We start from the raw sequence: 72,089 nt of genomic DNA, 5'->3' as shown, positions 1-72,089 counted from the left end.
TCTTTAAAAGTGTAAAGACTTAATAGACAAATTTTAATGCAAAATAAAAACTTTAGATCGATACAAACTGTACGCGGATTTCTTTATTCTTCTTCATTTTTGATTAATTTTTTCGGTTTAGTGTGTACTGTCATTTCAAAATAATTAATTTTTTAACTATGTATTAAGATTATGAAAGACAGAAAGTCCATAAAATAAATTATATATTAGAAAAAAATAGGGGCTAGCGGCCCGCCGGCTGCGTGTTGCTCTTCTCTGACGTTTACAATTTGCCATAAAACGTTACTAATTTTATAAAGGCTTGAGAAAGGTATAAAATGCTTATTTTAATTTCTAACAGAAGAGTAAACTAGTTCTAAAATTTGGCAGAATTTTATTTCCTGTCGAAAAAAATGCTTGAGAAAGTCATAGGTTTAAAAAAGCGCTTACACTGTTGAGAATATGTCATGTGATTGTTGGTGAGAGAAATAGCGAGAAAAAAAGGAGATAAAGAACACAAAATAAATTATAATTAAAAGTAATAACAAATGTTTTATTATACCATTTTGATTGTAGAGCCAACTGAATCCTCAGTATCCTAACTTTTCGCGTTAATACCAATTTGATAATTTTCTGAATTCTGGTATGTCGACGTTTGTCCTAATTAGAAAAGGATAAGCCCGCTATGGAATCGGACGCAATACTCCCTTTCTACCGTTCGAGTTTACACAGAGTTCGAGATTGAACAAACGAAATTCTGTAAAGCTTAAATCGGATAAAATGGCTATTGAAGTTAATACGATTCTTCTTAATGTTGGACCTGTTGTCCGGTGAGTACTTTTTTTTCTTGCTCTTCAGTTGTGACTTTCTTTATCATTCATTCTTCATTCCTGGCTAGACTTCTCTGACGCGACAACTGCTCCCATTGGCTACTATTTATGATCACTTTCACCATATCATATAGCTCAAAGGTGTAAGACTTCAGCAGATGTTCAAAAATATCGACTACATTTATTATCAATTCTATTAAGCTCAAAATGCGTTCGAAACCCTAGTAGCCACTTTTTAATTTTAAAAGTATCGTATAAATCTCTTCTGTCATAATTTGAAATGCAAAATTATGTGAATAAATTAATAAATTATATAGGATCAATACTAGTTTGGCGCTCCGAGTCTAGACCGCCTGAGATTGCCGGGATTCAGCTCTATCGGTTGTTTTAGTCTAAGCTGAGATCTTTTATCAGTCCACTCTTTGCGTGCGACTTAATAAAATGTTTATAAATGTTAATATAAAGGAGATTCCGTAAAACAAAAATAACCAAAAACCTTTTTTCTTCAATTACATAAGATATTTTTTCACCTGTGTACTGAGTCAGCTTGATGTTTCTGAAACCACAGCAATATTTCTTTTGCCGAGTAGACATCACCTTAGCCCTCAGAATTTTGCGATATCCGCAAGAAGGGTAAAGCGTGTTCATAAAATATGAAAATTTTGCAAAATTGTGCTCATATAATAATATTTTACTTAACATAAAAAATACTGAATGATATTATTTTTTATGTAAGGTTTTTTCAAGAGAATTATGGAAAGCTCGGAGCTCGGATCTGCGCTGTGAGGTCGAATCAGATAAAAGGAGATCCGCATAAGAAGCAAGGTCACCGTGAATAGAAAGTGGGTGTGGCAAATCGGCCCTGAAACCGATGGCCATTGGAGCTGAAAGGGTCTCAATTTGCGACTACGAGTCGGTCGACGTGACGTGCATGACGTCGCTGACTACGGGCAGCGCTAAACCGATCGTTACAGTCTTTGAAGGAAGCCCATAGTTAGAGATGCAATCTGATCCATTTTAGAATGAGCGAATAATATATATAAAATTCGATTTAAACACAGCCTCATTATAACGAATGAAAGTTGTATAAAAGTGGATCAATATGGTAAGTATAGTAAGTGAGAATTTATTACTGTCGCTTCACTAATGGCGTCATTTGTTACAACCATAGGTCTCACGGGGACCACTTCCGGGATAAAATATATCCGATGTTCTCTAGAAGTCTCCGAAAATTGGCTCAACTTATAAAATAAAGTATTCACTTATTCACACATATAAAACAAGAACAGGTCAGTTGACATGATTTTGTACACCTAAGACTAGTCGTTTCAGCCCGTAGACACCCGCTGCAAGTCATAGGCCTTCCCTAAATATATCTATGGGCTAAAACACAATAATTGCCCCACTTGGCAGACGGATTCGCGATCGCAGTGTGGTATTATAGTACACAGAGTACATTGCTGCTTATCCTCTGAAAACTCGTTTGTGATCAGTGGCAATGTTATGTTATTAATGAACAAAGTGTGGTGTGTTTTTAGATTATATCCCGTGAATTGAACCCAGCCGCTGATCTACCACTGCTTCTTAGACTTGACTTTATCATTCTTTGGACAATATGTACGCTAATACAATAGGACCTCATACAAACTTCAAAAACCTTCTAATGCTAGAGTTAAATAAATATTAGTGTTGTCGACCTCAACATACAAAAAACGTTTGTGTTTAAAGAGTAAGGTAAGGGCGCACTGTAAATAATTTATAGAAGATCGAACACACATCTTGGGGTCATGTGTTCGCCTCTAGTCGATTTCAATGTTAATTAAATACTACATTTATTTTTTCTAAATATGTATAACTTTATTGAGTTACTTTCACCTGTTATTTTTAGATTTAAGGCATCAACAGTTTGAATGTGTGATAGAGTAATTTTGACGTCAATAAAACATGTTATCCATCAAGTTTTGAAATAAGATTTTTTTTTAAATTTGTGAGAAATACAACTTATACGTAAAATACACCATAACTACGAGAATGCAGTGGCACAAAAATTCGCGTACATTGTTATCAAGTTTGTTAAACTTGAGAAGTGGAATAGTATGCCGTGTAACACTAACAATTTCACCGAACCAGAAGCAAGTAATTAAGTTTGTGTCTCTGTAAATTGTCAAGTTGTATATATCTAAAATAATTTCACCTATTCCAGTCTTGTTATAGGAATTCTGTTTAAAACTATAAGCAGTTTTCATATCAGCTTATCTCGATTTACCGCAAAAACATTTATTGATATTTACAACGGGCGGCCTAAGTAAAGGCTTTTTCGTTGAAAAGAGGATCGGCCGCGTAAGTGGGGGTGTCAGTGTTGAGTTATCGTCGGTTTGCTGAACAACAAATACGAATCGGAATAATCCGTTGCAATATTTCTCGATATTGGAATATGAAGTCATTATTTGCTTTCAATACAGCAATGAACGTTTTCAAATTAATATTAAAATATAACAAAATCGATCTTTATACTCGTATGGTATTATGTTGATTATTGCAAAGTTTGTAATGTTTCGGGAGATACACAGTATAAAGGATGATTGTTTATTGAAGTAAAAGTTTTAAAAAAAGTGAATGTATAGCATATTCTATGTTAATTAATGTATGGTACATCCTATCTAAAAATCAATGTTTTTTTATTCCGAGGTGACTTTGTACCGCCAGAAGTAATTATATTCATCAGACACTGATGTGACGCAGGCGCAGGGCAGGCTCTTAACTTTTTATACTTATGCAAACGATTGTGAATACATTGAGCGCTTTGGTGAAGTAATTATTGGAATAAATATAGTGAAAATAAAACTAAACTATGTAGGCAAAATAAACTAAAAATTAACGAACGTTTAATATATATATATATATATATATATATATATATATATATATATATATATATATATATAAGAAACATAACTAAATGTTGGAAATAGGTGTAACTATTTCCAACTAACCTTCAGTTATATAGCTTTTTGTTGATAAATGTGCTTTGCATTTATCTCTCTAAAGCTACGCCTATCACCAATCACCCTATGTATTGATCTTTTGATAACCTCAAAAAAATTCTTCATGTTTTTGTTCCCTATGTACGAGTAAATAATATGTTTATGTCCCTTAAACTTTTATGTAATTCTGTACTCATGCGAGTGAAAAATACGGATTTAGGAGTCATTGTATTTTTAAATAAATTTTAATGTGAATAAGGCTAGGCGTCAGTATCTATCATAAAGTTTACATAGCCGGTCATAATAAAACATTAACAAAAAAATTAGCAAAATATACATTAAAATTTTGGTTCATCTTCATTATCATATTAGCCAGAAGACGCACACTGTGAAACCATAAGCCTCCTACAAAGTTCGCCGCGGTGATCGGTATTGCCTTGCGCTACTAAAGCAAATCGAAAAGTGGTTAACGAGCTTAAATTTGAAACAACTGAAGAATTATTATTACTTATACGCCTTGAAGAAATACTGTAATACCGTGTTGACATAATGTATCTTACAGTCACTACCCCACTCCCCATTCCCCGCCACTTCCACGCGCACATGCACACACATTCACTCTTCCATACACGCTTTTACGTAAGATTTAATTGTTTAATTTACATGTTAACATGAATGAAACGAAGATGAAAAATCTTACAATATTGATTTAAAAAATGAAGGCAAGCCTGCGAAATAAGAGCAAAAATCAGCAGTAATGATACAATTTGAACAATCTAAATTATTTGGATCAAAAAATAATTACTAGTCGACAACTACACTGTGATAATGCGCATGAATAAATTTAAATGTTTAAAATGGTATTAAATAAATAAACAAGAGTTAATATTATCGACAATTTTACATTGTTATCATTAATATTAATAAAGAGTTTATGTTTTCATTTACGCGAAAGTCTCTTAGCGAGCGAAATGAAGCTATTAATCTTATTTCATTCTTCACTTACAGAAAATTTTAATTTTATTACAGACCTCTGTGACAAACGAGTACAACTACATTTTTTTCTATTATAATGGATGAGGAAAAAATGCGTTTAACATTTAAATGAATTCATACTCAATGCGCAGTTACGCCGGAGCTCCGGCCGCGGGAGCTAATGCATTATGCATCCGGAACTTCACTCAACAGTAATGGCAAGAGTGACCTGAAAAGTGCAGAGAGTTTCACGTTTATCCTCGCGGGTTGCAGAACTTTACAAATTATGTAGTGTTATATGGCGAAGTAAATGCGAGATAATTTGCTGACCCGCATAGTCACATAGGAAGTAACGGAAATGATGACGTTTTATTTAACCACACAACAGAGAGAAACAGATGAGAGCTGTTAGTAAAGTTTATGGATAATATCAGATTTAAAGACTATAAGAGCTAACTGAGGTGAAGTAAAAATATGTATAATAAATAGCCGATATACAGTGTGATTGGTTAAAGAGGACGCAAACTATGTACTCACCACTTTAAAGCTTTTACATGTACCTTGTATTTTTCCTTTGTGGAGAACCCGGATTTTTTTGTCTATAAAAGTAAAGTAAAACCTATATAAAAATCAATGGTTTCAGAAATAATAAGTAACGTAATGATAATACATAGTGAAAAAGCATTAAAATTAATTATTGTTTACTATCTGTCCCGGCACCTTGCATACGCATCGATGGGCATGTATAAATAAAGTACAAATCCGACATATTTCTGTGTAAATATATCTAATAAATTTATATAAGTACTTTTATATGTGCAGTGTAAACGTAAATCAGTGAATAAATCCTCCAAAAGCTGTCACAAACGTAACATCGCACCGAAATCACTAACGTATTTTAAATCCGCGTGTTACATTTATGGTATTGTCAGCAGGTACAGTCGCGTACATTTGTGACGCGAATTTTATATAAATTATTCTGTTTTTTAATCTTGTATTTTGGAATACAAAATTGAATTTTCTTGTTAACTGTCCAGTAAATTTAAAATATAAACTCAATTCACTAACTTACCAGTGAAATAGATTCGTTTAAACTAAATATACTTTACTTTTATAAAAGTAAACTTAGTATCCTGGCTTTATAATCTATACAACGAATCTTTTTCATTTTCAATTGTTCACCTCATCATCATTTTAGCAGCAGATCGTCCTCTGTGTATTTAGGCTTCCCCGTAGGTTTCCATTAGGACAGTCTCATACCGGTCTACGTTGTGCGTCCTCTGCCGACCAGGATCCATCTTGTTGGTGGACGTTCTGTGCTGCGCTTGTCGGTTCGTGATTTCAACTCTAGGACCTCAAGGACCCAGTGACCATCTGCGCGCTTTGTGGTCTGCCCGCTGCCCCGTCAATTTGCTAATCTGCAGAACTATTTTGGTTACTTGAGTTCGTCAACGGATCTCCTCCTTCCTCGATCTCATAAAGAAATCAAATAATACATTGTATAGGTAAGTATTAGCTTAGATGTACAGTAAAGATTTTAATAAATAAATAATTAGCGAGTACATTAAAATAAAACAGATCACTTAAAAAGATATTATATTTTAATAAATACATGAAAATCCATATGAAAAATGGTAAAGTAGTGGCCTAAAAATTGTTTAAATTATATTTAAATGTGCACACTAACTTTTTAAGTTACTTCAATATCACCCTAAAGGTTTTGTATCCACAGCTCACACGTTGTACGGTTAAAAAAACGTGCAAGCGTACATGGCAAGGCAAAACTACCGGTTGAGACAACAGCCCTGTTGCGACATATCTTCGCTAACATACAGACGTGCAAAGTGCAAACCATGAATCCTTACTAGACGAAAATTGACTTTGCATACCATGAATATAAAATCTAAGCCTGCCATAATGCCTTAATACTTAACTGCTTACTTAATACAGGCTTTAAAGAAAAACATGCAAAAAGCAACACGCAACTAAAATGAAAGATGAAGCGTGTTTTAGTTTGAATCTATAACTTCTTATTCAAAATCCTAGTTCTTAACAACTACACTCGATATACATTATTTAGCTCTATATAATATTCTTTCTGCAATATTGGTCGTTCGGTCCATGGCTGCCGAATATGCCCTTCTAATATCGTCTTTTATTACTTTCCCTTGAACGTTTCGTTACTTTCGGGGACAATATTGCTAAATAAGTATACTCCCGGCAGCGAGACACTTTTCCAATATAAATACTGGTCGACAATTTCTCCGTGTAACAATTTCTCCAGGGCAAAGAAACGACGCCAAGTGACTGTCGGTAGACAGGTCATTACATTAATTGGATTTTCTTTCATTTATGAAGTGTATTATTGTAAATAAATTACTGAGTGTATTTATTAAGTAAATAGGATTTAAGAGCGCCGTTGGGTATTTTTAAAAATAACATATTAGGATCTATATATTACAAGTTTAGTTAACTTAAAATATATCACAAAAGATATAACTAAAGTCCTGTCGCTTTAAGATTGAAGCGGCAAAAGCGTCGGTACCACGGTCGATGAGTGCATGTGAAGTTTTATCTTGCAATGTATTAAATACATACATTTCTTGTCTTTAGTGAAAAAAAATAAATAAAAAATTGCTACTTTTTTCTTTGTAATAATTTGATGTATTGAACAGGAAAACGTGGGAGGAAATAAAATAAGACAATCCCCGGACGATACCCATTTACATAACAAGCATTAAGCCCTAAAATACTACACTTTCATTGCGTGAGCTTTCTTACGATTTTATAAAAATAGCGATGTACTTAAGATACAGATATATGACCTTTATACCTTTATACCTTTTTTGTAGGCAACTGTGCCCATTTTTATACAGTGAAATCGATTGAAATTGAAATACCTATCCAGTTGATAAAGATGATTGTAAAAGTAATGGTTCAACTAAAAAATAAATGTTATGACTGCCTTAAACACTTAATACTATTAAATGTACCGAACTTTTGAATATTCTTACATAATATACAAACAATGCTATTAAATAAAGACATTAAATACGCGTATTAATTTATAAAAATAAGTGTGGAGCCGTATATTATGTAACTACTTGGTATATTACCAAATAATAATGCCATTTAGTGAGAAATGATGACAAACGATATAGAAAATTATCATTCGATAGAGCTTCATTTTGTTTGTAGAAGTTCTTTTTTTAAATGCAATTGTCAAAAGATAAACCGCCTCTGCGTTTTGTTATTGCTATGTTGGTACTTTAATATTTTTATTCATGTTTTTATTGTTTATAGGCAAAGCATTTGTCTGTCTCGCCTTGACATCGGGCGATGATCAGCAATGCGATGGTAAATTCTTGCCTAGAAAATACTTACTCACTTTTGATTTGAAGAATCCAAAGCTATAGCTAGCTGTAAACAACGACGCCGGCAGGCTGTACCATAGGATTTGAATCGTGTATAGTGTCTGGAAGTCCTGATGTCCGGTGGATGAAAAGAGATGGATAAATGGCAGGCGTTACCTTGCGCAAGTCCATCCTAAGTAAGAAAAGGTCCTTTTCTTACACGAGAGATAGGCGCTTTAAAGGTACTGATCAGGGTTAGTAATTAAAAGAGAAGGAAAGTTATACATGGGCTAGGTATACAATGACTTAATTATTAATTTTTCTTTTGTCTAAAACATTAGGAAATCATTTATGCAAAATAATCGTGAACATACATGAATAAAACATATTCACAAAGCAATTAAGGCAACAAATGTTACCGGTTTTAATTACATTGGAACACCAATGTTATGAAATAGCGATTTGTGGTAATTAACTAAACAAAAATACTTAAATATGAATACATATAACTGTCATAATAATAAAATGGAGGAAAAGCTCACGCAGGTGGTAACAAATGAATCGGATTTGAAATTAAGATATCATGATTACTGTCAATGAATCGGTGCACAAAAACAATAGAATTATAAAATGGAAATAAAGCTCACAGTGATTGCGAATCAAGGTAATAAACGGTGTGGCTACTGGCCACGTCTGGCCAATAAAATATCATTACGATTGAAATATGGCAACCGGTAAAAATTGTACATAAATTTTCAATGAAAATGCTCTGATTTTATTTTTCTATCTTCGTTTCCATTGTTAGGCCAAATCCTTCATCATAGAAAGTATACGGAAGGCGACCTGCCACTTGCACTTAGTGCCGATTAGTATGTTTATATTAAAGCTTATATATCACTAGATGTCTCGACATAATATGTACTATCAAAACATACTGGCCGGCTGTATAATTTTTTTATAATGAAGTCTAACTAAGACTTCAATACAAAATAATTATACAGCAGTCTTTTAGTGATGGCTTTATTATTAAATAAATTTATAGTAGGTAAATTTGTTATGTGATCGACACATGCTGACTAAAGCAGCTATGGAGATTCCAATTTAATTTTATTTTCCACTTCAAAAATATTTATTCCTTCGATAAGTAAATAATTTATTCTTAATAATTTAACATTTTAAACTAAGAATAGATACGAAACCGAACACAGACTTATATATTCTATTTAAAAAAACCGTATACTTGCCTTATAAAGTAAATACAAAAAAAGAGGAATTATAAGCAAGAAATTCGTTTCGCAATTAAAATTACCAAACAATTTATGCCACGTCAAATAACGTAGAAGGATTTACAATTATGAATAACAATGAAGATCAGAGGCAAGCGAGACAAGCATCCAGCGATTCCATTAAGACCTTTACGATGTTATCAGTCCACTTTGAGGGTGCATGTCCTACGCTGTACTTGCCGGTGCATTGTCTCCACTCCAGAACCTTAAAGTACCAGTAGCCATCTTCTCTGCACACAATGTGGTCCACCCACTGCCTCTTCAACTTGCCAATTAGCGGGGCCATATCGGTTACTTTCTAATACAAAAGATTTTTGTATACCGTCTTTTCACTTATCCACACCGGTCATACGTCTTCCTCGCGGTAACGAATACCACGACTTAAACGCAATCGTCCAATACTGACTTTATCTTTAGTACATAGTTATGCAGGTTCCATAAAAAAGCGCTAACACATTTGCCTGATAATGTTGAATGGTGATATAATTTTAGTTCTAATTTGTTTTTTTTATGTATATACATAACTATTAGTTCTTATCCGAATTTATCTTATGTGTTTACTGGTACTGTTGTGAATCATTACGCCGTTCATTATACCATAAACAACGAGGGTTTCTTTTGTATAACATTAGCAAAATACGTCAAAATTTTAACGAACCAGGAGAGTCGATGACGTCACATAATATAATCTATCAATTTCAATGTCGTCTATATCTAAAAAAATGTATCTTGTAATAAATCTAAATGTTTTCTGTATCCATAAAAGAGACGCAAACATAGGTCGCCCCCATTATTACACTAGTATTCTCGGTGTATAGTGTATACGAAGATATCTCTGTATCAATACAACTCGTATCTCCATACTTTGCTAACTATTAATCACTAACTACTTAACCCTTGATAGAAGATTATTTCGACGGACAGAGCATATTAGGTAACTTTTAATAATAAAGCAATCTTTTTTATTTAATAAACTATAATATTAATTTTTATTAGACCGAAAACTGGTCACATGTCTTTATAGTTATTCTGCCTCCAAAAAGTAATAAAAAACTTGTATGTTATTTGAAAAGTTTCTTTCCGTTCAATTTGCAATATTAAGTGTCGTATAATAAATGAATATTAAACAGAAAATAATGTAATGTGTAATCAATTACATAACAATTCAAATGATTAACTCTACTTCACAATGTATTCTTCTTCTTGCGTTTTTATCTTTGAGCTTATAAGAGTGTGATTCTGAATGAACGTCGATGAAAATATTATGACTCTGATCTATTAACAAAAACAATTAAAGTGACAGAAGAAAGCAATGAAACCGGTTACATTAATCATAACCCATTACAAGAGAACAAAGCGAGGACAAAAAAATCAATCGCTGGATAGAAGCAATAAATAAAATTGAAGCAATAAATATTGGAGAGCTATCAGCAGGTATCCGTTCCACAGGCTGAACATTAAAAGGATATCCCACATAAACAGGAATATTTTACACGACACATTGAGCTTCAATATATTTACGAAAACATTTATGACCATTTTTCATATGTTTTTACGGACCATTAACAAAAAATTTACATGAATATTTCTTTTTCTTTACTAAATAAAGCAAGTTAGGCTTTTACTTTTTTATGTGAGAGAAAAGTATTTCTTTTCGTTAACGGGAAGAACCGGATTGAAATTGCCGGTCTTGCATTGATCTTTACATCGTGGTGTAACTGCGGTTGTTCTTCTGTAGCACTTCGTTGATAAGGAAGGCTACCCGTGATGCAAAGAAAGAGTAAGTAAGTATTATAACATTGCAATCTCTTTCTTTGCAGAAAAAAGCAAATTCGGTATAAGATTACCGTATAACCCTGTACGACATCAAAAGAAGCAAGCCAAAGAAGCGATCTCTTTCGCCTGTTGATCAAAAAGGTGACTTGTCACCATTTTATTTTTTCAATGGAGAAAGAGAAGCAACCTTAAAAGTTAGGATGTACTTGTTCGCGCTACGCCTGAAACCCTCGTGGTGCTACCACAATGGTCCAAAACCACGTCGATCCAGTATCCGCCTCAAATTCGATTAAGTTAGTGGGAGTTTAAACCCCCATCTTAAAGACCCTCAAAGCCAAGGACCATTTCTGGTAGATTAATAAGCGCGCCTCTGCGCTGACGCAACTTAACAAAGGGACATTATACTGCTCTTCAACCTTCATTACAAAATTAATTGTATCACCATAATCATTCCCTTTATTACTATTCCGTACCAGCTTATTAATAACGAGATTATACATAAGCATGCTTTTCTTTTACATGATGGCCATATAGTTATCTAACAAAATGGAACCTTTAGTACTTTAAAATAAATAAACTATGCTATGCGTAGGAAAATTTCCCCTAGCCTAAATAACTATAAAAATTACTTACTTTAATTCAAATATTTTAACTTGAAATATTTAAGGCGTGTCGTATTATCAGCGGATTATCACGCATAATAGCTTATTGGTTTTCAAACAGGTTAAACGTGAGGGTTCGCGATCGTTATATCTGCTTTGAAACGAGATTAGATACGTGACGGATTGCGCAGGCAACGGTCAGACAATGTAGACACAGTGTCGCTTGCAATGGACTGTATCGCTCTATGTGTGAATCTTATTGAATGGCTATGTATTGCTTGGTGGGATATCAATTATTACTCTGTGTATGTTTTGATACACTATTCCCGGAAATAGAATAATTTATTCAGAACGTAGGAAATAACTTATAACCGCTTCCTTTCGGTGTTATTTGAAATTTATGGTGGAGGCCGATGTTCAGTAATACAAGTCATGCTAAAATATTAAAAGACCACTTTTCTTAGTTCTTATTCATTTTTAATTATGTTTACAGGTATATACAGTAAGTTATACTTTTTTTTCTTTACAGATGTATAACACATTGAAGTTTCATGAACGGAGGTTAGTTTGAAAAGGTAGTATAGGTTCGTTGCAGTTACCGCTATAGGTACACGCGCTACACAAATTCACTTGTAATGAGTAGACTGATTTTGGATTGACGCCAAAAAATATTTCATTACTATGAGTATACATTTTTCTTAATGGAAAAAGGTAGAAGTTATCAATGAGTAATTTAATCGCGTATTGCAACACCAATCAATGCGGAGCGGATCGGTGCGAATAAAAAAGAACGCTTCCCATATGAATATTTCATAATATCAGAGTACTTAGCATGGAAGGTTCGATCAGTTTAAATGATTCAAGATATACTTGCGTTATATATAAAACTGTTATAATAGGTAAAACATTGTCAGAGTGAGTTTAGTAAAGACTAGACCTAAACAAAATCTCGTGTTGTACGGTAAAGTAATAACTAAGGCTTGTTCAAGTTTGAAGAAGATATTGCTGTTGGCGGAAGGTAAAATAAAAGATTAAAAAATAGAAGAATTTATTTATTATGTTAATGTTGTGCAGTGGTCAGGCCTCTTAGCGCGCAGAACAGTTGACCCGGCCTGGTTCTAGGGCTTAGACCACACATCGACAAGCGCAGTGTAGGATACAGGTCGCTTCCAACCGGTCCTGTTGGTAAATTATTGTGGAGGCCCATTTCCAGCTGTGGACGTCGCACGGTTGAAATTATGATAATGATAATCGTAATGGATGAATGATAGTTCAAGAATAGAACATAAATACAAAAAAATAAGATAGCATTAGAAATTAAGAGAAGCTTTCTCTAAGCTCTATAAAATTAGTAACTCTAGTAGGCAACCGTGTAGGCTTTAGCAATAAATTCCCGCGAGATTAAAAGAAAATCTAAAAAGCTTACAAATATATCACTTTAACGTGTATTAAAGATATTTGTGAAAGGGAACAATAAAAATACCCGTCTAAGTTTGTTGAGTTCTTCTTACGCCGGGACGTGTTCTCTTGCAGCCACGTTTTTCTAGTTTAATGGTTCCAGTATAGGGGTGTTCAATTAAAATATATTTTATGTCAAATTGATCTCAATCGATATTCATCTCTTGACGTAAACAAGCGATCTTCGTGAAAAATTCAAAATAAATAAATAAAAAACATCAAGTTTTGATACAAAAAACAAACTTGTCCGTAAAGTCTCAGAATGGATCACAGTCAGAAGTGTTAGTAAAGCAACAAACAAACCATGCGGTTCTTCACATGTACTTTAGTATATAAGACAAACGTGTTACGCTCTTTGCTTTTACGGCATCGGACGTCGCTAACGTAATAAAATGCGTCGAGCAGAATGACGTTTCTGCTTTTGTGTGTCAGATTTCTACGTAAAGGGAATTAAAATTACGGAAATTGACCTGTAAGGAAGTTTTATTATTGGCTTTCTAAGGTAACCGCATTTTGTAATAATGCCCACTATATTTCGTATGGTTTAACCTGTATATATACATTTCTTCTTTTTATTAAAATATGAAATATATAAGATTTTTTACCAGGAATCAAACTGCGATCTACGATCTCAAGTCTGTCTTCTATCACTGGTCTACCAGTGCTCGCTGGCTCCGGTCATACGTCTTCCTCAGGGTAACGAATACCACGATTTAAACGCAATCGTCCAGTATTGACTTTATCTTTAGCAGGTTTACATCGTTATGCAAGTTCCGTTGAATGTTGATATAATTTTAGTTCTAATTTGTTTTTTTATGTATATACATAACTATTAGTTCTTATCCGACTTTATTTTATGTGTTTACTGTTGTGAATCATTACGCCGTTCATTAAACCGTAAACAACGAGTGTTTCTTTTGTATAACGTTAGCAAAATACGTCAAAATTTTAATAAACCAGGAGAGTCGATGACGTCAAATAATATAGTCCGTAAATTTCAATGTCGTCTATATCTAAAAAAAATGTATCTTGTAATACATCTAAAATTATTTTCTTTGTCCATAAAAGAAACTCAGACATAAGTCGTAGAAGCGTATTTCATGTACATAAAATATATAGTTACCCCTTATTACGCTAGTGTCCTTGGTGTATAGTGTATACGAAGCCATCTCTGTATCATTACAATTCCATACTTTGCTAACTATTAATGACAATTAACTTGTCTAAACCCTGGATAGAAGATTATTGTGACGGTCAGAGCATATTAGGTCACTTTAAATAATAAAGCAATCTTTTTTATTTAATAAACTATACTATTAATTTTTATTAGACCGAAAACTGGTCACATGTCTTTATAGTTATTCTGCCTCCAAAAAGTAATAAAAAACTTGTATGTTATTTGAAAAGTTTCTTTCCGTTCAATTTGCAATATTAAGTGTCGTATAATAAATGAATATTAAACAGAAAATAATGTAATGTGTAATCAATTACATAACAATTCAAATGATTAACTCTACTTCACAATGTATTCTTCTTCTTGCGTTTTTATCTTTGAGCTTATAAGAGTGTGATTCTGAATGAACGTCGATGAAAATATTATGACTCTGATCTATTAACAAAAACAATTAAAGTGACAGAAGAAAGCAATGAAACCGGTTACATTAATCATAACCCATTACAAGAGAACAAAGCGAGGACAAAAAAATCAATCGCTGGATAGAAGCAATAAATAAAATTGAAGCAATAAATATTGGAGAGCTATCAGCAGGTATCCGTTCCACAGGCTGAACATTAAAAGGATATCCCACATAAACAGGAATATTTTACACGACACATTGAGCTTCAATATATTTACGAAAACATTTATGACCATTTTTCATATGTTTTTACGGACCATTAACAAAAAATTTACATGAATATTTCTTTTTCTTTACTAAATAAAGCAAGTTAGGCTTTTACTTTTTTATGTGAGAGAAAAGTATTTCTTTTCGTTAACGGGAAGAACCGGATTGAAATTGCCGGTCTTGCATTGATCTTTACATCGTGGTGTAACTGCGGTTGTTCTTCTGTAGCACTTCGTTGATAAGGAAGGCTACCCGTGATGCAAAGAAAGAGTAAGTAAGTATTATAACATTGCAATCTCTTTCTTTGCAGAAAAAAGCAAATTCGGTATAAGATTACCGTATAACCCTGTACGACATCAAAAGAAGCAAGCCAAAGAAGCGATCTCTTTCGCCTGTTGATCAAAAAGGTGACTTGTCACCATTTTATTTTTTCAATGGAGAAAGAGAAGCAACCTTAAAAGTTAGGATGTACTTGTTCGCGCTACGCCTGAAACCCTCGTGGTGCTACCACAATGGTCCAAAACCACGTCGATCCAGTATCCGCCTCAAATTCGATTAAGTTAGTGGGAGTTTAAACCCCCATCTTAAAGACCCTCAAAGCCAAGGACCATTTCTGGTAGATTAATAAGCGCGCCTCTGCGCTGACGCAACTTAACAAAGGGACATTATACTGCTCTTCAACCTTCATTACAAAATTAATTGTATCACCATAATCATTCCCTTTATTACTATTCCGTACCAGCTTATTAATAACGAGATTATACATAAGCATGCTTTTCTTTTACATGATGGCCATATAGTTATCTAACAAAATGGAACCTTTAGTACTTTAAAATAAATAAACTATGCTATGCGTAGGAAAATTTCCCCTAGCCTAAATAACTATAAAAATTACTTACTTTAATTCAAATATTTTAACTTGAAATATTTAAGGCGTGTCGTATTATCAGCGGATTATCACGCATAATAGCTTATTGGTTTTCAAACAGGTTAAACGTGAGGGTTCGCGATCGTTATATCTGCTTTGAAACGAGATTAGATACGTGACGGATTGCGCAGGCAACGGTCAGACAATGTAGACACAGTGTCGCTTGCAATGGACTGTATCGCTCTATGTGTGAATCTTATTGAATGGCTATGTATTGCTTGGTGGGATATCAATTATTACTCTGTGTATGTTTTGATACACTATTCCCGGAAATAGAATAATTTATTCAGAACGTAGGAAATAACTTATAACCGCTTCCTTTCGGTGTTATTTGAAATTTATGGTGGAGGCCGATGTTCAGTAATACAAGTCATGCTAAAATATTAAAAGACCACTTTTCTTAGTTCTTATTCATTTTTAATTATGTTTACAGGTATATACAGTAAGTTATACTTTTTTTTCTTTACAGATGTATAACACATTGAAGTTTCATGAACGGAGGTTAGTTTGAAAAGGTAGTATAGGTTCGTTGCAGTTACCGCTATAGGTACACGCGCTACACAAATTCACTTGTAATGAGTAGACTGATTTTGGATTGACGCCAAAAAATATTTCATTACTATGAGTATACATTTTTCTTAATGGAAAAAGGTAGAAGTTATCAATGAGTAATTTAATCGCGTATTGCAACACCAATCAATGCGGAGCGGATCGGTGCGAATAAAAAAGAACGCTTCCCATATGAATATTTCATAATATCAGAGTACTTAGCATGGAAGGTTCGATCAGTTTAAATGATTCAAGATATACTTGCGTTATATATAAAACTGTTATAATAGGTAAAACATTGTCAGAGTGAGTTTAGTAAAGACTAGACCTAAACAAAATCTCGTGTTGTACGGTAAAGTAATAACTAAGGCTTGTTCAAGTTTGAAGAAGATATTGCTGTTGGCGGAAGGTAAAATAAAAGATTAAAAAATAGAAGAATTTATTTATTATGTTAATGTTGTGCAGTGGTCAGGCCTCTTAGCGCGCAGAACAGTTGACCCGGCCTGGTTCTAGGGCTTAGACCACACATCGACAAGCGCAGTGTAGGATACAGGTCGCTTCCAACCGGTCCTGTTGGTAAATTATTGTGGAGGCCCATTTCCAGCTGTGGACGTCGCACGGTTGAAATTATGATAATGATAATCGTAATGGATGAATGATAGTTCAAGAATAGAACATAAATACAAAAAAATAAGATAGCATTAGAAATTAAGAGAAGCTTTCTCTAAGCTCTATAAAATTAGTAACTCTAGTAGGCAACCGTGTAGGCTTTAGCAATAAATTCCCGCGAGATTAAAAGAAAATCTAAAAAGCTTACAAATATATCACTTTAACGTGTATTAAAGATATTTGTGAAAGGGAACAATAAAAATACCCGTCTAAGTTTGTTGAGTTCTTCTTACGCCGGGACGTGTTCTCTTGCAGCCACGTTTTTCTAGTTTAATGGTTCCAGTATAGGGGTGTTCAATTAAAATATATTTTATGTCAAATTGATCTCAATCGATATTCATCTCTTGACGTAAACAAGCGATCTTCGTGAAAAATTCAAAATAAATAAATAAAAAACATCAAGTTTTGATACAAAAAACAAACTTGTCCGTAAAGTCTCAGAATGGATCACAGTCAGAAGTGTTAGTAAAGCAACAAACAAACCATGCGGTTCTTCACATGTACTTTAGTATATAAGACAAACGTGTTACGCTCTTTGCTTTTACGGCATCGGACGTCGCTAACGTAATAAAATGCGTCGAGCAGAATGACGTTTCTGCTTTTGTGTGTCAGATTTCTACGTAAAGGGAATTAAAATTACGGAAATTGACCTGTAAGGAAGTTTTATTATTGGCTTTCTAAGGTAACCGCATTTTGTAATAATGCCCACTATATTTCGTATGGTTTAACCTGTATATATACATTTCTTCTTTTTATTAAAATATGAAATATATAAGATTTTTTACCAGGAATCAAACTGCGATCTACGATCTCAAGTCTGTCTTCTATCACTGGTCTACCAGTGCTCGCTGGCTCCGGTCATACGTCTTCCTCAGGGTAACGAATACCACGATTTAAACGCAATCGTCCAGTATTGACTTTATCTTTAGCAGGTTTACATCGTTATGCAAGTTCCGTTGAATGTTGATATAATTTTAGTTCTAATTTGTTTTTTTATGTATATACATAACTATTAGTTCTTATCCGACTTTATTTTATGTGTTTACTGTTGTGAATCATTACGCCGTTCATTAAACCGTAAACAACGAGTGTTTCTTTTGTATAACGTTAGCAAAATACGTCAAAATTTTAATAAACCAGGAGAGTCGATGACGTCAAATAATATAGTCCGTAAATTTCAATGTCGTCTATATCTAAAAAAAATGTATCTTGTAATACATCTAAAATTATTTTCTTTGTCCATAAAAGAAACTCAGACATAAGTCGTAGAAGCGTATTTCATGTACATAAAATATATAGTTACCCCTTATTACGCTAGTGTCCTTGGTGTATAGTGTATACGAAGCCATCTCTGTATCATTACAATTCCATACTTTGCTAACTATTAATGACAATTAACTTGTCTAAACCCTGGATAGAAGATTATTGTGACGGTCAGAGCATATTAGGTCACTTTAAATAATAAAGCAATCTTTTTTATTTAATAAACTATACTATTAATTTTTATTAGACCAAAAACTAGTCACAAGTCTTTATAGTTTCAACTCTATCTCCAAAAATAATAAAAAACTTGTATGTTATATGAAAAGTTTCCTTTCATACAATTTATAAGCCTAAATATCGTTTACTAAAAGAATATTATACAAAAAATGAAATAATATATGTAACCAATTAGACAACAATTCAAATGATAACTCTACTTCACAATATATTCTTCTACTTGCGTATATGTCTTTGAGCGTATAAGAGTGTGATTCTGAAAGAACGTCGATGAAAATATTAAGACTTTGATCTATTAACAAAAACAATTAAAGGAACAGAAGAAAGCAACGTCAGCGGTTACATTAATCACAACTCATTATAAGAGAACACAGCGTGGAAAAAAAATCAATCGCTGGATGAAGCAATAAATAAAATTAAAGCAATAAATATTGGAGAGCTATCAGCAGGTATCCGTTCCACAGGCTGAACATTAAAAGGATATCCCACATAAACAGGAACATTTTACACGACACATTGAGCTTCAATATATTTACGAAAGCATTTATGTCCATTTTTCATATGTTATTTACGGACCATTAACGAGAAATTTACATGAATAATTCTTTTTCTTTACTAAATAAAGCAAGTTAGGCTTTTACATTTTTATGTGAGAGAACAGTATTTCTTTTCGTTAACGGGAAGAACCGGATTGAAATTGGTCTGCATTGATCATTACAGCGTGCCCTAACTGCGGTTGTTCTTCTGTAGGTCTTCGTTGGTAAGGGAGACAACCTGTGATTAAAAGAAAGGGAAAGTAAGTATTATAACATTGCAATCTCTCTCTTTGCAGGAAGAAGCAAATTCGCTATGAGAGCTTCGTTTAATCTTGTACAACATGAAAAGAAGCAAGCCAAAGAAGCGATCTCTTTCGCCTATTGATCAAAAAGGTGACTTATCACGTATTGATTTTTTCAAGGGAGATAGAGAAGCAAATTTAAAAGTGAGGATATTTGTTCGCGCTACGCCTGATGCTCTCGGTGTGCTACCACGACGTTCCAAAACTACGTCGATCCATTATCCGCCTCAAATTCGATTAAATTAGTGGAAGTTTAATCTTAAACACCCTCAAATCCAAAGGCCCATTTCTGGTAGAGTAACGACATTCTCCTTAAAACTTTTAGCAAGCGCGCCTCTGCGCTGACGGCATTGTCGCCAAAAATGATCTAAGTCAAGTGTTGAAATGACTTAGATCATATTTTTACTACGGAACGTCATGCTGTTCTTCAACTTTCATTACAAAATGTATTGTATAACCATCATCATTTCTTTTATTACTATTCTGTACCAGCTTATTAATAACCAGAGTTTTATATTAGGATGCTTTTCTTTTACATTAGTTATCTAACAAAATAGTACCTATATACTTTACTCTAAAATAAATAAACTTTGCTATGCGAAAGAAAATTTCCCTAGCCTATATAAATAACAAAATTACTTAATTCAAGTATTTTTACTTGAAATATTTAAGGTGCGTCGTATTATCAGCGGATTATCACGGATAATATTTTTTATATAAACTTATTGCTTTTCAAATAGGATCGTAATATTTGCTTTGAAACGAGATTAGATACGTGACGTATCGCGCAGGCAACGGTCAGACAATGTAGACACAATGTCGCTTGCAATGGACTGTATCGCTCTATGTGTGAATCTTATTGAATGGCCATGTATTGCTTGGTGGGATACCAATCATTACTCTGTGTATGCTTTGATACACTGTTACCGGAAATAGAATAATTTATTCAGAACGTAGGAAATAACTTATGACCGCTTCCTTTCGGTGTTACTTGAAATTTATGGAGGAGGCCGATGTTCAGTAATACAAGTCACACTGCTAAAATCGTGAAAGGCCACTTTTCTTACTTCTTATTCATTTTTAATTATGTCAACAGGTATATACAGTAAGTTACATATTCATTTTAAAATAAACTTCCTACGGTGCCCAACTCTGAATATTGGAAAATTATGCCAAACGACTACAGATGTATAGCACATTGGAGTTGCATGAACGGAGGTTAGTGTGAAAAGGGAGTAGGTTCGTTGGAATTACCGCTATAGGTACACACGCTACACAAATTCACTTGTAATTTGTAAACTGATTTTGGATTGGCTCCAAAAAATGTTTCATAACTATGAGTATACATTTTTCTTAATGGAAAAAGTTAGAAGTTATTTAATCGCGTATTGCAACGCCAATCAATGCGGAGCGGATCGTTGCGAATAAAAAAGAACGCTTCCCATATGAATATTTCATAACATCAGAGTACTTAACATGGAAGGTTTGATCAGTTTGAAGGATTCAAGATATACTTGCGTTATACATAAAATTGTTAAAATAGGTAAAACATTGTCAAAGTGAGTTTAGTAAAGACTAGACCTAAACAAAACTTCGTGTTGTACGTTAAAGTATTAACTAAGGCTTGTTCAAGTTGGAAGAAGATATAGCTATTGGCCGTAGGTAAAATAAAAGATTAAAAAATATAAGAATTTATTTATTATGTTAATGTTGTGCAGTGGGTAGGCCTCTTAGCGCGCAGAACAGTTGACCCGGCCTGTTTCTTAGGCTTAGACCACACTTCGGCAGGCGCAGTGTAGGATGCAGGTCGCTTCCAACCGGTCCTGTTGGAAAATTTTTGTGGAGGCCCATGTCCAGCTGCGGACGTCGCACGGCTGAAATCATGATGATAATCATAATAGTTGAATAATAGTTGATGAATACAAAATAAATACAAAAAAAATAAGCTAGCACTAGAAATTAAGGGAAGCTTTCTCTAAGCTCTATAAAATTTGTAACTCTAGTAGGTAACCATGTAGGCTTTAGCAATAAATTCCGAGATTAAAAAAAAGTTAAAAAACTAAAAATATAACAATTTAAAGTATATTAAAGATATTTGTGAAAGGGAACAATAAAAAGACCCGTCTAAGTTTGTTGGGTTCTTTTTACGCCGGGACGTATTTATGTCTTGTAACTACGTGTTCCTAGTTGAATGGTACCAGTAAAGGGTGTTCAATTTATTTATGTTTTATGTCAAATTGGGCTCAATCGATATTCATCTCCTGACGTACACAAGTGATATTCGTGAAATATCCAAAATAAATAAAAAAAACGTCAAATTTTGATACAAAAAAAACTTGTCCGTAAAGTCTCAGAATGGATCACAGTCAGAAGTGTTAGTAAAGAAACAAACAAACCATGCGGTTTTTCATATGTACTTTAGTACATAAGACAAACGCATTACGATCTTTGCTTTTACGGCATCGGACGTCGTCAACGTAATAACGTGCGTCGAGCAGAATGACGTTTCTGCGTTTTTGTGTCAGATTTCTACGTAAAAGGAGGGAAATTGACCGCAAAGAAGTTTTATTATTGGCTGTCTAAGGACACCGCATTTTAGAATAATGCGCACTATGTTTTTTATCGTTTAACCTAAAATGTGAAATGTATAAGATTGTTTACCGGTAATCAAACTGTTATCTACGATCTCAAGTCTATCTTCTACCACTGGGCTACCACCGCTCGCCGGCTTATATTATAAAAAGTTGTATTTACACGTAAATCTGTCTTAGTTCTTTCACATATTCATTTAATAAACACTTATACAATATTATACGTCGCGCTTGAACCCAAGTCATGTTTTTATAATTTAAAGATCAAAGGTACCACTATCTTAATTTGATACCACTGCAGCGAATACTTTTTTTTTAGTAAAAGCAACCATACTTTTTATTTTAGTACACTTATACAATATTCATACAACGTACCTTATTTTCACCTTTGTTTTTGTATAAATGTACTATATTTATATGTGTTATCTGAAACTAAGCGTTCGGTGCAAAGGTAAATTATGAAAAATACTGGACACGTAAAAAAGTTTCCCAAGGTTGAGCAGCAGCGTCCACTAACCAGCCTGCCAAGCGTGGCGATTGTGATATGTCCCCTAATAGATATCTCTGGCGTTGGCCTATGCCTTCCAGTGGACGTCTGAGGGCTGAAACCACGACTAGTAGCTTAAGTTTAATATATTCGGTCTAGAATTATTAGCATAGCATGTTATTTATAATTAAAATGTTATTTATAATTAATAAAGTCGAATCTATTGAAATAATTACGCTAATCTGTTCTGTAATGTCTCAATGTGTTCTATGCAGACGTAGACCTAAAAATGTTTTTAAAAATGCCTTCTGAATCTACGAGATGTAAAAGCCTACATAGATTAGAATCTAACCGAATATAAAGACTAGTCTTTATAAAAACTTTCGTACGCAATATTTTACCTCATTACTGTACAGTACAGTTCAATGTCCTGCATATCGTTTGTTACGAGTATAAAATAAGTGCACCTAAATAAATAACATAATCCGATACGAAGGCGCATCATCGCGTCTAGAATGCAGTCGACTGCACGCGACGTCACGCACTGTTATTGCATGTGAAGTGCTAAACCGCACGCTCACCGATCGATTACAAGAACTCTAATGTCCCCGTGATTTCATTATGAAACTTGTTTTCTGATGCGGGATTCACTACTCATTGGGTTTTTTGGTTTATAATAAATAGGTTTTGATATTATTTCTAAGTGACTTACTCTATTAATAATATGGGAAATCGTAATACGTAAGTAATGTTAGAACAGATGGCCCCTGGGCCTTTCGATTCTGAAGTAGCGTCACAGCGTAGCACGTCTACTAGCACTAAATGCAGTCCACTTCTGACAGATCTTATAGGAAAATACGATCTACGATCTTATCGAAAATATGGAATCTACCTGAAATAATGATGACTAAGACAAAGCAAATTTTTAAGTTAAAACCGGTTACAATTACAGTATAAATAAAATTACGAAATAAACTTTCCAGTGAGTATGCATTGATAGTGTTTAATTTAAAACAACGCGATATATCGAAAAAAATCCAACAAAGTTTTTATATTGTAGTGGATGTTCTTTTAAGTACTAAGTAACAAATATTCTAAACTTTTTCACTTACCTCTGATTATTTTATATGGTAAACTGAAGAAAAGATTTGAAATACGCTGATTGCGTAAATAAAATTTAAGGTAATGAGGGTTATAACACTACGTTAACTGGCTACTTTACTCTCCTTACATGAGTTCGGGTAGCAAGGAATATCAAGAAGGCAATACACATGTATATATTAATATTCACTTTTAATATGAGAAATAGGCCTCCTAAACTCTTTATGTAAATCGCAAACTAAAGAAACTAAAACATTAATTCCATACCTCTGCGACACAGATTAAATATAGCTGCAGAAATATTTTTAATTAACTATTAGTATTTATTTAGCCATGAATTCGAATTCTGAATATCTTTATTCAGGTAGGCATTAAGACGCACTTTAGTATCGTTAATTATTCAACCTTTATACGTAGTAAGCTACCACCGTCACGGAATGGTGATTTGCTGAGAAAATCTGGCCAGACAACAACAGTTCAACAGTTGTTCTCTTTAAATGAAATTTAACATTTCTTGATGTAAACATTATAATATCGGCCATATAAATATGTCATTAAACATGTTTTTTTTAGTGTAGTTTTTTTTTATTTTTGTTGTTTTTTTTTATCTTCAGTATGTGTAACTGTGTGTGTCAAATAAATGTTTATCTATTTATCGAACGCGAAAGAAAAAAAAAGATGGTTGAAAACTTTTATGATATTCTAGATAATTTTTGTCTATGTTTAGTGTTAAGAAAACGACGTTAATATTAAAAGTAAGAAAACTTTAATTGACATATAAATATTCCAACATCAAAATGTAAAAAAGGAGTTGGACCTTTTTGATGATTTCAGAAACATTATCCGATTGCCATGTCACGTTTACGTAATAAGATACACATTTGTAACATCTGGTAACAACCAATTAAGGGTCTTTCTAAATACGCTGACGATTTTCCCTTCGTCCTTACTCCAAAAAAAAAATATATTAACGAATACATGTGGGATTCGTAAGGTATTGCATATCATTTCATTAACCGACATTCATTTTGGTAGAATCAAATAGCTTTTTCGGTAAAACAAGTAATTTTGACTTGTGAATTATGGATGCGAACTCTCAGTTAAATACAATAAAAGCTTGTTAAATATAATAAAAGCGTACGGCACCTGATCATCGCCAAATATAAAGAAAGTAATGGGTAACTCTATGGCTATCATTAGTTATGCTTGATATGTCCCTAGAACATTGAATCTGGAATGAAGAGATCCGTAGGTGAACAAAAGTAACCGATACATCGCAGCGTAATCGCAACTTGAAGTGATATGAGACAGGTTACAGGTTATACAGCACGAGGAGTACATAGCTACTGAAGCCTAAATGTTCTGAGAAAGGAAACTACGGATCGACAAGCGCAACGTAAGACGTCCACCGATGACAAGTTGACAGACAGGGTTATTAAGGTCATCCGAAGATGCTGGATGCAAGCCGCTGCCACCTCTATGGAGAAGGCCAACGTCCAGCAATGGTCGTTCTATGGCAGAAATGATGATGATTGTGAACGAAACACAAGCACTGTTTTGTAAGTGAGTTCTGTAGCGGGTCTTAAAGCAAAAGGATGGATGTTATGAAATAACCATATTTTTCACTAAAAAAATCTTCATGTCATAAATGTTTGTCATATTTTATTGTGTAAATAAACATAACAACAAAGTAAATTAAAAATTTAGTGTAATCAATTTTTGTACAAAGAAGGGGTAAAAGAATTTATTTTCTTGTTAAAGTTTAGTAAGTCACGGAACCAAACCAAAGGACGGTAACCTATGACGTAGACTAAACCAGATCATTGATATCATTTAGAACTTTTCTGCGTCAACAAAATTTCTATGAAATAGATTAAACTGAAATATATACTTACTCCCGTTTTTGACAATTGGCGCACAAAAAACCATCAATTCTATTTCCGAATCGCCGTTCGCTAACTTTCGCAGTTAAATTTTTCGTAGCGGATCTTCGATCAAAAATCAATTCCGTTTTCGCTGGCTTGCGAAAAGTTCAAAGTTCAATAGAAGCGGGAAAACCTAAAATCCGTATCCGAATTCATATCCGTACGCTAAAACTCTTCCATTCTCTCCGTGTGAGATAAAAGGAGGGAAAGGGGTGTTCGAGACAAAACTTTATATCATCGCGTAATAATATAATACTAAAACAAACGAAAAGTTCACGCTGAAGATTAGAATAAATTTAATAAATATCGAGTAATTTTAATAAACAACACAAAGTCTAAAAAATATAAAATTAATTACTATTTTGCTAACATTATTATATTGGTTTTGATGATAGATAAGAATAAATTTGTAATACCTTTCTCTATGGCTTATAAAATTAGTACCTCCTTTGCGGGCAACTGTGTACGATTTTTACAATACACTGTAATATCTCAGAATTATCATGTAATAAATGAAAAAAGTTAAATAAACAAAAAGTGATAATGAGTTTGGGAACAAATTGCTCTACTACTGTATTAAGGGTATTGCGGAAGTTGCTACAAAAAGAATTATCTGTATTCTTGCCAGAGTTTGATATCCTCGTAGGTTTAGATTAACGGATGCTTCTATATTATACATACATTTATACTAGTATCCAATCGGGTTGTTCAGGCATACTTCTCATGATATACACAAACCGTCACTGTAAGCGATCCCATAGGGATAATACTATAAATAAATTAATTAAAAGTACAGTACATGGAATAAATTAAAAATTTAACCACAAAATGCGTACATGTATAAGAACCTAATCAGCAGGCTATAAATTTTACCTAACTGCAAAATCAAATCCTTAACCGTTTCACGCTTATTTATTAAGAACTTGTTATTAACGTAATTTTATGTGATGGAAAATTTGTATCAATTACTAGCTGAAACCCCTGCACGTTTTATCTCTTATGAATTCGGTAATAGGAAGATGTCAAAATTTATTATAAATAAACTGTGTTTTAAATAAACTCTTAAAATGCCTCTTTATTTAGAGATAACTACGACGGGAAATGCAAAAGTCGTCTTCAATTTCCAACTGATGTCCGACGCTCGTGTTTCGACGGGCTTTGTCTCTACTAATGTACTGTAGGCTGTTCTTGTTTTAAACGAGATGAAAACTTGTTAAAGCCTGTGATGAAATTTAAATACATATAAAAAACAGTACCTGTTATCTTTGCTAGGGTTGTTGAGGATTGCAGGCCAATTGTCAAAAATTGGTGGTCTACTCTGTCTTTTTTTTTCATTAATAAAGTTTTTTACAACAGTTTGTAATGGCATTATTGTATTATTAAGAATATTTAAATCAAGTAATATTTGAAAAAATAGTATACAATTTGGTTATTATTAGTCCTTCTAAATTCTAATGGATTCATTGAATTATAAATTCTAATGAAAAAAAAATTCTGATGAATTGTAATGGAGTCAGCTTAATGTAAAAAAAATATTCTAATGTTTAGTTGTAAGACGACCGTCCATTGCTGTAAAAAACCAAAAAAAAATTTTCAAAAATTTCATTTGTTTATGCGTCATTACAACTTCTTTTGACATCGTTTATTTCATTTCATCATCATACCTGCCATAGCATGTCCATTTCAGGACATGAACCTCCCTCATAGAATTTCAATAAGACCAGTCGGAAGCGGCCTACCTCCAGCGGCTTTCGACGACCTTAACATGGTCACCTTGTGGGTAGATGTCCTATGCTGCGCTTGCCGGTCCGTGGGTTCCACTATAATACCATTATTAATAAGAATGACAAATTCTGAAATAAAACATATTATTATGTTTTTTGATTGTTAGTAATAAAACAAATGGTTAAACTAAGTAAATTTCAGTACATGCTTACATAATTAAAAAACTTTCTGAACAAAGTTAAATTAAATTTGTCTGAAAATGCACTCATTTATTGGAGATCACAGCAAACAGAAGTTATTGAAACGCTAGAAATGCGGCTCATTAAAATACAAGCACCAGTTTGCAGTTCAAGTGTCCTGCAGAGACTACGTCCGAAGCTAAAGGAACGTACATTCTTTTTTATTTATTCAAGTTTGAGTGCATTTCTCTTTATTTATTTAAATAATATGATCATAATTTACACAAACAAAAATTAAATAAATATTATAATTTAATCCCACGACAGACGTGCGCTAGCAAACATAGATTATCAAAGATATATTCTATTAATTTACTGATACTGGGAATTTAAACTTTATGTGAAAATAAGTAAAACAAATTACCGACTTTTAATATTTTTTTCTTATAAAGAATAACATTGGCAAGTTGAAGTGGCTTTGGGCAAGTTACATAGCGCTTGGGGCGGATGGCCGCTGCGGCCTCAAGGTTCCGGAGTGGAGACCACGGACCGGCAAGCTCATCGATCGTAGGAAGAATCGTCATGTAGGCCGCTGTCGACTGGTCAAATTGAAAGTACATGGAGAGGCCTATGTCCAGCGACGGACATCTTTCGGCTGAAGTGATAATACAACGAAACAAACGATATCAGAAAAACATTAAAATAACCCAAAATAAATGGATAAGTAATAATCAAACAAAATTGTGTTAGCTTTAAATATATTCGAATTTAGAATTTCTAAACAAATTATGAGATATACCAGCTATCCCGTCAGAACTTGTACTGACAGATAATAACAGCAACGGCCGGTTGTAATTTATGTAGCATATTTTGGAGAGATCACTTTATTTACTAATTAAATGTCAAATAAATATATTTATTGTGTGACCGACGAAGCTGTTAACTGTTGATATTAATTTGCAGCGCATGAACTGTCCAGTGAGAAATTTTTAACACTAACAATGTTTTCTGAAATTATTCGTTACTTTTTTATGAAAAAAAAAAAAAAACATTAAACAATATACAAGGAATCATTTAAAAAAAATGAAAATGATAAACTCGTTCTCGAGTTATGGCGTGACCAAGGGAAACGCAAATTTTATTTTGTAGATATGCATTGAAGTTTCAAGGCAATGACGTAATCGTTATTATAATTTCAAGAGCGGGACGTCCACTACTGGACTTTAGTTTCTACCACAGATTTCCAATAGTATTTGTTAAAAGTGACCTGCATCAAGCGTCTTCTGAAGACATTAACAAAGTCATCTGTCCGTCTTGTGTCTTAACGTCCTAAAACATGATATTAAGCACAATTCTGGCTTGGTTAATTATTTCAATTTGTCTCAATAGCAGAGATACTCGAAGGGACTATTCGTTGTGCACGTACTGTGATCAGGCTTGGCAATTCTTATACTAATTAAACAAAACAAAGCAAACTACTGTATTAGGTAGATACGTTCCAACCTAATTAAGTAGTATCACTTAAACTTTCTTTACACTATAATAGGATAGATTTACATGTTTTTAATGAACCTCTTAATTTTATTACACGATAATTTAGCGATGTCATACGAAGGAGTAATAAAATATCAGATGCAGTTGCCCAGAAAAGAGTTACTAATATTTTGAAACTTAGAGAAAGATATAACGATGGTTTTAGGGTTTCTTACTTAGCACTAGTATATTTCAATATAACAATTTTTAACATCATTTGGCGAGTAAAAAAATACAAAATCTTTTAATAATAACTTACTCCATATTATATTTCATTTTAGCTGTATCAATACTGATGCTATGCCTTACTTATTACAGTGCCATAAAAAAAATTAATATAGTTATTCCAAAAAAAAAATTCTTAAAAAAACTTCATAGTATTTCATTTAAAATTAAAATTTTAAGAATAGACATCATATTAAATTTTATGCAGTGCATGATTTTTCATTAACAGTAGGGTTTACATGCTATGTATTGATGCGTTACACGGGTTGATTGGTTATTCATGTATTCATGTACAAGATTTATTTCGTTTGTCAATTAAAGTCTTCAGTATTTCATAGTGATCTCTTTATACAGGGTTACCATATATAAGTGCTACAGTTTTAAAGCTTTTAGCTTTATGCTGTACATTTACCCTTTTAAAGCATTTACACCTTTTACCAAACATCTTGTATACAAAAATAATTTGATCATTGACACAATGCAGTACAGTTTGTGTTATAGATATTAGGGTGAAGTATGATTATAATGATCATCATTATCATTTTAGCTGTACGACAAGACCTCCACAGTATCTTCTGACGACTTTAACAAGGTCGGTCGTCTATCCCTCATGCGGGCGCACGTCCCACGCTGCGCTTGCCAGTCCGTGGTCTCCACCACAAAACCTTAAAGCCCCAGCAAGTAATCTATTCGACGCACTATGTGGCCGAATTATACTGAATTATAATTAAAGTTAATATATTTAAGACACAAATCATCATAAGGAATAAGTTATAATTAATTATTTCAACAAAACGGTTAGCTACTTCTATTGCCATAACGTGGCGACACGTTGCCAACATTGCATACAATACAACACACGCGTATTAACTCGTGTACTGCTAACAAATAGAAATGTATTACCAATTAATTGCGCCCACTGTACAACTGCGTTCAAATCCAATTCACGAATAACCGCGATATCTTCGATCTACACCGAATGCTTTGTTCAATATATGAAAACCTATTGAAACTGGTTTCAGGAGTGTATTGTGTAAAATAAAAACTATTAAGGTAATAGAATCAAACCTTTTTACGAGGTTAGTCAAGAGTGCACAGTTTCTTTGTTTACTAGCGTATTTTAGCACTTTTATATTGTACATTTGTTTTAAATTAATAAAATAAATTTAATAAACAACACATAGAAGCCCCATCGAAGTCCTGTCTCCTCGCTCTTATTTTCAATAGTCCCTTATATAACATTTTATAAAACTAAATATATATTAAATAGCGTGACATTTAATAAAAACCAACATGCACGTATAAAATAAAAAAAAAATACTTAAGTGCATTTGTAGTTATTAGTTTAAAAGCCAAACACATTACTTGGCAAAAGAATCATGCAATGTTGTAGTTATGAAGACGTTATCTTCATTACACCGATTATCAACTGTATCATAGCTTGTCTGATCACAGTACAGCGCACTGTGAGGTGTTTTGGGGTGCATGACCTTCTACGATATTTTAAGGAAAAAAATAATATCTTACTATGCTACGAAGTGTCTTTAACGAGTGCCAACAAGAGTCTCGAAATATTTTTTTCCGAAGACTGTAACAAGACCGTATGTACGCCTCAATGATCTCTTGAGACATATCCACTTACACCACTAGCTGTGTTATGCTTAAGTTTTATGGCTACTAAAATTCTCACCTAAACGTAGATGTTCTTTTCCAAACTTTACCGTCCTACCAGTTTTACAAGAAAGAGGCGACTTAAGTTCAGAAAATTGCGAGAAAAAGTAATAAAAACAACACCTAATTTCTGATACAAAACAGTGTAAAGAACGGCATTACAATAAATCCTCTCTAGACCACAAAATAGTAAACTTATTTTTCTAAGCCATCGTTGTTTTTACTTACAAACTAAGTTAAAAATGTGGTAATAAATGTGAAACAATCAATACCTGATGATTTTTCTCCTTTGAACTCTCTTAATTTGTCGTTACTATAGGTTTTCTAGACGTTTCAGTATTCTGTAATTGGATTTCTTTTTCAGATTTCAGAATTGATTTCAGACTTTAACTCATGCGCAATTTTTTAAAATTAATCCTTGATTTAAATTTAAACATTTAGTGAAATACGCAGAGACTGTGTATTCATCATCGTTATCATATCAGATGATGGACTCCGACTGCAAGTCATAGGCCCCCCACAAAGATCGCCACGACGACTGGTCTTGCGCTGTCCGCGTCCAACGACTTCCTGCGACCTTAATTACGTCGTCGGTCTACCTAATGGAGAGCCTGCGCCGCGCATCTAATATCTTGCACCTTGACACATGAGGTAAGTCTTCATCATTTAAGCCGCAGGTCGTCCACAGCTCGACAGGAGTCAAAGTCAATAATACAATAGGACCGGTAGGAAGCGATCTGCATCCAAACTCCTCGAGCATCCTGCTCGTTTGTCCCACCTTGCACTCGATGTGATGCGGTTGCCAGTCCGTGGTTTCTACTGCAGTACCTTAAGACACCAGCGGCCATCGGTAATGTGCGTTCTGTGTCCTTTCTTCTGTGAGTAATTAACATTTACTACTAAGCCTTTTTAACTTATCGTGAAGAAGTATTAGATCGAAATTACTATGACTTTGTAAGGTTTTGACCTTGTACTGTGCAACCTTTATTTATTAAAAAAAAAAACACTTTTTGTAATAAGGATTCAATAAGCGGTAGTTGCGTAAATAAGTTCCCCACAGGACGGACCTATTTTATCTCGCAATGGTTTTACAGGTAACAACGAAGCATGGAATGCCAAGGGAATTTCAATTCTTTAAAAAAACTAATAATCATACAGTTGACGTTTAATTTTATTTAAGGTGATCCTAAAACCTTCATTGACTCATACACGTAACAAACCATTGCATCGATTCATATCGCAGCTTGTATCAACCGTAGCAAATAAAAAACGACTTCCGTATCCGAGTCCTGAAATAAGTGTTGCAATGAATTCACGCGCTCGTCGAGCAATGGTGAGCATTGTTTTGCTGCTGCCCTCACCCTCTTACCTCCCTCCTCACTCCCTTTCTTCCTCCACAATACATTATCTGACATAAAAATAATTTATTATGATAAAACTGGTCAAAAAAGTATAGAATAACAGTTTATCTTGTCTTATCTCTCTACGGGCTTGTTTCCGCAACCAAACGTATTGCAATCATTTTTCGTCAGGGTTCGCTTTTAGTTTAATCAACTACTGAAGAAATCCCAACAGACCATTGTTATCCACAGCAATCTCGGGATGGGCCTTCGGTGAATCGCGGTGCGTCTCCGTGATGAATGCTACCCCCGTACACTGGAGTGGAACGCGAGAAGCAGTTTCTTGCCCTTCCGGGAATGGCATGCACGAAGGACTCTCCGTTACACCTAAAGTAAAAAGATATTTGTTGAAAAGATCTTATCTAGTTAAAGTCCCTGCCTCCAGAGGCATTTGGCGTCGCGACGATCGGAGGTATTGGGGAGCCAGTAGCTTATGATTAGAGCGTTTTACGAATAAACTGCATGACCATGTAATAGTGAAGTGAAAAATGATAAACAGAAGTTTTTTTATAGTACACAACATGGCGCTTAAAAGTTGCTTGTTATAACGTAAATAACTTATTCGCATCACGGCATTATAGCATAAAGTAACAGTCAATCAATAAATGTTGTTACATTAGACTTGATAAAAACAACAACAATCATAACGTCTTCACTTCGCTCAGACATTATTAAATGTATTTTAAAACACTAACCGGCCAGAATTGCGAAAATTTACTCAGAGGCAAGCCGCAGTGAATGCCTTTTGCCTTTTTTATTCTTTTTAAAATGTTTCCGGACGCTTGGAGTAATTGACGGCTGTATGGATCCAATCGTTTTATAATATCACATTTTAGTGTACCCAACATAAATCTACCAGAGTGCTACCTTAAAAAATGTATTACAAAATCGAAATCCATTACACTAGACATGTTTCACAGAAAAACTACGCGCAATCTCTACGTGATAAAGTGATCAATTTATTTTTTTAAATTTATTGTTATAATAGCACTAGATCTTTTTTAATTTTAAGACAAAATGAAACCTTAATGCTGTTAATAATTCTTTATAAAACAACCCACAACACTTTGAACATTAAAGGCTTATAAACAAAAATATAATTGAGATAAAACATTAATAAGACCTTTTTGAGACAAATTTTATAACAAATGTGTACTACTTTTCTATGAACATGGTGCATTATATTCGTCAACGTTACAGCCCATAGACGCCCACTGTAAGGCATAGGCTCCTCCTAAAGATATGTAAAGGGGCATAAATCATAATCGACACGTTTGTCAGGTGGTCTGGCGATGGAATTGGTGTATTATGTTATGCAGAGAACGCTGATGCCCATCCCCTGGGAACACGTTTGTGACTAGTGGCATTTGTATAGAATAATTGTACACAATGTGACTCATATCAGGTTTTATCCCAGGAATCGAACCCGCGACCTACGAACGCAACTCTTGGTCCTCTACTGCATGCTATCACTTCTCGGGTGCATAATATATTTATTTATAGTTTTTTTTTTCAAATAGTAACAGTCAACCTATACAGGAATCTCGAGTTAGAAAATTGGAAAATACTATCTACATAACAAACATCTAAATTGGAGGTGCTGGATGCAGGCGGCTTCCATCCGATCTTTTGAAAATCTAGAAAGGCCTACGTCCAGCAGTCTTGTCTAATATGATAATGATTTTAATATAATATACATTTCACATGCAATATAATAAACAAATAAAGTAATTACTATATGTCTCTAAACTTCTTTTTAAACATAGCGATTTAATAATTCTCTTTTATCTTTTTAAAGAAAATGTTCTGTCTTCATTAAGCCACTTTTACGTAAAAAGAATAGTGTGGACATATTTTCTAAAAGTTCAGATTTCTAATGAAGATCTTGTTCAGTAACTATAATAGAAAATTAGGAAAAGTGATCTATAACTAAAATTGATTTTATATTGTATATATTGTATAACACAATGTATACAAAAATTACCCGTTTTTAAATTACGTAACCGTTATTCTTAAAAGATTACTTAACTACGTATAGTACGCAGTACATAATGTCGTCTAAAATAAAAATATATGCGCTCTCATATTCCAATAAAGACGTCAGGTCGTATTTCTAATTTACTGCCAGCGAGGATGATTGCCGAATGTGACGTCGTAACTCATATGCCGCTACATACGGTGCACGCTTGTATGACGGACTTAGAACGCCACGTGTATCGATCATCAATGCTGAATAAAAATTGAAAGTCAAAAATTTTGCATTCAAAGAAATACGTAGATCTACTAATATTCTACTTGAATTAAATACAGTAATTATTTTTTTCATTATAGGAACCCCGCGGCTTAATATATAGGTAGATTGGCTATAGGTGTAAAAGTTTTAAAGTGACCAATTTATACCGTATTTACTTTCAATTATGATACGCCGTATCCAAAAATCAATGTATTTAGAAATAATAAATTATTTAATGATAATATATTAAGAATTTTTTTTTGTCAAGATTCGGATTTCTACATATTAAAATTTATTATTGTTTATTGTATGTCGCGGTAGACTATGCTGCCTAAAGTTATTGGTCTATCGCAATCCCAGAGAAAATTTAAATTAAGAATAATAGTAATAACTTTAACTCTCTTTGCTGATAAATGAATTAGACATTCACCCTTTTAAAACTTTTATATCTTTAACCAATCACCCTGTATAAGGATATGTATTTATGAGATTGTATAAGAAAAAATAACAAAGTAAATTATTGTTATTTTTCACATAAAAGAATTTATTCCTTGATCGCTTCTAAACCGTTATCTGAAATGTTGATTCATAAAAATAACAACAGATTAACAAAAAAAAGTTGTTTGGTCTATAAAATAATAGAGAAATGCAATAAGGTCAATTGTACTTCTATGCGACCAAAGTTGTTGATTGATAAATAATCAACCACACAATCTCAAAACTTAAAGGCGAACGACTTGCTTAAACTAACCTAGTAAGGCGTAATTAACCTCAGTTCACAATACAATCAAGCGTAAAATATAAATCTCCAAAGCTATTCACAATCTTAAAAGACCCCATCGCAGCTTTCAAACAAAACTTTTTAGCTAAAGACGTATTTAGGAAGTTCAAAGCATACGTACATTTCTGGCGGCCATGTTTTTTTACCGGCGCGTCGGCACGTTTTTGTAATTGACACACGTTCTGACAGATTAAAGGGTGCGCTTTTTGCAAAAAACGTTTTCATATTTTTTACTCATTTTCATATATAATAGTATCAAAAATCAATGGTTTAAAAAATAAATAGCGTAATGAGAACATAGTAAGGAAAAGCTCTTTCATAATACTGCTCACAATACTGCTGAATTTAAGAACGTACATGTTCCAGCTTGAGTTCAGTTATATGCAGATTAAACAGGGACTATCTTATGCAAAACCTAAATATCATTGTTTTGTTAGTTAATTAGTTTAGTCATTGTATGCCAGCAGAACTTTTAAGCTTAATCCGCTGCCTTAAGGCAAATTACTCGTGCAACTGACAATCGTTTGGGAAGAAAGGTTCTCGTGTGGCTACAACGAGCTGATATACGAGGCGTGGGTAGGCCCCCCACTAGTTAATCCGACGATATTGTCGACAATGTTGCCGGAAGTCGCTGGATGCAACGCATGACTGCTCCTCGTGGTGATCTTTACAGGAAGGAGATTTAGTTATATTTATTTCCAAGGGCTAGTCCCTCTGAATTGTATTAATGCTACAAGTTTTAAATTTCTCAGGAAAAAGTCCGGTCATCTACTTCACAGTCACGTCTATAGGTATTCTATATTGTTCCTCAAATGTGTCTATTATTAAATAATTACAACCGAATTTCAACCGCCAAGTGGTGCCGAAATATCAAAAGTGTGGGACATTGGCACAGACGTCATGCAAAGTCCGAGGCACACCATTAGTGGCACTCGATCGCCGCGCAATATTTTTTATTTGATTCCGCCGAGCACGTCCACGTAATTGACAGCTGCGTTCCGCTCGATTTATGAGCCGAAAGTCTTTGTTTTAGCATACATTTTTGAGTTCGACTTGTATATTTTATTTAAAACAGCAGAAATTTTAAATAGAAAGACAAAATATTCGCTCTTATTTATTCTATACTAGCTCGTTCGTAAGGTATCGTTTTATCAATTTATTGGTCTGCCGCAGCTAAAAAACAAATAAAGATGCCATACAGAGTAATCACTGTTTTTCCTAATTTTGCACCTATTTATTTTATAAAACCATTTATTTTACATCAGTAATTTCAAATAGAATGAAAAAAATGGCTCTTACCTAACCTGTAACACCTTCGTCAGACGACTGCCAAAAGAAATCGGTGTATCAGATTTAAACAAAAAAAAATGTTTCAGTAGTGTATTTATTTGTTTATCATTTACATATTTAATAAACTCTTTATTGTACATTAAGACTCGGGAGTAAAAAATAAATTATATAAAATAGGCAAAATAACTAGTACAAACGACGGTCACCTCGCAACCGGCGCTTTCTTCTAGACATTTGAATGAACTTAATTACACAGTAAAAATCGGGTGGGTAGTAATAAAGTGATAGAGGGGGTTGTAAAACCGATGTATATGAATTTTAAAACACAAATCATAATAATAACTACTTACATAATACACAAACTACATATCCATAAATATTCATCGTAACATATTTTTAATATTGGTAAACGATGATTACTTAAACTAATGAATGTATTCTATATCGTACAACTCAAGACGTTGGCAGACGCAGCGAGGATAGGCTCCCTGATAGGCGGACTAATGACGTAGTCGTAGACGTAGACATGTCGTCGTGGCGATCTTTGGGGAAGGCCTAAACCTGCAGCGGGCGACTGTCGGTGGACTATATATGGATGAAGACTAGTAATAAAGTTTCGAATCTTTTTTATTTCATAATATTTAATTTTCACTGTAAAGCCATATTGTAAATGTTTGTTTTTTTTGCCACCCCTACACGTTTTTTTTTGGTTTTAAATAATTTCTAACATTTAAATGCTGCACCGGTTCCTAGTGGTCTAAAATTATTATTTTCCACGCATGTTTCGTAAAGCGAAAATATAAAAAATAAACTTTATACGTTGAACCGTTCTCGAGTTATGCTAAGCGCATCACATTTGGCTATTCCTTCTAATTTATTTAGCTTTGCAGGTATTAAAACTTTCGTGAATATTTAAATGGGACTACTTCCAAAACTTATTTAGCTTAATTAACTTTTTATTTGATATTCCAATAAAACTAAAAGTTTTATTAATTTTACAAAAGTAGCATAACTTCGTTGTTTTTGAAACCTTAATATAACAACTTAAAATCTTACTGCTGACTAGGTGATGATGAGTCTATCTAGCCACTAAAAGTGTTAGGTTATAATGTGCAAGTGTTATTTACCTCTTGAGATATATATGCCTTGAGACTGAGGAGAGCGCGATTGACGAGACGCACACGGGATTTTGGCAACAAGATGGCTTAACATTTACCTACCTTTACTGTCCTCTCTTCTACACATAGGATTTGCTCAGTATCCTTATATAACTTCATTAGCTGTCTCCCGCTCACTTCGCTGTTTTATATAGGTGAAATTTCATTTAATCTATCTATTGTAATATGTAAATTACCAAAAAAATATTCTAACTAAGTTTTATACTGATATGAGCTATCCGTATGAAAATATGCGTTTTTTATGAACCCCGTCTGCGAGTTGAATTTCACTATTAGCTAACCTGTACTTGGCGACAGAAATATTTCTACTTAAGAGCAAATTGTAGTGTCTAAGCCTAATGGTTCCGGGGGTATCGTGATGAATCAGTACGTAGGTAGGAATCTCTTATACAGTGCGATTAATCGTAGGGCTTAATGTATAACTCATTTACTGTTAATTAATGTATAGAATACTCATATTATTAATCATTGATTTCAGAAATATTAAATAACATAAGAAACCGTGAAATAATGGCTGACTTTTTGGTAACAAATGAGTTTTACATTCACCTTTTTAAAACTTTTACACCTATTTCCAATAAAACCTTTATAAAGTGATCAATGTGAAATATATTACAATAATATATTTTTTGCAACAGGGCCAATAACTAACAAACAAATAACCAAACACCCTGTATATGTAAAATGTATTTTGTGTAAAATACGATAGAAAATATGAGAAATAATAATGTGAGTAGATGTCATCCATTCGGAAAGTATGTCGAACGGAATTTATTTTTTTCTCATATAAAGCTTGCCTTCATAAAAAACACATCAAGCAGATATGAGTGTAAAGCTTAGTATATTTGATAGCAATGCGCCATGAAATGGTTTACAGCTGAGACGTACGACGACCACTCATGCAGATTACACGACACGCGGTTCGTGTTATGTAGCGATGTATACCATAAATCTTGCAATTTTGCGTTGTTATAATAATAAATAGACATTTTCAGTAACAAGAATTGAGGTATATAATACATTTGTATATTGTGTTTATTGTGTTGTGCGTTTATTGTGTTTGTGCGAATACTCGTGTAAGATATTTAAATTAACCGCAATAGTAATATTCTTAAGAAAATATTTCTGTACAATTTTTAAAACGAAAACCATTAGAAATGAAAAGTGGCATTGTACGGACTATACTTACACTTTCAATTTAAGGTGTAATATACAGAAAACTAAACAAAATAAATATAGAACAAAATGAGATCGCAAATATCTACTCTTAAAATAGACAAAAAACAAGGTGGTTTTTTATGATAAGGGCTTTTTAAAATTTACCCATTTTACATGGCCAACATCTTTTTTAATACCGCAATAATAAAAAAAACTCAGAATTAAACCACGTATGCCAAAAGGTAAAATTAGGCTTGCGTTTAATATTTAAATAAAAAACGTTTCAAGAAATTTGCCCATTGTTACGTACATCACGTTTAGATGTACGCCTCTAACATAGTCTTAAATTTCTTTTCATTGAAGTCGGCAGTAGAAAATGGATGCAGGCTGCTTGTATCGGCCCTATTCTCAACCTATGGAGGCGGACCATGTCCAGCCATGGACATCTTTCGGTTAAAATGATAAAGATGATTGAGGTTTAATTGAAATATAGGATAGAAATGTCGGCTTCGTTAAATTAAAAACAACGTTTGTGAGATGAATTAAGCTATTTGTTAAACAGTTGTTCGTGTCCAATCCCAACATCTTTCTGAATATTTTAAAACTCAATAATAACAAAAAATGACACAGAAACGTATATCTAACAACTAGGTTCCTGAATGCTGTTTTAATAATATTTAAGATTTACCAACTTGTACGTACGTCACGTACCAAACTCTGAACGTAATATGTTATAAAGCTCATTTGCTGTCAATTAATATATTGTATACCTTATACAAATGTAAATAGTTTTATAAATAATAAATGGCTTAATGATGAGTAAAGGCAAAAGGTATAAATTCCGGTCTAGAAGTTGTCCCATGCTTGGTGATTCTATATTGTTTTTAATTAGTGTACAATAAGGAGCTTTTTTCAAAATACAAAATGTTTACTCTTAAAGCTTATGCCTAAATTTCAACTTTAAAGAGTTAACAAAACCTTATATTCGTAGCATTTTGTTATGTGTTTATTGGACGGATTTATTTCAAGCGGCGATGCTGAAACTGATTCTATATTTGTTTTACAAAATAGTGAAGTAACAGCGGAAAATGTTTTTAAAAAAATTAGTATCCTGACGGTGGTTTTTAATACAAATATGTATTGAGAAGTAAAATAACATTGTTTTACTTCCCAATATATATTTGTATTATTAAATAGTAAAATTATGAGCTAAAATTTCTATTGTTTTATAAAAAATGATGACGGACAAATTATTAATACAAGAAATAAAAATAAGCTCGTAACGTCTAAATTTCGTCTACAAAGTTAACAATATTTTCTAACGTGTAAAACAAAGAGTGCTAAATAAATAAAATCAATAATAACTTCAGGGATATATCTGTGTACGAAAAAATAATATAATTCAAATAATATTTATAATATTATTTATTCTTAGTTTTAAATAAATAATTATAAAATACTAAAATTATAAGATAAATCTTGTTATAGCATTCAAGTGGTTTTAGTTGATCGTAATGCGCAAAACTTGATTTGTTGACTCATTTACATGTCTGAGTTATAATGTTTGCAATAAAATTTGTAAAGGTTCTTCTCAGCAGATCAACAATCCGAGTCGGTGGTAAGTTACTACTTATAAAGTGGAAATAATCGACGGTTAAAATGTGCACGTAAATGCCTATTTGAGTAAAGATATTAAGAATTTAGAATTTTAGGTTGTATTTTTTCTGAAAGTAATAAAATTGTAAAAAAATATTTTGGAGTAAAGATAACATTGATGTGATATAAACCAGAAGCAATTACAACAAATCCTAGCGGCGTAAAATCACTTCCAAACCTTATCTAATTTGTGCCTTTACTGCGTTAATTTATAACGAAGTTAAACCCATAATAGCCCCTTAAAGCTGTCGTTAATAAACCGCCTCGCACTAATGTAGTACATCTGCAAAATCAGCAGTTGTGTTATCAACGTCTACGCAAATGTTTAAGTTCTGAGCGTTTCAGGTTAGTATTTGTGTTATATGGGGCTGATTGTTCTAAATAGTATTATGCATGTTAATTGCTATTGGTATAAATTTTGGTAACAAGTTTCGTTTGCAGGGAGCTTTCTAGGTCATAATACGTATTAGCCAAAGGCACCTTCCCTTCGCTTAATGCGGTCTTACTGGCTAAAATGATCCATAAATAATGTGTGTTACCAGTCATTACATACGGTATGAAACCTGGTCCCATGCCTCAGGGCTCGTTGACAAGTTAACAGTCGCTCAACGAGCCATGAAAGGGGCGCTCTCGAAGTTTTAGGAATGAGCAGATTCGTAGACGAAAGAGAGTAACCGACGTAGCACAGCGGAGTGGCCAGTTGAAGATACAGTTGGCAGGACAAATAGCGCGCAAAATAGATGACCACTGGAACCTTAAGGTTATGGGGTGTGAACCACGGATTGACAAGAGCAGCGTTGGACGTCCACGCAAAGCGCACTGTTAAGTTCGTCGGAGGACAATGGATGCTAGTCCCTTACTACTGGACATGTTAGAAATCTTGTGAGGAGACCTAAGTGTAGCAGTGTGATATTTTGAGTGGAAATCCTTAAAGAGGATTTAATTGTATTCAAACGGACTGTTGAGCAGGCGAACTGTCGAATCGTTTATAATCGTTATTATTTCATAAAACTTCCACTAAACTAACTTAATGGTAATATAGTAAAAAAATCGTTTACATAATTCTGATTACTACATATAAAAATTAATTATTTTTTCTGTCTGTCCCTGCAAACTACCCACTACCAAAAATCATTGGCCTGTCGAATTCCTACAGAAAAAATAAACTAATGTGACCTCGTATTTTAGAGTGATCACTTAGTGCAGGACATCGTAAACAGATAAAAAGTTTTAAAGATGTGAATGTCCTTTACCAGCAAATAAGCTCTTCATGAATGCTGAGCATTCTATGATTTCATTTCGTCCTAAGCGATTTAAAATCTTTGTCGTCTCCCGAACCCCTAACGAGTAAAAAGAATTGAGTTAATAAAATGAAAAATAAATCCGAAATGAAATCAATTATTGACGTGTAATGTACTTTTTTTTGTTATTGGTTATAAGCAAAGTATTTGACCTTTGTCTCGCTTGATTTTCTCGTCTACAATGGTACACCTTGCCTAGAAAATACCTATTCGCTCTTGACTCGAAGACTCTTAATTTATAGTAAGCTGGAAACAACGCCGCTAGTAAGTTGTTCCATTTCTTGGCTGTTGTTAACATTATAAAAGCCGCTACTGCAAAAGGCTTAGTGCGGGTTAAAAGAATTATGTTTTTGATAATGAATTATGTGTTTGAAAGAGTTATGTAAAAAACGAAATTTATAAATATTAATCGAAATAAAGAAACTTATTATAATTGCCAAAATATAGATAAGTACTTATTGCTAGCAACATCGCATATCAAATGCGAAAACTGATGTTGTCTATATATACGCAGCGATGCCAATGTGTGGGGAATTCCCCAAATTGCGGGGAACCACAAGTCGATCAGGGATTGGTGTGGGGTGAAAACGAGGGGAATTTTATCCTTATACTACACCAAAACGACCGTTAAATGGATGTTTAGCCGTTCTTTTGTTGATACGAAAATTGAAATTTTTGTCGATTATTAGTAAAAATGCTGCCGAATACTTTTTTTAATATAGGACACCCCTAGTTCCTGTATAGCAAGTAAGTGTATTACTACGTGAGGAAAGCCCTTGTCTCGAAACTAACACCATCACTACTCTGTGTAATTGAATCAGAATCACTGACAATTGTGGCGTCTTCCATCCTATCTTTTGTTTTATATTGTGATGAGTACTTACAATGTTTAAGTACAATTATGGATAAATGGTTGTTAAAAGGCCGAGACAAAATAGAATCTGAAGATTCTAAGGTAATTAATAAAATTTTTTTCAATAATAAGTTATCAGCAGAATCGCCACTTTTGCACCGATTAAAGCCATTAGCCGAAAAACTCTTAATGGCACTGTCTTCCAACTACAACACTACAATTTATTCATTATAATTAAATATTTATTTGATATTTTAATCTCCGAGTTCAGAAACACCAAATTTTTACTGGATTTAAAGAACATCTACATTTAAATAAAAGCTTCACAAAACATGGCAGAATTAAAAGATGACGAGAACGTACCCCGTTAAGCTATCTCTAATGTTTTTAAAACGTGTCAAGACTTTTACATGGAGTTAACGTCGGATATTGCTAAGAGGTTCGATTTTAAACTGCCTGATCAGAAGAATATCGGTCGTAGATCTATCAGAAGCCCAAAAATTTACTATTAAATCTTTGACGCCTGTATTTCAGTGGTTTCCTATACTGAAAACATTTGTAAAAGCCCAGAATTTAAATGATAAATGATGAGCTTACGCTATGCTGGATGTCACTGAGCCCGGGCTTGATGCGGACAATGATGCAAAATGCTACTGGGAAAAAGGATTCTCCTTAAAAAACACCAGGACAAGATTTGTTTCCAAATTTAAAAATAATGATTCAGTTTTTACTCGAGCTTCCATTCGCTAACGCACCAGTCGGGAGGAAGTTTAGCGACTTAAAAAATATTTAAACAGCAAACAGAAACAGACTACATACAGACACGATAGTTTCCTTAAGGAGTTAGGCCACCCTAGAATTTTCGAAAAATTAATTTTTTTTTGCCTTAAAGGGTCCCTTGAGGCCTCAAGAATGATGTCCCAAAAGATTATGGCCGACAAAACTCTTTAATGACTATTAGAGAATGAATAAGAAAATAGGGTAGTATTGTCAAATTTATACCTTCTAAAAATATGCTAAATTGTAAACTGGCAAAAGCCTTAATAAAAATAAAAAAAACCGCATGATTTTTTCTCTTTATTTCTGTGTAAGGAATTGGGTTATTTTCATCCGATTTTGGGGAACGACGCTTTTATTTTCGAGGAGCTAGTTGAACAGGTATTGGCAACCCTGTGTATTTGTCTCTTGTAAAATGTCATTCAGTTCTGGTTCTCGCTGAGAAATGTTGTTTTATTATAAATTATGGACCCATATTGCTCCTGGCTCTTAAAAAGTTCTCGCGACAGTGTAATATTTTGTAGATAATAAAATTCGTGCGTTGAGTTGTGCGGTTTATTTATATGTGTCGTGCGGTACCGGTGATTGCGTCCAGTTCGATCTAACTCATTAGCGTACCGAAATTGAAAAGGCGCGAAAATTACAGGAGATGGTGTTTAGCAACAGAAAATTTCCTTGTATTAAAAGGAGTGGTTAAATTTGTTTAACATTATCACAATGATGCTCATAACATCTGCAGACGCTAACGATGCAAAAACAAAAGTTAAGTTGATCATTGATTAATCGACATGGAACCGGAAGACAGTTGCTTTTGCATGAAACAAAATTCGAATGTAAAGAATACAGTCTATGGCCAAGAGGGATGTTGGGAATGCACAAGTTTCAATTGCCTATCTGTCAAAGAAAAACTTCATAAAAAGGATTAATTAATTTTTTGATAAATTCGATGTTTGAGGAAGCAAAATGGATCAAGAGGAGGAGGACGGAGTAGTAGTATGATCACCGACGAAGGTTTCAAAATTGAGTGGCCAAACAAGATTCCCACTCAATTCTGCGTCGTACCCTCCATCAACACGGAATCATCGTTGGACATGCTAGTCGCCATAGCCGATAAAACGGTGGAGTTCGCATATACTTTATCCATCGCCGTCAAGCCAGCCAGCAGCGCCATCTCATCTCGAAGTCTTGAGGCTACAAATAAAAAACTAACGTTAGAAGTGGCGGAACAGCAGCGAGCGAATTTCAACAAACGACATTGATGAAACCTGTGTACAAGATGACGAGTCGACGTCATTCCTACTACTACAACAATCAGACACAAGAAAAAAAACGGCAAGGTATGAATTTATGTGCACAAAAAGGTGTAATAAATATTTTATTACTGAATTGACAGAAGAAGTGTTATGAGGACCAAAGAAGGGGAAATGGGAACTGACAGTCATAGAGGTGGAAAGCTTTGAAGACAACAATGTGTGGGAAGTTGTCGATGTTCCTGCAAGTGGTAATATAGTTAGTTAAGTGCAAGTGGGTTCTCAAAAGGAAGTGTGATAGTGAAAACCATGTCCAATATAGAGCCAGGCTTGTAGCTACAAAATGTAGTCTAAAATATGGTGAAACATAGGAGAAGCAGGCTAGCGGGTGGTGCACTTCATTGCACCACTACTGCTGTATAATGGAAGTAGCTATATATTAGTCCCTTTCTTATTTAAGAGTTTTGTTTTAAAAGACTTACAAATTGTAATGGAATGTCTTGAAATGTCCATTGTGTTTGATAAACAAAATAGTACTGTAACTTTAAGCCAGGAGAACAAGAATAGAAAGAACCTGTCAGCAGCTTATAGGGAGCTTAATGAATTTAGTTGTGTTTACTTGACAGAATATAGCTTATGCAGTGTTATGTTTAAGTCAGTTTCATAATTGTAATAGAGAATAACAATGCCTAAAAGATTTTAAGATTTGAAACAGACAAAAGATTTAGTTTTGAAATATAGTTATAATAATAATATTAATAGTTATGTTGATACAGACTGGTGTGTAAACAAGATCATGCATTTTAATAATTTCAGCAGCACAATCAATTCTTTATCCCAACTCAAAGATATTCTCTTTATTAATATTTGTCTTTTGCATCTTAGTTTACACACAACTTGATAGTAATATAGTATGAGAGGTTATAAGTGTTAAAACTTTAAAATATGTGAATTTATAGGTCTTTTGATAACAATTTGTATTGTACATTCCACTTTTATTTCAATAGTTTCAGAAATGTTAAGTTTAGAGTTGAAAATATTATTATGACAGTACATAGTCAATATATGTATGATAATCTGTTGTATGTGCATAGGAATCATAATAATTTTAAGAATGTTAAACTTAAAACAAGCCTTTCTCCAGGCTTTATAAAATAAGTAACACAAGAATCTCTTGTAATATATCTAAATAATCATATAATACATTTAACTAAAATATTAGAAAAAATGAATTAATGTAACTCATTTCAGAATGACCACTACACAGAGTAATTTGAAATAAGTGTTAAAGCTTTTTACATCTGTCTAATCACTCTGTATATTTATTGTCATGTTAATGGTACTAAAGAATGTTTACACTGTATTGATAATACTTAAAATAATTTGTGGCAATGAAAAGGATTTCATGGCCAAAGATGTCTCAGCCAACAAAATAATGGACACTGGAAGGGAATAGATGGACATTTCAAATTTATTGTCTTATAAATGAAATGAAGGAAGTCTGTGCATTATAATTAGTAATAACTGTTGATAAAATTTTAATTCCTTGTGTACATTAAATATTAAATAAAACAAAGAGATGTTTTTTTTTTTTCTTTTATTTTTTTTTTTTGATAGACAATGTCATAAACCAACAAGTACTGGTAATGGTAATGTAATTAAGTGTTAGGTATTGACCTACAACTCCATTTATAGTTCTTGATGAAAAAATATGATTTACATTTTAACAGATGACTGCTGAGAAAGTCTTGTTTTGTTGTGTATATACATATACAACTGTAATAAGATAATACAATTTGTGCAAAATAAAATAACAACTATTTACACAGCATAGTGTCTGCGGATTAGTTAGTTGAATTGACAGCGGGCAGGCTGCATAGCGCGCAAAACAGTTGGCCACGATGACCTTAAGATAATGGAATGAATACCACAGACCAGTAAGCACGGAGTAGGACGTCACGGACAGACGACTTCGTTTAGGCGATCGGAAGATGTTGGATGCAAGTCGCATCCATTCGTTCTTATTAGATGTGTATGGTGGAGGCCTATATCCAGCAGGGGCTGAAATGACGATGATAACGTTTTATATTGTAGTCCCTCCCGACAGTATTATACAAAACGACACAACAACACTTGTTTACACAAGTACGTATTCAATGTTATAGTATTTATTTTAGAAGGAAGTAATATTGACATTTATGCATCGTCGTCGTTTCAGTCTATAAACGCCCACTACTAGGCATACGCCTCTCCTAAAGTCGTCCATGGGGGGCTGTAGCATATGCGATACGCTTGGCAGCCGGGTTGGCGATCGCATCATGGTACAGAGGAGACTGCTGCCTATCCACTGGGAACTTGTCTGTGAGTAGTGCAATCCTATACAAACTCGCGACCTACGATCACAAGTCTCGGTTCTCTACCGCTGCTAGGCTGCCCTCAATTATCTATGCGGTGACATAATTTCTTAGGTTTTTTGTTATTAATATTTACTAATAACTTGTTACATCAGATATGTAGTATAGAAATAACATAAAAATGTTAAACATGAGTCTAACAATTTTTTTACTGTTCTTTCACAGTACATAGCTATAGTCATTTTGCTGTATTTGTGCATTATGGTTGGTGTGTATTATATTTCAATTTTCTTAGCGTTAAAGTAGGTAACAAATATTGAAAGCGACCATGGAATAGAAACATCACGTTGTAATCGTGGAATTAATTTAACGGGTCGATGGGTGTCGGTTTAACCTGCATGAGCTAAACCCCAAATTACCACAATTTGCGTCATTGTTATGTGGCGATATAATTGATTTGGTCGAATACAATTAAACGGGCCATCTATTTGGTAGATATTTGAATACGTAAATTTCGCTGAACTTTGAATATAATGAACTGTAAAATATCAGTACTGCTACGTAAACCCTTCTCTTTTGTTATGTTCGGGCCCGTAGATTTGCTTTACACTTGTTTTTCGCAACCGGGAGCCTTATAATATTAGACATTCAATAGATCATTCTTATTTTCAGAATGAGGCATAAAAAGGTTCGATTTCATTAGCAAATCACAGCTTTCAATGTTATCGTAAATTCAATTTTAAAGAAAATTTGAACTTTCCATCTTGCGTTTATTTCGAGAAAATTAATTTAACAATGGACAATTCTAGCCTTAAACATATTATTTAAGTAGAAGCCTTTCCTAGCTATCACATAACTGGCACTCGATAAAACCAAGTGAAATATGAATCTTAAATGACGTCATTGCTTTTATGTTTTCCTTTAATATCTTGTGCAAGTGCAAACGACGGAAGTGGAAACGTAATTCACGATACGAGACCCGCATAAATTAATTGATAGATTTGATGCGATGTGAATAGTTCACATTGCTCAGAGGGGACTTAATAAAGATAATGAATTCAAGTAGCATAATTGTAAATATATGCAGCATAAACGGGTTATCAATTAAAAAAATATATTTGCAGATATTACGGTGCATGCCAGACCAGTGCATATTAATTTATCCATAATGTTATCCACATAGGATCATTTACACTGACCACTTGCCTACGTTGTGGGAAGATTTCCGTATCCCAATTAGATAGAAACTTGGATCAGAATGAATTCTTCTGTTCCCATAACAAATATAACTATTTTTTTGGTCATATTTTAATATCTTTAACACAGTCGGAGAGCATAGAGAGAAATTTATTTCCAAACATGATTATCACATAAGAATTATTAAACTTTTTTAATAGTTTTAGTTGGTTTAATGTTTTTAATTTATCATATATTCATTTCTTATAATGAAAATTTTAAAATTTAAGTTATTTAAACTTCCCCATGTTCGCAATGCAAATGCTGAAGTTTTTTCTACACTGCTTCTCAGCGCTAACGCTTTGCGTTTGGTAGCAATGTGAATCCTATAAAATTTCCAAATTACATGATATAATAATATAATAATAATAGCCGAGTTCCTTTGATGATTTGATTGAAAACGTAATTTTTTTTTATTATTAAACTTTTTTTGTTTGATTTGTTTTCCTCTTTTACCTATCATTGTACGCAGCTTTTCATTCTTTAATTATATCATTTACAATTGTCTTTAAAACTTTTTAACACAGTCTTTGTGTAAGAAGTGCTTGAGAAATAAAAATGAAATAAAAACAACACAAATAAAACTCGTCTAATTTAATTAATTAAGACAGTTGAAATGATAATTGTTTAGTCTCCCTCCTCACGTCCGTCTCGCGGAAACAAAGAATCTGGTGTTGGGGAATTTCTGATTTATTCTCTTCGCTGTCAACTCGCTTGCGGCATCTTTTCATCGGGTATGAACACACGAGCTGACCCTCCGAAAGCTAAGGGATAGCGCGTCAGCATTATGTTCAAATTTTTTACCCAGTTACCTATAACCATGATCAAAAAATGTCAAATAATACGCTTAAGAAAGTACATGTTTTATGTTCAAATTCCGAAAACCCAGCTTCTTCTGGCGAGATTAACAAGGTCTAGTGTTCAACTTGTAGGGCATCATACGCTGCATTTACCGATCCGCGTTCTTCTCTCCAGAAGCGTAAGGCCCCGCGGACGTCTGTCGTTTCACATACGGTTACGATCCGCGAAAGTTACACGTAGTACAAAAAATCATGATTTTTTTAAAAAATTTCAAATATAAAAAGTGCGAATAAAGACCATTAAGTGGTTCCTACAGGTCAGCAACGTGCGAATACTATAACTGCCCGTCTGTTTATTCGTGTGACAGTATAATGATAAAAAAATACTCGATAACGATTTGATAAAACCGTTTCGGGAATGCATTGATTGCGGTGAAGCAAAAAGCGGTAGAACGAGTATCGCAACGATAAAGTGGCTCTCAATCACTCGCGTTCATTCACAGCGGAGGAGGGAAAAGGATGAGGCGGGAGAGGTAGCTCTCGCTTGCAAAAACCTCCACCGCCACACGACAGATGGCCACTTGACCGCAGATACGTGCCAAATGTAACTATACAATTATAAAGAAACCACCACAATACCTGTGTTGTTAGATTGTAATTTTATTGTACGGGGAAATTAAACTATTCAGCAGTCAAAATATCTATATAGATGTTAATTCAAATACCTGTGTTGATAACTTTAAAGTTACGTCTTTTATGTTAAATGTCGCTAATATTTTTGATGCACTATGTACCCTGGTTGGTCTAATACTGGTCATTTAATATACAAGACGTCTAGGTACGAATATTAAGATTTATTAGTAAAATTTTAAATTGCATTCGAATGAAGCCTGCCTGTGTAATTAGATGGGCACTATGGCCTTAAGGTTTTGAGTGTAGACAAGGAAGCACCAAGCGCATTGGACGACCAATAATTTATTCCTGTTTCGTAATCATCTAATTAACTATCAGTTTCTTGTACAATGATTTTTATGTCCATGGGCTTCGTTTTTGGTCCTACGACCAAAGGTTCAAATCATAGGTTAGATAAAAAAAGTCCAATGCACGCTATCCTTGATAAACAGGAAAAAACATATGGTCAAAAAAACGCGTCCGCTCCGTGCAAATGATTTTTACCCAGTGTAAACGCATCCTTTACTCTTTACTAACCAATGAGATGTTATGTATTTTCTAATTCTGTAATGTAACATGATTTCTTTGGATTAAAAATATCCAGTTAAAATTTGCTGACGGCTCCAGGAGAACATTAGTGGGGGTTAAGGACATCGGTTCACTTAGCATGAGAGCAGTTAAGTTGCGGTGAGAGAGCATTTATGTGCCGTAACCGATGCACTGAATGTAAGTATTACCCCATGAAGAGAATTCTCTGTAACAAAAAATCTATTTGCATTTGTGCGTTGTATACAGCCGGAGTGGCCAAGCGTCTTGATAGTCTATGTCAAGCTTCATAACTTGTAATTTATTGGCAAGCCGCCAATAAATTTATGTGTAAAAGGTATGCATAGAAGTTTTAAACTTTTTTGCATACCTTAAAAGATAAAATAAATTAACAAATATATTCTCTATTTATTAATTAGTTTCGGACAAGTTATAGGTAAATTAAATAATAATAAGAGAACGTAAATGCACATTATAAAATTTAAATTACATCGTTCCTCTCTTACCAATATATGGTTGTCGTAAGACACTTAAGCATCCACGGATTTTTTCTTAATAATATACCAACATAAATTTAAAAAAGGAATTGAAGGGATATGAAGGTTGTTACTATTACGAGGGTCAAACTGAAAGTTCTTAGAAAATCAAAAACTAAGCATTCTAGCAAGTTATTAGTTTTATTATAACTTTTCAAAATAGCGTCCATTTACATCAATACATCGCTGCATTCGATGGAACCATTGAGAAAAGCACCTTGCCCACTCGGCCTTAGGGGTCTCTTCGACGGCGTTTTGAAACGCAGCCACTGCTTCTTCGGCGTCCATAAAATGTTTTCCTCGAAGTTTTTCTTTTATTTTCGGGAATAAATAAAAATCGCAGGGTGCGAGGTCGGGGCTATACGGCGGGTGACCCAGTAATTCCACGTCTGAGGTCGCCAAATAGTCGATCGTTTGCCTGGCGGTGTGCGACGAGGCATTGTCGTGATGAAGGAGGATCCTGCTGCGAGGTCGTTTCTCTCGAACTTTTTCCAAGACAAGTGGCAAACAGTTGTTAGTGTACCACTCTGCATTAACCGTTTTCTGATCCTCTAAGACAACTGTCGCGTAATGACCTGTCTTTCCGAAGAACGAGGCCACCATCTTTTTTCCAACACTTCGACCTCTCTTCACTTTAGTTGGCAACTCTTCGGAAGGAAACACCCACTGAGCAGACTGTCTTTTGGTTTCCGGATCATAACAGTAAATCCAGCTTTCGTCACCCGTTAGTATATCGAACACAGCATTTGAGTCACCTCCGTTAAATTTTTGGATCATTTCTCGGCACCAATCAACACGGCGGAGTTTTTGAGCCTCGGTCAAATTATGCGGTATCCAGCGGGCACAAAGCTTCCTGACCGCTAAATGTTCATGGAGGATTTTGTGCACTTGACTCATACCTATGCCTAGACTTGTCCGAATCTGCTGATAGGTCACTCTTTTGTCAGTCTCTATCATACGCCGCACAACACTGATATTGTCTTCAGTCGTCGCTGTAGGAGGCCGTCCCTCACGCAAATCATCGGTGAGATTAGTTCGACCACGTTTGAATTCATTAAACCAGTTGTAAACTGTGGCACGAGATGGGGCTTCATCGTGAAAAGCCAATCGAAGTCTATCATAACTTTCTTGTTGACTTATATGACATCGAAAGTCATAAATCATTGCACGAAAATTTTCTCGGCTTAAATTCATTCTGACCTGCACAGACAATTTTCAATTTGCCGCCAAATCGTAAAACAAATGACAAATGAATGAAATGTATACTCAATATTATTGGTAAAGAGTTCTATTTTCAAAATTTAAACTTATTTTTAACTTAACTTATATAATGCTTTTAAGTTGCCAGTTCTAAAAACTTTCAGTTTGGCCCTCGTAGGTACTGTTACTATTATTTAAAAGCACTGTTTAGGGTTCTAGAAAAATTGCTGAAACTTATTATTGGTTTTATGAGCCAAGATTTTATTTTAAATTGCATTATTAGTTTCGATTATTTCGGTACTTAAAATAATTCTGCATTATCTGATATCCAGGTTTAGTCCAGTGTAAATACTAGTCACGTTATAAAGATATTTTCTTATGTATTTGATTGATATGATCCCCGGGCCAGTTTAAATACTTTTCATGGTGTTATTTTTTTTTGGATTTGTTTTACTTTGAACATTAGTAGTTCAATTTTACGTATTCTTATACTGTGGGTCTGAAATGTGGACCTCGGTGACATGTTTTCGAATACAGGATAATAGACCTGGGGACTACATTACACGCGGCGGCTTTTTTGAAGGAGGCGTATGTTCTACAGTGTGCCTTCTACGGCTGCAAAGATGGCTGGTTTAATTATTATCATATTGATGATAACATTTCTTTGTTTTTGTAAACACATAATGACATATATTTAATTTTTAGAATCTTCTGAAAACCTACGAGTTTCGAAATAACCTTGCATATGTCGGTGTCGAAATAATGGCGTCATTACGTCAAAATTACCCTCCCTGTACCATGATGGGGAATATCTCGGTTAAATCTTAAAACAAAAGTAATTAAAACAATATGATTATTCTGTTTACGTTTTACCCATTTTTACCCATTAGAGTAGTGCGTACTCGAGTCTGAAAAAACATTGCGCGCGCTTACGGGCGCACGGGACTTAAGCTCTGTACACACTTAACATTTCGCGGTTTCATTTTGAGCGTGTATAAAAACGCTTTGTGGGAACGTGCATAAAATTATGCACAAGAATATTCTGTTGTTTCATTAAAAATAAGCTTCCCTCGCCTGTTATAATACAATTGAGGTCGGCGTCAAATAACATTTGAACTACGCGAAAAGAAAAATAGCATACAAAACTGTTCACACATAAAAAGTAAAAATGCAATTCGTTATTTTAGACAGAACTAAACGTACTGCAAGAAATTTGATTGTTTTATTTTTTGTTTTTAATTGTAAAATAGTCGCAGTTTGTTGTTAGATAACTTTTTATTTAGTGTTTGATAATCTGTTTAAATAAAAACTAATTTCTTTACATGTAGCTAAAAATAAAAGTAAAGAACGGTGTGACCAATTCATCATTTTATATCATATTTTCATGACACAATGAGGTGTATTATAGAAAGAACTAGAAAAATTATAATGGTAATAATAAAACATCTTTTTTGTAAATACAGAATGTAAGTAGCATGTGCAAATCTTTCAAATTGTAACTCATGTACTGATCTTTAAAAAATATTTAAACAAATAAATAATTTACTTTTTTTTTCAAAACAAAAAACTTAACTCTTTTATAACATTTGTACGTTGATTTACTACGAACGTTACTGAAATGTTAAAATTAATCGGAATCAGGCGTTTCCTTGGGGAAGTCTATCCTAAGTAAGACACACACCGGTGTAACATAACTCCCGAAGAACAGGAAAAAGAGTAAAACACGTGTTGAGTGATTTGGCGGTGGCAGTTGTGTGATTCGCATTGTTTGCCGCATACGCATTTATCAGCGGGCTAGCAGGCGGTGCACTTTGTTGCACGACTACCACTGCATGTGCGGAAGTGGCTAAATATTGGTCCTTTTCTTACTTAAAATTAATCGGGTCACTACAGGTACTATCTGCTACTACAAGCTTTGAACTGGAATAAGACTTTGATATGTTGTATTCCGATAGAGATAAATTAATATAATACATGAGTGATTATGTTATACTTGGTGATTTTAAATAGGTATAAAAGCTTTAAATATTTTTCAAGGTGTCAATTTCTGCATGCACATCGTCACACATCATCACACATTCGTGTTCTTATGGTTCGATTGACAATTTATATTTGCTTAAGTGGAACACCATTTAAAGCTATTGCTACATGGTTGTCCGATGGGATTTAAAATTTTACAGTAATTCATCTGTCGTGATTGTACCACATTTCATCTTAGTCGTATCGGTTATTTTAAAACTTAATAACATATAATCTAAAGCGGCGTAAGTAATAAGCTAATCTCTCGATGACTGATTGATAATGCATGGGTCTTTGCCACTGAACAGCAGTATACATTTATTTATATTGTTTTCCACATGGGATCATTTACAGTAACCATTTACGTACATTTGACAATTAGGTGACAGAGTTCAATTTGATATAAACTAGAAACAGTTTGAGCTTCCTAATAAAGGCATTATTTAACTATATGTCCAGTTCGTAACGCACCCTAATTTGATAAGAGCGCGCTACAAACGCAGAAAGATTTTTTTAAATTATGGTTACATACACAATATCCTTAACACAGTAGTAGAGCAATTCATTTCCAATATTTATTATAGGTTGAAAAAACCTCCAAACTTTATTAGGTTTTTTTTTTTTTTTAAATTTTTGTTTAATGAACGTCTTAAATTTATTGCATAATAGGAGACATTACATGGGAGTGTACTCGTGTAATTCCATACAGTTGCCTACAAAAGACTTGCTAATTTTATAACACCTAAAAAGGTTATCTTTTTGTACAGAGCTATATTTCTTATCTGAAAATATATACTTTAATTGAAGTATTAAATTATGCAAACCCATTATTATGCTTATTATGCCATTGAGTTTGAAGTGGAGGATAATTGTGACGGTGTTCCTTTGTTTTATACTAATTTAAAACGATTGGACGACCTTTGTTCTAACCGCAACCTCTTGTTCTATCTTCAATTTGCAGTAAATTTTATGAAATTGGTTTGCGAATCGGATCTTTTACTATCGCTTAACTACATTCCTTTCTTTTTCTTGTTCATTTATTAATTCTTTTTGGAGGGTGATTTTCTTATTAAATATATTTAAATATTTATTGTACAACAAGACACTGGGAAAGAAAATAAATCATTTGTAATTGCTGTATGAGAAATTGTCTTTCGGTTCATTTCTTCGTTGGCTTTTTCTTGACCTTTATGTACAGGATGATAATATGTGATAAGCATAGGTAATTCCAAAATTTGGCTTACTACAGATTTAAATAAATTACATAGAATTATTACCATGAACGGACAGTCAACTCGCAGATAAAGTTTGTGCAATTATGCGTTCAAGAAATTAGTTTTGGAATGAATAATTTTATTTGGTGGCTGTGAATTGTTACCATTTCTTCGAAATGACATGTAAGTATTATCCAGTCTTTTACTGAACAGAGATGTTATTTGAAAACTCTATGCAGCGATGACTACCCGTCATCATCATTTCAGCCGAAAGACATCCACTGCTGGACATAGGCCACCGCCTTAACATTTTAAAAGGACTGGATGGGAGCAGCCTGTATCCAACGCCTTGTCTCAACAAGGTCGTTTGGCCACATCGAGAGTGGTTCTATGCTGCGGTTGACGGCCCGTGGTCTCCATTCCAGAATCTTAAGGCCCCACCGGCTATTCTACCAGAGATGGTACGTTTTTTATTACAAAAATCTTTGTTCACAATACTTTAAATGGACTGTTAAGTATTGAAAAAGCCCAAAGAATAATAAAATAATCTTACAGGGTTCAATCTAACTTATCCATTGATACTTTTATAGGGGTGTTAAAACGAAAGTAATTCTGATTTACATTTAAACATAAACAAAGCTTCTCGAAGCTTCCGGACGAGCGCATAAAAACATACTGAGAGCGTACTCTCAAATTCAAGTCAATAAATCGAAGCACGGCTTTTGTTTTATCTGACGAAGTCGCATCCGCTAATTGACAAGCGCTTCTCGTTGGATACGCAACTCGACCGCGCCGAACATTCTAGATTTTATCACGATACCGATGTAAGATGAATCTTTTTTATGCTTTGTATTGCCGTTTTATAAGTTTACAACATTTACTTGTCTTTCATCATTGTTTATTCTCGTTATTAATAACTATAACTTGCGACACAGCGAATTTTAAATGTCGTATTTTCATTTAATATGAATTTATACACAAAAAAAGAAATGTTTGTGTATATGACGTAGTTTGACTTAAACCAATTATTTTTAGGGCAAAATTAATGTCCCACATCCATTATTGTAATTCACCCAACAGTTCCAACAGTTCGCGATTCAAAACATTTATTTTTAATGTTAACGAGAAAATTGAGATGTATATATTTTTGAGTGGTGTATTTTATGTAGGACTAATAGACTTATGTAGGACAATATATATTATATTAATAATAATTAATATTAATAGCAATTTATATGTCGCTGGACGCTGATACTTCATATGGTTAGCAAATATACATATACAGGGTAATCGAAAATACGTAGAAGAAAGTAGTAAGATCTTACATCAATACCCAATTTCCAAAAATGAGCTTTGTATTCAACCTTTTAAGGTTCTACCACCTATAACCAACCACTTAGTATTTTTTCGCGATTTTTTTTTGATATACCATGAATTTAATTTCAAACAAATACAGGCTATTAAACTTACCCTGTGGCGGTATAACAGAAAATACGAGCCTCAACAAGTCTCTGCTCTACTATGAAGGCGTACATTTTGTGAAACTCCAACCGTTGATGTGATTGTGTTGGCGGGTAGCCAAACACGTGAGCCTTGATTGAATAGCCCGAGCGAACATCGTTCATATTTTAACGAGAACCTCTGTATTATAAAAGCTCAGTTGAAAGTGTTTTAATTGCCGCCCATATGGTACCCATCAGTTTATAAAGAGCAAGTAATTGTGGTCTCCTGAGGTTTGGATAATAATAAATATATTATTTTGTTTTTCCCTAATAGCTGTATGGAAAAATAGTTCACAAAGTTTGCTTCTCTTAAAGAGGTTGGACTAAATGTCGTCATTGTTACCAGCCCCTATACTCCCATTGCAAGGCATAGTCCTCCCCCAAAGATATCAATGGGGATGTACCATAATCGCTACGCTTGGCAGGCGGATAGGCAATCACAGTGTGGTATTATAATACGCAGCGGACATTACTGCTCTTCCTCTGGTAACTTGTTTCCTATGTGTGTGTGTGTGTGTGTGTGTTTGTGTGGCAATCCTATGTAATGAATGCATAACGTGTAAATTATATATGACTATCCCGGGAATCAAACTCATGACCTACGATCCCAAGTTTCAGTCTTAGCCCTAGCTCTTAGGTTGCATTAAATGTACATATGCACATTCATAGTGAATATACAGGTTGTAAAGCAATCTATGGATCAAACGCAAACCAAAACGGGGGCCTCAGGGCCTGTCTATTTTATTCCATGTATGCTAAGCTATTTACAATGGTACGACTGATATTGTAGAATTTGTTTTTTTTTTTAAATGTTCAAATTTCAAAAATTTCTTAATGTATTTATTGAAGTAGACATTTATATGCGCTTTTGATTTGTCGTTTATTTTAACTTTATAAGCAGCAATCTACCGTCCGATTCCTTTAGTGGAACTTAATGATGTAATGTTAATGTAAGGCTTACGCTCGTGATTTTTTTCCACAAACTAACTATGTAAACGGATAGTTAATCAATTGGGTAGTTATGTTGGTTCTTCTAATAAAAATATCAATATTAACTATAATTTTGAGAGTTGTAGTACATGCAACTATGTCAAGGGAGGCCGGCCCGCAGTTCGCGAGCCAAATGCGGTTCTTTAAAGGAATGTTAGTGACTCTCGATAATTGTACCCAAGTACTCTTTTAATTTTATACGTTAACATTTAAAAAAAATTGATTTAATATTTCTCCTACATTACTGCCAAAAGGAGTTTATTCACCATATTTTGAAGAAACGTCAAGATAAGTAAAAGAAATTTGTTATATTTTTAATATTAAACTCAATCCGATTTTTTTTATGTTTTAAGTAAGATATTTTTGTTAAAAAAATTTCAACCTTTATGATGCATAAAATGCGTTATTTGTGGCTATGGAAAAATTTTAGACATCGCAAAATCACATTATCAAGAAGGTTTGCCACCTCTATATATATAAATTGTAATAATATTGCTATATAAAAAAGCCGCCAGATGTGAAAGTTCCCGCGGACGTCGTCACAACGCTTAACCTTTTGTTTGTCTCGCCCACTCGTCTCGCCCACTCGTCTCGCTCACTCGCACGGCGTGCACGATACGCGCTCTTGCTTGCTCTTGGCAGGTAGCCAAGACGCGCAGCACGTGCGCCCGCGGCCGTTGGAGTTCTGGGAGTCGGATTTGAGCCATGGTTCGATGCGCAACCGCGCGTAGGCGAATTATTCATTTTCCGCGCACAAATTGTTTTAATAATTAAATAAACGTGTTTCCACATCACACTGGCTCCCAACCCGTGGCCTACACGCTAATTATCGACGAAATCGCGTATTCAACCGTTCGCCATCTTAGCGTCGTAGAAGAATCCTATCGAAAATTTAACAATTGTGCGTTATCGGAGTGAATTTCGTCAGTGGTTTGCATCTGTTGTTTGCGATGCCGCGTTGCAAGGCTACAGGCGTCCGTAACAACGTCGAGAATGAAAAGAACTATCGTCGTTCATGGCGGCGTTCGCCAAGGCTCAAGCGGAGTCAAACCGCCAGCTAATAGAGAGTCTTTTGCTGCGATCGCCGGCCTTCACCACAGGAGCGCCCTCGCCATCACCATCGCCATCGTCGTCTTCGGCTCATCCGTCTCCGTCGGGAAACTTCGCCGGTTGCACGGCTCGTTTCAAATTAACACGAGAAAGTGTACAAAGCAATCAGCGAGCAGGGAGTGCGGGCTCGCGCGCGCGTGCGACGTGCAAGGCACGCGCCGCCGCCGCCGCCGCCGCCGTCGTCGCTGTACCAGCTGTGGTAAGCGCAGCGAATGCGCCGAATCGAGGTAAACGGTTTTGTGTTTATTGCAAGAAGAGTGGACATAATCGCGATGAGTGCTCAAGGCTTAGATCTAAAAGTGATCCGCATACAGTTTCGTGTTACGGTTGTGGTACGAAAGGTGTTATTCGTGCTAATTGTGTTAACTGTAATACAAAAAATACGGACACTAAGGATTCGTTCTTTGCATGCGATTTTATGTCAACAAATAGGCATTTATATTCCAAAACCGAGGCATCGCAATGTCAAGCCCATGTTTCTTTTGATTGTAATACTGTTTTTTTAAATTCTGTTTGTAATGTATATGATGTGCCTGATGCGCGGTCAGTGGATAACTCGCGTACCGAGCGCTTGCGTCCGGATGTTTGTACCAAAGGCCGTCCAATTTTGGACATAGAGATTTTTGGCTATCGCGGTACCGGTCTATTAGACACGGCGGCTAAACGTAGCGTTGCCGGATCCACGCTGTACTCCTTGTTGCTTAAGTTAGGGCAGCCGATGCGTAGTAGCGTCATGACTGTAAAACTTGCTGACGGTGTAGTGCGTGACGTGACAGTCAGACTGGTGGACGTTGTGGTGATGCTCGCGGGCGCATCAATACCTATCACATTTATTATTTTTCCAGATGCAGTTAACAATGAAACATTGCTAGGCATTGATTTTATACGTAAAGCTGGTTTGGTTATTGATATTTTTAATGAAACGTGGTTCACAGCTAATCAACCTCAGGTCATTCACCCCTTGCGTTGTGAGAAATCACGTAACTTCATCGGGTGCGCCTCTGCCGACATGTTGCGTTCGGACGAGGGTATGATGCTGTCACCACCTGAAAGAGCAAGCCTTGCGCAGACATTGCAGGAATACGAGGACATTTTCCGAGAAGGGGGAGGACCGACGTCGTTCGCTGAACACCGCATTGACACCGGCACCCACCCGCCGATCGCCGTCCCGCCGTACCGCCTGACGCCTGCGAAAAAGGAAGTTATGGAGGCTGAAATTAATAAGATGCTGACGGAGGGTGTCATCGAAGAGTGTGAGTCTCCGTGGGCAGCACCAGCGCTGTTGGTACCTAAAAAGGATGGGTCCTACAGATTTTGTGTGGATTATCGCAAATTGAATTCCATCACGAAGGTCGACTCCTATCCGCTTCCGGTGATCGACGATCTACTGCAGTATACTGGCAAAAGTTGTTTCATGAGCACCATCGACCTCAAGGCAGGTTACTGGCAGGTTGCTGTCAAGGAAGAGGATCGCGACAAAACCGCCTTCGTGTCACCATTTGGCGTTTTCAGATTCAGGCGTATGCCTTTTGGCTTGCGCAACGCTCCAGCGACGTTCCAGCGTCTGATTGACAGGTTTCGTTCAGGGTCTGCTTTAAAAGGCGTGACTATTTTAGGTTACATAGACGACCTCATCGTGATCTCTGAAAACTTTGCTCAGCATCTACAGGATCTTCGAGCTATTTTCGATCGCCTTCGTGTCTTCAGCCTGTGCGCCAATCGAGCTAAATGCGTGTTTGCTAGAGAAAGTGTTAAGTATCTAGGTCACGTGATTTCGTCTCAAGGGCTATCGCCGGACCCTGACAAAATCAGCGCCATCGTCGATATGAACGAGCCAACGAATGTGAAGCACTTGAAATCCTTCTTACAGACGTGCTCGTGGTTCCGTAAGTTCGTGCCGAACTTCGCAAAGGTTGCGCAACCGTTGACTATGCTGACGAAAAAAGATCAGTCTTGGTTGTGGGGCGAAGCTCAAGTCGCTGCGTTCTTGGAACTTAAGAAATCACTTACCTCTCCTCCAATCCTCATCCAGCCAGATTATAGTCTTCCTTTTGTGCTTAGGACTGACTCGAGCAGCTATGCTTTAGGTGCAGCTCTCTTGCAGGGGGAGTCGCCGCGCGAGGAGCGTCCGATCGCGTACGCCAGCCGCCTTCTGACTTCGGCGGAACGAAACTACTCAACCACCGAGCGTGAAGCTCTTGCAGTTGTGTGGGCAGTCGAGAAGTTTCGCGGCTACATCGATGGTCATCCCGTGCGCGTCGCCAGCGACCACCAGCCCCTGAAGTGGTTACTAACCTTGAAGTCTCCTGCAGGTAGATTGGTCCGTTGGGCTATGAAATTGCAGTCTTTCGATCTCCAAGTGGACTACACCCCAGGAAAGGCAAACGTCATCGCAGATTCGCTCAGTCGACCGCCATGCGTTGAGGAGGCTCGAGATGCTTGTGGCGTCTGTACGGTGGTGGTTGAAACGCCACGATGGGAGGCAACCGCTCTTCGTAAAGATCAGCTCGCAGATCCTGAAATCGCGAAGATTATCCTGGGCCTGGAGGGAAAGGAAGAAGTGGAGATTTGTAGGTGGACAGATAGAGGTTATCATATGTCAAAGGGGATACTTTACCGATATACGGAAGCAGAAACGGAAGAACCGCAGCTTGTTGTACCAGTCAACCGTCGGAAGCAAGTTATGGTTGAATGTCACGACGCTGCAACAGCTGGTCACGGTGGTGTTGATAGGACTTTGCATCGTATTTCCCAGCGGTTCTATTTTCCTGGAATGCGTCGTTTTGTAGCGGAGTATCTCAAGTCTTGTACTGAATGTCAGCGTTACAAGCCTTCGAATGAGAAGCCTTCAGGCTTGTTGCAGACTCCAGTACCCGCACAGCGCTTCGAAGTTGTAGCAGTAGATTTGTTCGGTCCACTTCCTAAGGGTCCCAAGGGTGAACGTTGGGTCCTTATTGTCGAAGACACCGCCAGTAAGTGGGTAGAGCTGTTTGCGCTTACTGCAGCTACTGCTGAAGCTTGTGCTAAGATCTTGATAGAGGAGGTTTTCCTTCGTTTTGGTGTTCCTAGGCGATTAATTTCTGACAATGGTGTCCAATTCGTCGCCGATGTTATGCAGAAAGCTATGTTTGTTTTGGGTGTTAAGCAGAATCTGGTGCCCCTGTATCATCCAGAAGCGAATCCTGTGGAGAGGAAGAACAGGGACCTTAAGGTGCAAATGGCTATCCTCGTGGAAAATCACCATCAAAAATGGCCTGAAGCTCTGCCATTTATTCGTTTCGCTTTAAACACATCGTTGACAAAAGCAACCCAACAGACTCCTGCATACCTGACTTTTGCTCGCGAACTTCGCTCACCAATTGCAGCTCAGACGGACTTGCGTGCAGTTGTCGAAGCGGAGAACTACGTGCCGCAAATCACACCTTATCTGCTAAGACTCGCAGATACTCTCCAGTCCAGCAAAGAAAGTATTGAACACCAACAAGACCTCCGCAAAGCTGTTAAAGATAAAATTCGTAAAAGTGACAGTCTCGACGTCGGCGACCTCGTATTGATGAAAACGCACGTTCTCAGCAACTCTGCAAAAGGAGTCAGCGCTAAGTTCGTACCTAAACGAGACGGGCCTTACGTCGTTCAGAAGAAAGTTAGCCCAACTACGTACCTGTTAGCGTTACCTGATAAGTCCGACATTACCACTGGGAAGTATCATGTCTCTGACTTAAGACGCTATCATTCGCGAGAGGGTGAATGCACTGAGATTCCTGAGCCTGTGGCTCCAAAACGTCCTCGCGGCCGACCGCGAAAGCTTGTGTCGGTTTGACCAGTTGTGAGGTCACTGGTCCTGGTCAAAAGGGGGAGTATGTAATAATATTGCTATATAAAAAAGCCGCCAGATGTGAAAGTTCCCGCGGACGTCGTCACAACGCTTAACCTTTTGTTTGTCTCGCCCACTCGTCTCGCCCACTCGTCTCGCTCACTCGCACGGCGTGCACGATACGCGCTCTTGCTTGCTCTTGGCAGGTAGCCAAGACGCGCAGCACGTGCGCCCGCGGCCGTTGGAGTTCTGGGAGTCGGATTTGAGCCATGGTTCGATGCGCAACCGCGCGTAGGCGAATTATTCATTTTCCGCGCACAAATTGTTTTAATAATTAAATAAACGTGTTTCCACATCACAAAATGTATTAATAATATGTATATATTATATGCATCGTTACTATTACAACCAATAACGAAGATTTTATTTTCTTACAAATTTTCCTGTGACTTTTATACTGTACTCCATATTTTTTATTTTTCTTTGAAGAGGCGCTTAATAAAGACTACTGTACAAAAGAAAATTTAAAGGTTTTCCTGTTTGTATGTGCGTCGTAATGGTATTCTAATTTATCGTTTACCTAGAACAAACTAATAAATAATTTTTTGATCATGATGAAAATAAAAGTTCAAAAGCTATTAATATTACAGATTAATACCTGTGTGAACAATCAAAACATAAATAAAGTTATATGAAAAGTTGAAGAATGAATATGTTAAATGTGATAACTTGAGCTTGATCGAGATCTTGCTTGCTTTTTATATTTGATTACAATAGTAAGTACTTTCGTTACATCTTTATTGATAAGTATGTATGGAAAATAGTAATATTTTTATACAAGACTGATTGGTTATAGGTGTAAAATTTTTAAATAGTTTTAGCAAAAACAACTTCAAAGCTACTGCACCTATTTCCAATCACCTGTAATAGGTTATAGAAGAAAATCTTAATTAATTATGACATAATATATACTATAGTATAGTATATCGCCCTCTATATTATCAATTAATTACTTATTTTTTCCGAAATCATTAATTTTTGGGTAGTGTAAATTATTTTAATTAACTAACATTAACTAACAGCAAATGCGCTAAATATTTATCACTATAATGTCTTTACGTAGAACTCAACACACAATAAATCAACTTAGCAGTAAGCGGTATTCTATATTTACGTGTAATTTGGCGGCGCCATAGAGTCGAATGGTTTATAAATCACTGGCGATATCTCAAGTACTGTGCGACTTATAAGAAAACAGCCTTCGCAAGTTATAACATTTCATTAAACTAATGGTAGAGATTCGCTGTGGATTGTTCAAATGATTAAATTTGATAGGGAAAATTACAATTGTTAAGCAAATATACATTACTTAGTATATATTTAACGAAATAGAAAACCCATTAACAAAGTACGAGTTAAAATAACCACTATTTACTTATTTATTTTACTATTTTCACACTTCTAGTAATGGGGCACTTGCCTATAAGGCATTCCCTGTCACTCAAATTAGAGTATTGCGGGTGTGTAAATGTGATGGTAAATAATACAAAACATGTAAAATACAAATACAAACATGTAAACATACAAAAAATTGTAAAAGTACATATTATTTATAAAGATTGAGTCTATTCAAGTAAAAATATTTACAATGAAAAAGTTGGTATAAATTGTCATTTAGAATACCAAACGTTTTTTGAAAAGAAACATTACATGCAATTTATTTTCATTATTATGTACTTTGCAAACTTAAACCAGGCGCAAGTCTTTATCGTGTTTGAGTTAAACGTATGTATGAACGTATGTACAACTGTCAGTTAAGTAGGTATTGATTTCATGACATAGCTGTCCCTTGCCTCCGAAAATATGCATTTTTGTAAGTAAACGCCTCCTCATCACTCTTTTCGAGAAGGATTTCGTAAAATCCGATCTCGGCTGACCTTTATTTAGTAAAAGGAATATTTTCGCTAAATTGCATGTCTCTAAGCTTTATTTTTCCAGAGATATCTTAATGTGTCAGGACATAGGTGAAAATATTACATATATAAACTTTAAGGTTAAATGATGAATTTTTCTCGAGGAGTTCACTCTAATTTTTTAGCTTGTCATAGACAATTGTACGCAAGTATTATAGTTATTAAGACTTAGCTTTTAGTAAAATCGTAAATAATTTAATAATATTAAAGGAAATTTAATGTGAAAACCACAGTCATATCGCCGTCCATGTACCAGTGTTCAACTTTACTTACTTTTCATATAAAATAAAGCGATATGAAGCATGGTAATACTATTGTTCCAATTTAAAAATATAAAGTTCAATTATTCACGATGAATGCAAATTCTTCAACGCTGGACTGAAAGTTACTCGATACGTAAACTGGACAAGTTAAATCAGAAACTCTGCGAACCGGCGTGCGTCCAATAGTAAAAACTTTAAAACAGATTTTGCAAAGGCTAGCTTTTCATTTGAAATTCGAATTTTGAATAATTTCTTTTTTTCATTTAAAATTTTTACTTGATTTTTTCTTTCAGCTGATTCCATTAGAAATCTATGGGGGGCCCCCACATAGATTTTTGATGTCCTGCTGACATCCTATGGCTGAAAATGATGATGATGTTATGATACTTATATATAATAGGAAGCATTGGAGAATGTTTGCATAATAAAATAAAACATTTTAATATCTTTATAATCAACAACATCATCACCATTTTAGCCATTGGATGTCCGTGTGTCACGCTGGACATAGGTGTCCACGAAGGATTTTCGACCAGGATCGCCTTCTGACAACTGAACAAGGTTGTCTTGTTCACTTTGTTAGCGGTCCGTGGTCTCCAGAACTCAGCAGCCATCTTTTCCGCGCATTTTATTTGTGCGAGTCACACAATGTAATAAAGTCTACCATTGATTGAATATGGCTAAAATTATGTCCATGACGATGTATTTTTTATAACAAACTTGTATCAGATCCTCTTTCCCGCTTTCTTCATTGCTCAGGTTGTTAAACATTTATGGACCATCTCTGTACGACGCAGCTGTATACATGTACAAGAATTAAATATCGCCACTAAGATTTTAATGAAGTTTTATTAATAAACCGGTCGAATTGTTGCCAAATCATCAATTTTAAGTTTCTTTAGACAGGCGTTTGATCGTATGTATCTATACGCTAAATATAAAAATAAAAAATTCAAGTGCGATAATTCCATTTACATCTGTACTTACTTCCAACGACATGCTTTTAAGTCTATTCTATTTCCAATAATTCTGTACAAAGTCATCACTTTGAAATATTTGAAATTAATTTTTTTTTGTTTTGGAATACTACATGCAAAAACTTCTGGTGGTTTATTTTAAAATGTAATACGAATTTTGAAAATGCTCTTGCGCATTACGTTATTTATTATTTCTATAGTTATTTCAATTTAGATAGAATTTGATAATTAATTGACAGTAGAGAGTGGATTTCACAATCACACCTTTAAAGATTTTTCACATGTAATTAATACCATACATTTTACCAAATTTGCATTACGCAGTCCTAATATTTTTTACGATATTTAAAGACAAGGAATCTTAGACAAGGTAGTGAACTTCCTCCGCGTTTTTCACAAATCGACTTCGATTTGAAATAAAACCTTAACGCGCTATTATTCTTTACGACTGAAATGAAATAGCCAATGCCAAAATTTGGATGCCATTATCGGGTAACGTCCGTCATCTTATTCGCAAAAGACGACACACTGAAGCTGTTTTACGGCGTTCCTTCCTGGGAATCTGGGTTGACGGGTCTCAAAAGCTCTTTTTACCGTAATTGATAGCTATAAACGTGACCGATCTTTAACATGAATTTACAAAATCTTTTGCGAATTAATAAAATAAATCTTTTTTTTGACCAGGATTTTATTGATCATCTAGTGATATTTATATATTCCACGGGTTTGAGATGTCAGGGCACAGAAACCACCCAGCCTAACACCTCTTTTAATTTAGTAAGTAAGCTTGAAGGCTTCTAGGGTAGCCGCAGCTTAAGCCGTTACGTGCTACCGTTTCACTGGGTTGGGAGCCCATCGGGCTCACAGGCTACTACGAAAGGATTTCAACTTAGTCGTCGATAGTACGCATTGCATTTCGACGCTAGAACGCCCGAGAGAGAAAAAAGGCAACTTAGTCAATTGCTAGAGAGTGGCTAATGCTACTATTGCCGCTACAGAAAGCGGGGAAGATGTGGGGGAAAAAACACCATCAACTCTTCTATGTAATGTGTCCGGGCGTTGGCGTAACTTATGATATACGATCCGGCCTTGTATCCGACGAGACTTGTTTCCAGAGCATGGGCAGCAGCTTCTTGTGCGTACCATGATACCAAACTGCGATCCCGAACCTCCCTGCTAAACATGGCAACTATGGTATTCCCTCCATATATACGATGGAGGCCTGTCTTGCAGTGGATGTGTATGGGCTGAAACGACTACAACGACCATTATTTTCTTGTTATATTCCTAATGGTGATACTTATATCTAATCCCTCTTTAAGAGAAAGTTTGTCAAAAACTATTAACTTATTGCCCTTTTGGTTGAATTATAAATATTTTTTAAAAATCATTTTAATTTTTTAAACAGTTTTAAGCGACAACTTTATTTACATCATTTTTTTATTATAGGAAGATTTTTAAGCTTTTTTTATTTTTCTGTACAAGTGGTCTTATTAACAACCTTATTTACCCTATCGGTTGTAAATTTAAAATTATTGTTAAAATTAATGACCGTTTTAATACATAAACAGTCTAAACTTATGTGCGAGATTTTTGTTAGTAATAAACATAGATATAAAATCAATGTATTCATTTTCGTTAAGCGAAGTGGGGTTTGACTATTGTATTAAGGATATTTGTGAAAGCGATTACAAGACCCAACTGTGGGTGTGGTTGCTGGAAAATTCGATTTCGTTCTAAATGTTATTAAATTGAACATTTGGTTTTACTCCTGTTGTTTTAACGCTCACATTTAAATAAATAAAGTTATGATCAGTAGATAATATTAAAATATCATCATCGTATTCATGCCAACCGATAAACGCTAATTGCAACGCTTTCCCCAAAGATCGTCACGATAACCGATCCGGCGGACCGGCTCCGGCAGCCGGCTACAGGAGCTAACTGCCACGCCCACTGCCACTTCTTACGAGCCAATTTTTCGAGCTACGCAGGTCGTTCGGTTCTTCCGAGGATCTCCTTATTTCTTACATTAAAATATAGGATATAGGATAGGATCCGCTTATATATTTGAGAATCGTTTTGTAGCACAAAAAATACGTTGAACATTTTTTTGAGTAAAGAATTATTCACCTTTGCTTTAAAATAAATGTGTGTGGATTTTCTTCTACAGGATTAAGGGACAGAATATGTGGAGACTTAAGACAGAAGAAGAAGGAGACTAACAAGTATGTCTCAAGTTTCATAAAAGTTGTTCACGCAAAATGCTTCGAACCTTTTGTGTAAGTCGACCTTTTCTAATCTTCGATACGAGGGAGTTACCTGCCGACATTACGTCCCTGTTTGTGAGGCACGGGAATTTATAGTTACAATATTTTGTTTTGGTAAATGAAGCATGTTTCATGACTTGTACCTCGTCTTTTGTGGTTTTTATTATTAATTTTATTTCTGTCACATTTTTCATTCGATAATTCTCTAAAAACTATCTATTTTAATATGAATTCGTATCCAATTATTTAGTACTTTTTGTATATGTTTCATGAGGTTTAGATATGAGTAGAGCTCTGAATTTATTGATGACACCCTGCTGCTACGGCTGCTGAGCTGCGTTGTGTCACGACGACCTCTTGATCCAAGTCTTTTTTACACGGTTTATACATTTAATACATATATACAATACATGTAATATGCTAAATACGCTTAATATGCTAAATTTAGAGATATCACAGATTCTAAAATAATTCATTTCTTTTATTTCGTCACAAGACAGAAAACTTTGTGTTGAATTTAACTTATGAATCTTTCAGGAACAAAGCCGGAATTTGAACATTAAGTTCTCTATCTCCAGCGGTCATCTGTACTGCGCGCTAATGAATATTTATTATGATGTATTGTCATTTGTTTGTATGTTAACGTCACAATGCAATAGTGAATCATTAATTGAAGAGGGTTTTGATACTTATACTAGTCACGATGATTGCGATATCCTTCAAGATATCAACACAGGAGCTTAATACGAGTTCTTACGACTCCTCTATTTGCATAATCCAGACATTTATATAGCTTCCGTATTTTTTACAGACTGTGGATACAATTGATTGGCTGAAGGTTGTCGTCAAGTAGTGGATTGAGCCTCCGATATTTTTATTCATTACAACACAGAGAAAGAATGATTGAGGTGTTTATCTCAGTTATATACCAGGGATTCACATTCAAAAACTATTACTCCGGAGGATGTCATAAATAAAACTCTTTTTTTTAATTTTGAAATTTGATCTAAGGGTAAAGCATCCAGCATGGTGATGATCCTCTTCCCTCACAGTCACACACACCCACAGACGAATATACTCATATTTTTAAAATTAAGCTTTGCCCTTTCATTGTTTTACATTTTAATTTTTAATAATACGTTTATAACGAGTCATTTTTTAAATTATATTCAATTATAAGAATATCAAATAATAAGGAGCCTGGATTTTGCATCACCGGTTTTTATATAATAGAGAAGTCAGAGAACTGAACGAAAGAAAATCATTATTCTTTTGTGAACGCTTGTGTCACTATATCACGTCATCTGTACCAATGTTTACTTTTGTGTATTGCTTCGGCTATTGTGATATCGATCGTTGTTCGGGCATGATCGGACCAGCGCATGGAGTTCCGGCCGCGTGGTCGTCGTCCACGTGACTAAATATTTTGACCTTTCCAATAATCAAGTGTTTTTACAAGTTTTTCATGTTACCAGTTTTCTGGCTATGTGACTAAAAAATTTAAAAATCCGCGCTCTACATATGTTATAATGGAAAGGCGAGTGAACACTTCGAGTTCCATTAGTACCTGTGCGCTGGTTCTACGACCAGTCTACGAAATGTAAGCAAATAGGGTGTCGTCGAAGCTAGTAATGTACAATAACAAAGCAAAATGCCATTCGAAAATTTGAACCGGTTGGCATCCGTCCAAAAAATCATTATACGATTACACTTTCTACATTCAAGAACTAAAGAACGCAGAATATTTGAAAGTACAGAGTTGTAATAGTTTGTCTGATGCAGTTTACCACGATGACCGGCCTTGCGCTGCCGATATTTAGTGTACAGTCTACCTAGTGCAGGGCCTACTCAAGTCGCGGCTACCACTCGAGAACCTTTGAATTAAAATCGATTGGCTTGGGAGACTAATAAAAACGCAGAATCAAAAACAAAACTGTTATCGGTACTAATCTTAAGGAAACCGAAAAATAAGGCGAGTACTGATACCTTAAAAGTTTTTATATTCAGTTATTCACAACGTCGTGGAAAAAAAGTAATTGGGTCGGTTAGACGCGAGCGATTCATCTCCCTCATACAGTCGGTCCGTGGTTGCCGGCGGGAACAGAGAATGACGTGGAGCATTAATGCTCTTATTTTTAATTAAAAACTAAATATTATTAGCGTTATACGATAGATTAAATTACGTCTGTTGGCTCGAGTTGCTTGTTATAACTTTTACATTAAAATTAAAAATACAAACACTTTTTGAAGGACGGAATTCAGTTCATTGAATTTGCAGCATCTTTTTTCAGCATAACATTTCGAAAGTATCCACACGATCTCGCTCGTCGTTTTCAATGTCTACATTTTTGACCCGTAACTATAACATAGGTAAGTAACTGGTTCTTTTGGTATTTCTGGTAATCTCATCCATATTTCTTGCAGCTTTGGCATTGTCGTTTTGGGCAGGTGTTTTTTAATTAAAATAAGATTTTCAACAGCAACGGCACCTTTAAATTTGTACATAAATACGCGTATTTTCGTTTGGTAGAATTCGATTGCATAGTTGGAGTTACATTTCTTAAAAAACATTAAAATTCCTAGATTTATACCATATATTTTAAGAAGCTTTTTTTGAAAAATCTCATTTAATCAACTTTAAAAAGCGGTAAAACTAAAACAGTTACTGGACTAAGCTGATAAATATAATATAAATCACATGTATTTTACACCGTAGGCTAATGTTTCCATGGTGGTTTTTTTTTAGCTACGACTTAAACATTCATAGCTTCAGACAGCCAGTAAATTATAAATTAAAAAGTTAACTACTCAGTGAATTAATATTACATATCTTTCTGATAGCTAAGGCTCTATTACTTTCGTATGTTATCGTTGGCTTTTGCGATTTAATAATTATTTTTTCTTTAAGACAAATTACGTGTTCTTTGAGATGGTAAACGAACCGAATAATTTCGTATTCCGAATCGTTTTCTACGACGGTGCAGCTCTCACGTTTCACAAAACAATCGCTTAACAAAATTGTAACTAACGAATCGAACATCAAAGTATGAGATACAAAAATATCTATGCTTTTTATATAGATTGCCTTAGAAGACAGATAATACGATTTTTGAATGTGCTTTAATATTATTCCTAATTAATTACTTCGTATAAGTCTCTTCTCATATGCTGCTCGAAAATTTCAATAATCTTACAAATTTTCGAATCTTTAATTTTTGCGATATGTATAGTTATCGTGAATTTCATGTAACTTCTCGAACTGGTTTCTGCCTTGTCAAAGCGGAAGGGCTACGTCGTGGCATAGTGACGCACGGTGAAGTTAAGAGGTTCCTACATGGCAGTTACGAGGTTTATAGCGGGCCCGAGGCAGCCGCTCTGAAGAGACTAGCTTAAAGGCTAACAGGTAGGCTGCGGAGCGGTGGTGTGAAAGTGTTGGTATTATAATTCGCTGCTCTTCTTACTATTTGTTACTGATCAGGGTCGCTTAGCAAATACCGCAGCGATAGGGCTGCAGGGAATAATCGTCATCCATGGCCGAGGGCAAAGACAGGTACACATTTTCCTAACTAATAACAAAAAAATGATTATTTCTTTAATTATCGTTTATTGGATGTAGCGTCTTCTTCTATTTTTATTACACAGCAAATAAGCAACTTATTCACCATTAAATGTTTACTTTCTTTCTTTCCACATATTCAAAAGCCTTATATTTTGAATACATTACCATG

The sequence above is a fragment of the Battus philenor genome, unplaced genomic scaffold (assembly GCF_028537555.1).
Source record: "Battus philenor isolate CCGP_79_NKW_IND1 unplaced genomic scaffold, ilBatPhil1.0.hap1 SCAF_25, whole genome shotgun sequence".
NCBI classification, from domain to species: domain Eukaryota; kingdom Metazoa; phylum Arthropoda; class Insecta; order Lepidoptera; family Papilionidae; genus Battus; species Battus philenor.
The sequence above is the reverse complement of the archived record's forward strand: the minus strand, read 5'-3'. Positions refer to the sequence as shown.